The sequence below is a fragment of the Triturus cristatus genome, chromosome 6, assembly GCF_964204655.1.
Source record: "Triturus cristatus chromosome 6, aTriCri1.1, whole genome shotgun sequence".
Taxonomy (NCBI): Eukaryota; Metazoa; Chordata; class Amphibia; order Caudata; family Salamandridae; genus Triturus; species Triturus cristatus.
This window is the reverse complement of record NC_140589.1, coordinates 1,174,433,397-1,174,505,485: the sequence shown is the minus strand read 5'-3', so window position 1 is coordinate 1,174,505,485 and position 72,089 is coordinate 1,174,433,397.

Sequence of the window (72,089 nt, the reverse complement as noted above, 5' to 3'; positions counted from 1 at the left end):
CAGGATTCTCTGTGTATGTACTATATTTTCTTGTATGAATGTGCGTGAATGCTTGTACATTTAGTTGATTGTAAGACTCTTTAGACAAGTCCTAGAGGAAACAGTTAATGAATGCATGAAAGAAGGGCAGAGTAGAAGGATGTGCTACTGTGTCAACGGGATTCTTGTGAAATAGATTTTCTTTACTATTCTGTGGTTAGCGAAGCAGACAATGGAGATGTTTATATGTTGTAACTAATAGATTTTGTAGAAATTTGACACGAAGTCTACAGAAGAATTTTGTAAAGGAGGGGTAGACGAGTGACAGGAGACAGGAGACAGGCGACTGCAGCGACTGCTGACGTCAAACAGATCGCGCTCTGATTGGATATTGGATCAGAATAGTGTTCGCGCTGGGATTGGTGTGTTGGTGTGAGCCGCGCAAGGATTGGAAGAGCTATTCTAGTGACGTAGACGCTCCAGGATTGGTGCGTTAGTGTGAGTCGCGCTGTTATTGGTTGAAAAATCGTATTGTATATTTATAATACGGAAGGGATTAGAAAGTTTTGGTAAACGCTAAAATGTATTACCAAGAAGAGAAAAAGAAAAAAACATTCTTTGGAAAAATCAAAAGGTGGTTCGACAAGGATAAGGATGTTATGACGAGAGAGGGTGAATTGTTACCTCCAGCGAAAACACCTGCATCCTTCATGGCTGCGAGATATGGGTATCATACCTGTATATGGTTGGAGAATTGGGTTAGGTATACCAAAGAGGATGGTGTTCTAGCATTTCCAGAACATGGTTCATTTAATCTGGCCGTGTTGAGAAATTTACGGGAAAAGATGTTATGTCTTGACCCAAAACCAAGGCCGACACAGTTTGAGGCTTTAGTGGAATGGGAAGAGGAAGTACATGAGCGAGAAAAGCAGAGGTCTGGAGGACATTACAGGTACATGTTCGGGAGGAGACATGATCGTGAAACTCATCATGATCGAATGGCGAGATGCTAGCATGTCAGAGGGATTATATCCTATGGGAACAGTTGAAGAGGGAGCAGAAAGGGTTCCTGAGGCAGAAGTGAGAAGATATGGAGTTAATGAGTATGAGGATGAGGATGAGGTCTTGAATGACATGATTTACAAGAGACCACCTCCATATAGACCAGAACCAGACGAGAGTACACCAGTTGTTTCTCCGATAAGAGATACAGTGCGTATCATTGAGACAGAAAATGTGACACCTGAGTTAAGAAGTGGTAATCCTTTCAGGGAGAGAGAGAATCGAGGTGGTGACGAAAATACAAGAGAACTAGCCAGAACTACAACAGAGCTGACTGAAAAGATTAGGGAGTTAACAAAGAATCTGGAAGCTGTTACGGTGCCTGTAACCATAGGTCCGGTTATGCCTGTGTTTGACAAGCAGAGGACAGGTGAAAACGGTTTGGTGATTCCATATGTTGGGAATAAGTTAACAAGTTTAGCTGGTCCCTCAGGAGATTCAGGAAGAAGGACAGAAAGTGGTGATCTGAGACAATCCAGACATGACACATGTAGTGAAGGACTGGATGCTAGTGAAGCTAGTTGTTCAGGGATGCCGATTTTAGAACCGCAAAAGAAAGTGGTTCCAGTGAGAAAAACTACAGAAATAACAGCTGAAGATTTGAATGATTGGATGAAAGTTCTTCAGAAGAGGGATAAAGATTCACAAGCAATTGATGTGGCTAGGTTACGTGTAGAACTAGAAGAGCTTGTTGCAGGGACAGTTCCAACAGAAATTCTTAAAAACCATCATGACGGTGAGCTGTTGTTTATGTGTAAAAATATTACCTGGAGAGCGAGAAATACACATGACAGGTTAAGAGCAATAGCGAATGAACAGGGAGTTGACATTGATAAGGTGAAAGCTTTGCAAAAAACTTACAGGATGGATTTTACAGATAAAGATATTGAGAATTTGAATGGTACTGGTAGAACAGGACAGATTAAAGAAATGGTCGCATTATTGCGAAGATGGGGTGATGTAGAGAAGTGGAAGGATAGGTGGTACAAGAAAAGAGAAGAATCCGGAGATAGAACTTATTCAGCATTTCCTGTGAGAGAAAAGGAGAAACCAGTGGATAATTATCCTATGAGAGAAATACCTGGAGGAGGATATGTACATGTTCCATGGACCAGACAGGATATTTTATCATTTACAAATGATTTCCCTCGATTGAGAGAAAAGCCCGTCGAGTGGTATAGGCAGGTAGATAGGTTTGTGAAATTGTCAAAAGTGCTGTGGATTGACCTGAATAGTCTGTTTGATATAATTGTTCCAGCAGACTTGTGGACTGAGTGTAAAATAGTTGTGAGTTGGCCTACTGAGGAATATCCAAGAGATCAGAGAACAGGAGCACCAGATCCAGAGGTAATGAGAAAGTATGATCAGGTGATGGTATACCTGAAGAGTAAAGTACCTGCAAAAGAGACAGACTGGGTTAAAATAGATCGAACACAACAGGAAGCAAAAGAATCAGTTCATGCTTTTTACGAGAGGCTGATACTGGCATTTAAACAATTCAGTGGAGATGAACACCTGGGTGACAAAGATTTGAGTCATTTTGTATGCAGATTTGTATATGGCCTGAGACCTGAGATTAGTGAGAGAATTCGTGAGCACACAGTGGATTGGCAGAGTAAGAAAATTCTGAGACATGCAAAATACTTCAGTGATGAAATTGAAGCAAAACAGAGAAAGCTGAAAGAAAAAGCAATGTGGGCACAAGTGAAAGTTGCGGAAAGACAGGAAGCACAGTTAGTGGAGCAGGCGAATAATGCAGGAAATAATGCAGGGAATAGACCTAGATATGCAGGAAAAGGAAAGGGGAATCTTGAGGAAGCTAAAAAAAAGTTCCCATGTCACAACTGTGGCCAACTGGGACATTGGAGATCTGAGTGTACCAATCCACCATTAGTGAATAATGAGGGAAACCCCTTAAATCAACAGGTGCAGAACGAAGGAAATAATCAACAGCAGCAACAACAGAAAGTTGTGAGACAGCAGAGTCAAGAGCCAAAACCGCCCTTGCCGCAGAATAGAGGGTCACAAAAGTATAATCAGGATTCAGGATTCTACAATGATGAACAGGTAAACAAACCAAGGCGTTCTAACCAGGTACAACAGTACTTGTTAAAGAATGAAGGGAGTGAGTCTGAGGGTGATTATTGACGGTGCCGAAGAGAGGAGGAAGAGTGCATACTTGGTGCAACTCTAGAAATAGACCAGGCAGGACCATTTGTAGATGGGAAAATAAATGAAGAAAGTGTTACTTTTTTGGTAGACACAGGTGCGACAAGATCAACTGTCAGGTCAACAGATATTAGAAATCTTCCTCTCTCGGATGAAGCAATCCAAGTAGTTGGTGTAGCTAATACACAAATCAGGACACGTCTTACTGAACCAGTAAGAGTACAAATAGGGAAATTTTCAGACATGCACAGATTTATTGTCTGTGACACTAGTCCAGTGAACCTGTTAGGTAGGGATCTATTGTGCAAGATGAACTGCACAATTTTCTGTACACCGGATGGAATAGCTTTTGAGACACCAGATGAGGATGTTTTGTACCGAATAACTCTAGGAAATAGAGAGAGTGAAATGGTTGGTGCATTTGCTGTGTTCTAGAGCTGAGAGACACAGTGAAAAGGACAGTTTGGGATTTTACTGGAGAGGATGTGGGATTGATGAATAATGTAGATCCTGTGAAAATTTCAGTGAAAGAGGGAATTACGTATCCTAACATTCCTCAGTACAAAATGACACCAGAAATAATTGAAGGAATAACTCCTATAATTGAGAAAATGATTCAGCAGGGAGTTCTGAGAGAACTACTGAGTAGTCCGTGTAATTCACCGATAATGGGACTAAAAAAGCCAAATGGGAAATTCAGGATTGTACAAGATTTGAGAAAGGTTAACCAAATTGTGGTGGCATGTTGTCCTATTGTGCCAAATCCATCAGTGATTTTGTATCAGATTCCACATGATGCTGAGTGGTATACAGTGATTGATTTGTGTCATGCGTTCTTTTCAATTCCATTGCATCATGACAGCCAGCCGATTTTTGCATTTAGGTTTGGCCAGCGTATTTTAGCATGGTGTCGTATCCCACAGGGGTATACAGAGAGTCCTTCGATATTCAATCAGTTATTGAAAAAATCATTGGAGAGCTTGATCATGCCTGAAAACTCAGTACTAGTGCAGTATATTGATGACCTACCTGTGGCATCAAAGACACGTGAAGCTTGTGAAGTAGATACTATAGCTTTACTGAATCATCTGGCAAATGGAGGGTTAAAAGTATCTCCAGCCAAATTGCAATTCTGCAAGAAAGAGGTGCATTATCTTGGACACAATATTGAAAAAGGTCTGAGAAAGGTGACTGATGACAGGATCAAAATCATCAGGGGAATGAAAGCCCCAAAGACCCAGAGGGAAGTGAGAATGTTCCTGGGTATGGTGGGTTATTGTCGTCAGTGGATAATTAATTTTTCTCTGATAGAAAAGCCACTGATTAAATTGACAAAAAGTGAGATGACAGACCCATTGGAACTAGATGGAGAACAAATGGCAGCATTTGAAGAGCTGAAAAGTAGAATGTGTGAGGCCCCAGCTTTGGGTATGCCTGACTATGAAAAGGAGTTTGAGTTGTACTGCAGTGAGAGAAATGGATGTGCACTTTCAGTGTTAATTCAGAAACACGGACAGCTGAGGAGGCCTATTGCGTACTTCTCATCGACACTTGACCCTGTAGCTGTAGGTTTACCAGGTTGTTTGAAATCTGTGGCTGCAACATGCAGAAGCCTGGAACAGAGTGAGGGAATCATAATGGGATATCCTGTAAGGGTATTCGTACCTCATAATGTGGCAATTCTTTTGACAAGAAGCAGAACCCAGTACATGTCACATAGTCGGCTAACTAAATATGAGAAAGTGATTCTGGGAGCATCAAATGTGACTCTTGAGAGATGTGTGAATGTGAATCCAGCGACATTGTTGCCGGATATTGAAAATGTGGGTGTGAAAACAGAAGATGATCACAATTGTTTGGATGTGCTTGATTACTGTACAAAACCGAGACCAGACATAAGGGATCTTCCCTTGCATGAGAGTGATCATGTACTGTTTGTGGATGGATCATGTCTGAGGAATGATGAGGGTGTGCTATGTGCAGCATATGCAGTGTGCAAAGTTTCAGAGGTTATGGAAGCATCACCATTGAAAGGAGTGAAATCTGCGCAAGTTGCTGAATTAGTGGCATTGACAAAAGCTTGTGAAATTGGGAAAGATTTGAGAACGACTGTGATGACTGATAGTCAGTATGGATTTGGAGTTGTGCATGATTTTGGCCAGCTTTGTCTACAAAGAGGTTTCTTTACGTCGAGTGGGACTCCAATAAAGAATGCTGAAGTGATTGGGAAATTACTTGAAGCAATACAGTTGCCTAAAGAGTTAGCAGTTGTGAAGTGTGCTGCTCATGGACAAGGAGATGATTTTGTGACAGTTGGAAATCGATATGCTAATGACATTGCTCAATATTGCGCCAAAAACAATCAATCTATTAATCGGGAACGAGAAGGTGAAATGTCTTTTTGTTTTGTGATGTTTACTAATGTCTTGGAGACATGGGATGAAGTGAAACAGTTGCAGGATGAGGCAGGAAAGGAAGAGAAGAAAGACTGGATTAAGGCAGGTTGTGCCCCAAGAGAAACAGACCATGTTTGGGTCTATAGGGATGGCAGACCGGTAATGCCGAACTCCATGCTGTCGACAATGGCAAGAATGTATCATGGCCAGGGACATTTGGGAAGGGATGCGATGATCAGGTCGTTTAAGCAGACCTGGTACAATGCAAAGTTCAGGACAATTGCAGAAAGCATCTGTCAGAGATGTTTGATTTGCCAGCAATTTAACACTGGGAAAAAGACAGTGGTGAGTCTGGGAACAATAGGCAGAGAAGGAGGTCCTTTTACAAGAATGCAGATTGATTTCATTGAAATGCCCCAAGTGAACAGACTGAGGTATGTTCTAGTGGTAGTCTGTTTGTTTTCAAGATGGGTGGAGGCCTATCCGACTAGGAGAAATGATGGAATAACAGTGGCAAAGTTACTGTTAAGAGAGTTGATTCCTAGGTACGGGTTTCCAGTAACGATTGAGTCTGATAGAGGTGGACACTTCTATAATGAACTCATGAGTTTGATTTGTGAAGCATTAAGCATACAGCAGAAGCTACATTGTGCATACAGACCAGAGGCTTCTGGTGTGGTTGAGCAGATAAACGGCACAATCAAGAACAGGATTGGTAAGATGTGTTTAGCCACTGGCATGAAATGGCCAGATGTCTTGCCTCTAGTGCTAATGACTATTAGATCTACTCCAGATAGAACTACTGGTTTAAGTCCGCACGAAATCATAATGGGACGTGCAATGCGACATGCATATGTACCTGTCAATAAGTTGATGACAATAACTGATGACATGATTTTGGATTACTGTAAAGGCCTTTCTGACGCAGTTCATTCTGTGTTTCACCAGGTTGGAGAAGAAGCTACCACACTTGAGAAGAAGCAAGCTCCTGATCTGAGTCCAGGGGACTGGGTGAGGATTAAGGTGCACAGAAGAAGAAATTGCTTGGTTCCAAGGTGGGGAAGGCCGAGACAAGTCATTCTAACTACGACAACTGCAGTAAAGTGTGCTGGAGTGAAAAACTGGGTACATGCGAGTCATACTCTGAGAGTTCCAAACCCAAAGGATGGGACTGGTAAGGAGTATTTTGAAGAGTCAGATTCCAGTGATGATGAAGATACAGAACCAGTGAGAAAAGAAGCAGAAAAGGCTTCAAGAGAACCATTGAGAGTCTCAGAAAGGAGATCAGATTCTGTGAGAGAGCCTGAAGTTCCAAAAAGCAGTGAAGAAAAAAGAAAAGAAAAGAGCAATTCCACAGAGACTACTCCTGAATTAGAAGAGGAGGAGATTGAAGAACCACTTGAGATTGTACCTGAAGAAGTAGGGTTAGAAGAAGATAGAGAGGGACAGATTGCGAAAGACCCCCGAGGAGGTGTAGGGAACATTCTTGACAAGCTAGGTGAAGGGACAAGTAGACAGCAAGAAGATTGCGTGTCGGAGACCCGAGGAGGGACAGAAGTAGGGAGGTCTCAAACAGTGGTGAAAAAGACTGTGGAGCAAAAGAAAACTGCTGAAGAACCAGAGGCATTTGAAACAGAATCGGATGAAAGTGAAAATGAGAAATCAGAGGGTCGAGTTCTGAGAAAGAGAACTTGGATTGGAGAGAGAAATAATACAGAAACAAGACCGAAAAAGGTTATAAGAGGAGATCTTTGGCCTAACAACAGAATAAAGAGGCTGAGATACAGACTGATAAGAGTAAATAACTCGAAAGCTGAACAAGTGAATGAGGTGTCGAGTCAAAATCCAGCAAGAGGTGAAAAGAGAAAAGTGTCAAAAGAACCAGAAGAAATCAAGAGGATAAGAAAGCCTAACCAGAAGTATAGGTCGCCGGAATGGACGTACGTGGCACTGTCTGAAGGTGAAGAGGCAGAAAGTCAAGGAAATCCAGAGGAGACCGTACGAGAAGTGGTTGAGGAAGATACTGGTGAAATCCTGAAAGTAATCTTGACTGACATTGATGAAAAGTCGGATACTGAGGATATCGTTGGAGATCTAATACAATTTGATGTTGAAGAAAATGAAGTAAAGAGTGATGAATATCCAAATTGAGTGAACAGAAGAAATCACTTGGAGAAAAAAGAAGAAGAAAAACTGAAATTAATTGTTTGAAGTAATCCAGAATTTTAAAGTCTCAAGTAGTGGAGTAGTAGAGGCTAAGTCAAAAGACACGGTCAAAGTAGTAAAATGGCTAACATAGAGAATAACCAAAGTAGATGTGCCTTTTTAAGAAGATGGTGTAAAATGTGCTGCTGCTGTACTGGATTATTAATGCTACTATGGGGTGTTTTAGCTTTATTAGTTACTTTTAGAGTTACAATAGGTACATTTGAGATGCATACAGAGAATATGACAAATACAGAGAAGGGTTCACAAAAAGTAGTTCCAACTAGAATTAGTAATACTTACATACATAAAGATAGGTCAATTAATGATTTTTCTAGTAATGTTTTTTCAAAGCTATTGTATGAATATGTGAAAACAATGGAAGTTAGGGATTGCTACGTTTGTATGCAATTACCTGCATCCGTTTCAGAGGGTGTTACTTATCATCATTTACCAGCTACGTATGGAATTTCTTGTAGTGTATTAAGTAGTGTTTTTTATTTGTTAGGGAAAATAGATCATAAGATGTCTAACAAAGATAGTATTTTTGGACACTTGCCAATGAACAAAGAGCTGAATCCAGCTAAAGAAGCTAACATTTTTGGTGAGATTTTTATTGAAAAAGAAGAATTAACATTAGATTACATTTTTAAGAATAATTTAACTTGCAGTCTGAAAGAAGAGGAGAAAGCTTTCCTAAATATGGTGGAGGAAAGGAGATTGAGCATGCATGAGAAAGCAGGGAAATATAAAGTGAGTGAGACAATTTGGGACATTGAGATGGGAAAAGAATTGAGAAATGGGGCTAGTCCAACTTTAGCTCTAGATGCACCACAGAAGGGTAAGCTGTGCATTACAAGAAGGAAATCCCAATATGATACATACTTTGTTGGGACTAGTGAATGTCATGATACATACTTCATTGCAACAGGATGGGGTTTCAGAGGTGGAGAAGATACAATTTATTGATACTTAGATTGGTGTGTTTGTGTTGTAAAAACAGGGGAGGGAAAAAGAAATTAATTAAAAGAAATAATGAGAAGAGAAATAAAAGGTTGAAAAGAGAACCACAAGAAATTGAATTAGAAGAATTGAGGGAGAGTGTCTACTTAGAAACAAAGAGGGATGATGAAAGAGTGTTTGGTGTGTAGTGTTGTGTAAGGAGAAAAAGACATTTCCAATTTCTCCTAAAATGGGACTAAATTTTCACTAAATTTTTTTTTTAGGTTATTTGGTGATAAAATCACCAAAGGGGGGATTGCTAGAGCAGGATTTTCTGTTGAAAATCTATTGGCTTTTTAAGCTCTGGTTTGTCTATTTGTCATAATTAACATTAATAATCATTAATTATTAATTATTTGTTATGTGTAAGTGTTTTTTACTTATCAACATGTACGTATTAACAAGAGAGAACTACACGTGGGGACGCGTATGTGATGCCTATTAATAATAATGTGCACGTTTAAATGTTGCTGAGTGCTGTTTATTTTAAAGCACAAAACGCTTTTGAATTAATGCTTTTCTGTGTTGCAAAGGCTAGATAATGACATACACATAAGGGTATTAGTGGGGTTAACACTGTTTAATCACTATGCTGTGGTAACATTGTTTTTGTCTCTTTCAATTAAGATGGTCTATTGTGGCCTAACGGAAAATGGCTGCCGTTTGCAGCCTGGCCTCGAGTAAGTGATTTGTGATGAGAGGGCCTTGCTGAATATGGTCACGAGACATCTGACCACAGTCCTTGCCTGGTTAAAACTTTCCGTGAGGACAGCAGCAGTTCTGGGCGAGTTTCCAGATGTATCGGAACAGCCTTGGAGGACAAAGGAGCCATAAAGAACGAACTCTGAGCTCATTGTGTCATCGCCGAGGAAATGTGGATGTTAAAAGTTACTTTTTATTTTTGGTTCCTGTCCTGTCTTTTTATTTTTGTGATTTTCCTGAGCGGAGATTTTCCAAATGTAGCGATGCTACATCCTTTCCTTCTCGCTTTGCTCAGAGGTTCAGCGGACGCGATGAATACTTTTTGTTGCTTTCCTTTGTTTAAAATACTATAAAAATTGTTAGCCTAGAGAGGGTTTTTGCCACTTTGCCATTTTTCTTCCCAAACCTGCGTTGGTGAGAATCTACGCTGTGAGGACGGCGACTCGGGAGACTTCTACTGAGAGACCTGTCCTTACCCATTCTGACATTTAGCTAGAATAGGTAATTATGAGAAAAATGATTTATTCTGATTGATTTTCTTTGACTAATTTTAGATAAAGCATTATAATTTTGAATACGGTGTTGGTTATTATTTCTTGTCAATTATTGAGTACTCTATTTTGATTATTGTTGTATAGATTGTTTAGATCATGTTTCAGGACAGTTACAATAACCAGGTCTTATCGACCTCGATATAGATGCAGGGTGTTTAGGAGTTTTCTTTCCATAGGTTCAGTGTTGGTAGAGTATTTGAGTGTATGTTAGTGAAATGGGCCCTAGTGTATGATGAGTGTATGTGCGTGTAACTATGAAATTACTCTATCCGTGGAAGTAGGGATATTATATGCACCCTGATCTCTATCACTAATACCACATTTACTTTTTTGGGTATCGATATCGATACTATAGCCACTGAGGCACATTTGCAGGCCTCTAAGGTGTAAGAATTAGCTAAATTGCTTGAAGAAGCTATTTTAGTAAAGAGGATAGAATTGAGGCAGGTGAAGAAACTTCTCTGTCACTTTAAACTAACTTGCAGAGTACTGGAAGTGGGAAGGTCCTTTTGTAGAAGACTAGGTTCTTCTATGTCAGGGGCTAGTATTCCGCAGCACAGAGTGAGGATTTCAGCATCCATTAAAGGTGACTTGAAGTTTTACCAATTTTTTTAAGGATTTACAACGGGGTCACACTGTGGTCTTTGCATGAGTATTTTTTGTGTCCCATAAAGATATTTTCAAATGCATCAGTTGCACATGGCTTTGGCCTCTTTTAGGAGGGCAGATGGTGTTCAGAGAGATGGCCCGGAAAATGGAGAGAAAAAGGTTGAAGTATTGCCTTGTTGGAATGTTTCGCTTTACTAGTGGCTCTGTCACTATGGAGTGAAATGTTAGCAAGCAAGAATGTGGCCTTTAATGTGTATAATCAAACAGTGGTGTGCCTTGTAATTGGTCAGAAAGCAAAAGATGCTTGTTTGCTGCACCTATTGGAGGGATTTATGCTAGGCTGCTTAATGTTCAATATTGTGAAACACATGCCAGATGTGAACAGTAACATTGCTGATGCTTTGTCTAGTTCACAGTGGGTGAGATTTTGTTTGCTGGCATGAGGAACAGATGCATGGCAGATGGTGATCCTCTTAGAGGTCAGGGCTTTAAAAGACAGAGAATCATTGAGCTGGCTGAAAAAACGTTAGCCACCTCTACTAGAAGATCAACCAAACAGGCATGGAAGGAGTTCATTTATGGGGAAGCAAAAAAGAGAAGCTTTTCTGAGAAAGATTTGCATTACAGATAACAGCACATGCTGTAATTTGTTTTGCATTTGATTGATAATGGTTTATCCGAAGTGAATATCGCCAGTAAGTTAGCGAGTCTGGCATTTCATTGCAAACTGTTCTGGGGATATGAGCCTACTGTGGGGGCATTGGGCAAGAGAATTTTGCCAGGTTGGACAAGGGAACGAGGGAGAAGGCATATGGAGAGGTAGCCATTGTTGGCTGAGTTATTGATTTTGATTCGTCAGCATTGGGACAGTATCTGCTTTTCCAGATGAAAGTTTGCTATTTAAATATGTATCTTGTGGTTGTTTTTTGGGGTTTTCAGAGTTTCAAAATTGTTGGGTAACACCAGTTTCCTTGGTATTATGCATGAAGAAATGGAATGCAGAGGTCAATTCTTGTTTTCCTTCTTATACAGATCTAAGAGGAATCAGAAAGGTAAAGGTGAGTTAGTTTGGTTAAAAAGCAGTTCTGGATTGCTTTGTTCATTAGAACCATGATTTAAAGAGCAAGAAGAGTTCACTAATGGCACTCGCTCTTTTTGCATTGGAGCTGCCTCTGAAGTCCACAGATTCATTTTTGAGGTACAGGACATTATGTGTTTGGGGAGATTCAAATCAAATTGTTGTTGGTGGTATATCCACTATTTTGATGATACTGGAGCTCACTAAAAACATGAATGTCTTACTCTTGATTCCCCTCCATGTTAAATGTCCCCCTGTTGTATTGGCTAGTTATAACACACCTGGCACCCGACAGCGCTCTTTAAGTTCTCTCTTTCCCCAGTTAGCGCTCTTTTGTTTTACAACTGTACACTAATCTGTGTACACTGGGTACAGCTCACCCAGCCATCCCAATGCGCAGGCACCGACATTCGACACCGCACATGCTCACAGCAGAGCACACTACTCCCCCGCACATGGGCATGCTCGTAGCAGGATACTCTTCTGGACATGCTCACAACAGGATACACTGCTCTCCCGCCCATGTGCAGTACAGCCATGACTCAGCATGTCCTCGCACAGTCTGTCTTCTCTGTCCTTCCCCGCACAGGTGTTCAGAATGATGCAGCCTGCATTTAAAGACACTTCTGTCAAAGACAAATATCCCTTTGGGCACCTTTATTGAGGCATACACCTATTTTCAACCATTACACATACAACATCCACATCACCAGCAATAGGAACCAACAATAAGTGATATAAAAAGTTATTTATTAAAATTAATAAGTTCCTCACACTGCAATATTATTACCATCAAGTGTACATCATCAATATACTTTAAATGATCAAAACCAACAGAAACACATTTAAAAACCACAGTCAATAATTGGGGACATAAACAAAAATCTTGTCCAATGAGCACATCAAGTAAGGTATATAAAGACCAACACTTTTTCCTTTTTCTTTGTTGTTGTTAACCTTTAACAGGTATTCAAGTACTCGATGAACACAGGACAAGTTGAACAAGCCTGCATTTAACGCACAAACACGGCAGAGGACAGTCCAACGGAGATGGCAGAGATGACTGGAGGCTCTACGCAGACACTGACCGAATGTATCGTGAATAAACCAAGCGCTTCAGCTACAAGCCGGGTAAGCTCTTTTTCCACAGGTCCCTAACCCCCTAAGGACCCTTTATCTTCCTAGGGTCCATTTTTCTGCCAGACTACTCCATGGGGCATGTTTGGCAACAAGCCAACGTGAGGATGATCTTCCTTTCATGCACTTTCCACCGTTTTTTTGTGTGTTGATGCGCTTACGATTCTTAGCCCACCACAAAACTTCGTGTACATATGAGAACTCTCACCTTAGCCATACCACCAATATGGCTACACCATTTTCCGCTTATTTATCGTCTACACAGCACAATAGATATCGGCAATCAATCTGTCTTGTGAATATGTAACCATACTGAGACTCTCCCCTGAATGTGTGTCCTGTCATACTTGTTGTATGTCCAGTAATGTTCTAAGAGGGAATCCCCCTCTCACATGTAAAGCACCTTAGCGAGTGCTACACATTTCTCAAAATTACACAATCACTTAAATCTAAGTACTTTGCACATACACACTTTGGTCCTGAGGAAAGCCAGTTTTACAAAGATATCAGGGTGGGGGAATGGACCACTTGTCCTGTGTACCAGGGTCTTTTAATTTGCGTGGTTGGGCATCCTTAAAAAACCCTCATATACGTACACTGGCGTTGGGCGGTATATCTTGATTCTCCGCCGTAGTGTATCGTGATAGCATGATCATTGGGCTTTTTATTGTCCAAATGCTAACCTCCCCATGGAGGAAGACCAACTGGTTGTACAGTAGTGGTCAGAGATAATGGAACGAGGGCGTGCTCGTGCTCTGTGAACTGTGGTGTTAAAATTCCTAAAGTCAAGTCCCGTGTCCTTTATTCTTGGGGTTCTTGACAGAGGGAAATTAAAAATGGTGTTCGTGCATGTGAATAAACTTGATTATTAGTTTTATGCACTGGTATGAATCTGTTGTTATCTGGTCAACATGTTTCAGCCCCATGCAGGGTCTAGAGGCTTTCGTCAGGACCGGAAGGTGAAATGGAGGGCTTAATTGGGCTCTCCACTATTTTTCTGGAGGTGGAGAAAAGTACTCACCACCTTCGATTTAAGGAAGTCAGACCGGTTGTATCTGTTCCTGTAAAGACAATCAAGGATTAAATGACAGCCTAACGTGATACTATTCAATGCTAAAACGATATTCTCGTGCTTTATGCCCTGTTGACATCAATATCTTAAATCAATGGACTGCGTTGCTGTCGCGCCTTCTTTCATTACAGGGTGCATGCTTATTAAAAGGGGGGACTCACTACAAAAGGTTTTTGTGAACGCTATCTCGGTTCTCTTACTGGTGTGATTCTTCATTGTATTGAATAAGGTCGCTTAAGTGATGCGATTAGTCTATCGTTGTTATTCTCATAACTGCTCGTTTCCCTAAGGGAGAGCGAGCCGTCGTTGTTAGCTAATAGGTTTAGTATGTTGCGTCTCAAAATGAGATTGTAGGGTAATGGTAACAAACTGAAGGTTCGGTGCATTGTAAGCGTAAGGCTATGTGAACTGACGGCGTTGCCGTCTGCTGATTCAGCGTTACGAAGCCAAAAGCGGGAAGCATACTGTCTGGGTCAATTACCTTGTTTCGCAAGTTGGACATCTTCATTCAGGGTGTCAGTCAGTTAGTTGAGTGCCAATTGCTGCATGGAATGGGAAAATATTAGGTTACTTATCTTAAAGGTTACCGCGGTGTGGAGAGCTCGCCTCGCCGTCGCTTACCGGCTACTCTGGCAGAATAGCTTGTTCTGACTCTGACGTTCCCCTGGATTAACGTGCTCCCGGTTGGGCTCGTTTTTCATAGACCGGTTCTATGAAATTGAAGTAGGACTAGTCGGTCTTGGTTGGCCTCGGGAGAGCACTTATGGTTGGCATAATAGTCTTTGCCGTATAAGTGTAATATGATGTGCGAATGTGAAGAAGAGATTCTCTATCGTATTTTCGCATCTTGAGTTGCGCCAAATTAGAAAAGGATAATGGTGGCAGATGGTTTGGTTTGTTGAAGCTTCCCTTTCACGGGATGCATTGAGCGGTGTGCACAGTTAACATGATGAGCATCCTTAAGCATCTTGTATACCTTTGTTACTCAGGTTAGTGCCTCGGGGTTACCGAGAGACTTGTGTGTGTATAGATCACATCAGAGTGTACTTAATAGAATAGGCATTTCTGCAGTTAGATTATCATCCTTACTCTGAGTGAAGGTGATGTCTGTCATTCATAATGAGTCTATACATGGGGTCTTTTGTATAAGGGGATCACATTCGAGTATTTCACTTCTTTAGGGCGTGCCATGGTATGGTATCGTTCAGGCCCTCTTTATCTGTCTTAAGGCGGTGGACCCAGCGCTGTTCTTTTTCAAAGAGGGTGCGTTCCACATTATGGCCTTTGAACAGTTGGGTTTCCAAAACAACCCATTGCAGATCTTCTGCGGTATGTTTGGCTTCAATATAGTGTTTGCTCATTTGTGTTGTTGCTCTTTTACATGTGATGTTACTTCGATGTTCTATGATCCTTTGCTTGATTTTCCTGCACGTCATCCCTATGTATCTCAATCCACATGGGCAGACAATCATGTACACCACATGGGTGGTGTTGCAGTTTGTGTGGTGACGTAGTTCCCATTTTAGGTTTGGCAGTAGTTGTAGGGTCTTGGTCACTTTCGTGAGTTTGCAGACCGAGCAGTTTCCACAAGGGTAGTGTCCCACTATAGGATTCAGATTCCATACTGTAGTCAGGGTTTCTCTTGGGATAACATCTCTTGGTCTGGTGTGGACCAGAATGTCTTTGATGTTTTTGGTTCTCCTATGGGCAAATCTCGGTTTGGGCCATTTCAATGTGCTGGAGGTCAAGATTCCCCAGTTTTTATTGATAATTTTCTTCACTGCGTTCGATTCGGTGTTATAGGTTGTGACGCATGTGAGGAGATCTTTTGGTTCTTCTCTCTGCATCGTTGAAAGTAGGTTCTCTCTGGGCTGGTTACGAGCTCTCTTCTGGCATCTTTTTATGATCTTTGTAGGGTAGTCTCTCTTCTTGAGCTGATCCTCCAGACCTCTTGCTTGTTCTCTATAGTCATCTAGGTTACTACAGTTACGTTTTAAACGTAAGAATTGACTATAAGGTAGATTGTCTCGGAGGGGTCGGGGGTGGAAACTGTTATAGGAAAGAAAGCTGTTCCTTGCCGTGGGTTTGTAATAGGTTTTGGTGTGCAGTGTGCCGTTTTTGGAAAAGATGGTTACATCCAGGAAGTCCAGTTGTTTCTTGTCTGTTGTGGATGTGAACTTCAGACATTCGTCTCTGGTGTTTAACCATATCAGGAAATCATTGAGGGTTGATTGACTGTCTTCCCATATCATAAATACATCGTCTATGTAGCGGCGCCAGAACTTGATGCCCTGCTGGAATGGATTGATGGCGTTAAGTATGTGCTCTTGTTCAAAATTACTCACATACAACCCTGCTACACTTGGAGCAAATGTGCTGCCCATCGAAGTTCCGTGGCACTGTCCAAAGATGGTTCCTTCGAATTCAAAATAATTTTCTGTGAGTGCTAGTCTGCAGCATTCTAACACGAAATGTCTTGGTGTTTTGTAGGTCCAGTTGCCTGTGAAAAGAATTTCTTCAAGGGTATCTAGAGTCTTCTGTTGGGGTAGGCTAGTGTAGAGACTCTCTACATCTAGACCTACCAGAAGCATGGTATGTTCATTGTAGACCTGTCCCTCAAGTAGATTGAGGAGATCACGGGTATCTTTTAGATAAGTTGGTGTCTTTTGTACCAAAGGTTTTAGGAATTGATCCGCAAACTGAGAGAGTGGTTCTAACACTGAACCAATTCCGGACACTATTGGGCGTCCTGGTGGTGGAATCCTGTTCTTATGAATCTTTGGCAAAGAATAAAAATACGGGGTTCTTGGTGATTTGGTTTTTAAAAACGCAGCTTCTGGTTTGAGGGTTTTTTAAGGATGCCCAACCACGCAAATTAAAAGACCCTGGTACACAGGACAAGTGGTCCATTCCCCCACCCTGATATCTTTGTACTAACCCCTGGAAGCCGAATGGACCTCTGCTTCTTTTTCCCTCCCCCCATTGATATATTATAGTTATCAGCAGCGCACAGCTGTGGGATTTTCTTGCAAACCCTATTTCACACCAGAACTGGGACAAAAGGGTAGTAAAACAACAGCTTGAGAACATAAAGGTGATCATGGCTGAAATGCAAGGACTAAGCTACACAGAGGAAGAGGTGAACGCTATCCTTTCGGAATCTTCTCTGTTACAAGACAGAGACCTGGCACAAACACTAACACAAACCAATGAGTGGGATGAACTTACAGAAACCAAGAAAGAACTAGTGAGAACAGCCATCCATGGCATCATAATGAAGGAATACCTGCGCGCTAACTCAGCACCCAAAGGCCTTTGGGTACAGAACGCTCCTCGCATTTTTTTGAAGGATATACTCTTCCGTAAAGACTGGTCGTCCATTTCATGGAAGTGTACCAGAGACTATCTGGTCCTAATCATCAAAACAGCAACACGATTAGTAGAAGCTCTGACGATCAGCATACAAACCAGTGAAGCCAAACTCAAGACAACAGTGCATATATCAGTCTTCAAGAAAAAACTTGAGGAAATAAATAAGGAAATGAACGAAACAAAGGAATACATCACTCAAAATAAAATTCAAAAATTAAATAAAGATCTAAAAAAATTCTCAACAGAGAAGATGCACCCCTACTCAAGAGAGGACTACATTACCCCTGAAGACAGGGAAGACGATGACTCCTCAGTAGAGAGTTCTAACAACAACTCTGACTGGAGTAGCGATGAAGGAACTACCTCAAGGAGAGGAAGAGGCCAAAATAGGAGGAACCGCCGCCAGAGAGGCAACAATTGGCAAATGCCCAGGTACTATGAACATCCACCACCAATTTACCAACCCTACGTACCTAATTATCAAGGATGGATGAACCCCTATTTCCAAGGCCCACCACACATGGGCACGATGATGAATATGCAACCGCAGCCCTCCTCTTTTTTAGGGAGAGGCCCTGGACGCCAGAGAGGAAGAAGAAAAACAGTCACCTGGAACGAACCAGAAAGACAAATGCACACCCGGAGCATGAACAAGGACCAACCAGGAACCAGCACGACCAATCACTGGTAGTCAACCTTACTGAAATCACACTGACACCAGACCAAGAAAATGTTCTAAATAAAGGCCTGGGATTTGTTCCGACTCCGACACTCGACATCTTCAAATTGAAATGTGAGCTAGCAGAATTCTGCAGAAAAGTAAAACTCAAGGCTTTTTTCAAAGAAAAGGAAACACAACCTAAAGAAGGAGATACACACCTGAGACCAAAGTCTACCTTCAACCCTCCAATGCACCTAATCCCGGTGGAGATACAAGCTTTTGAACAAGCCATAATGCAGCAAGCAGACAACCTAGGTTCCGCGAACAGGAGACCCTACATTAATCTTCCCAAGAGGGAACAAAGAGCGATGGCCGATCTACGCAAAAACGACAACCTGATAATCAAACCAGCGGACAAAGGAGGAGCCATTGTTCTACTAACCAGACAAGGTTACCAACAACAATGTACTGATCTTCTCTCTAATGAAAGATTCTATGTTAAACTACCTGCTGATCCTACAAAAAGACTACAAAGAACCATTGAATTAATGGTGGATGAAGCAGAGATCAATCAATGGATCTCGAGCCAAGAAGCTGCGTTTTTAAAAACCAAATCACCAAGAACCCCGTATTTTTATTCTTTGCCAAAGATTCATAAGAACAGGATTCCACCACCAGGACGCCCAATAGTGTCCGGAATTGGTTCAGTGTTAGAACCACTCTCTCAGTTTGCGGATCAATTCCTAAAACCTTTGGTACAAAAGACACCAACTTATCTAAAAGATACCCGTGATCTCCTCAATCTACTTGAGGGACAGGTCTACAATGAACATACCATGCTTCTGGTAGGTCTAGATGTAGAGAGTCTCTACACTAGCCTACCCCAACAGAAGACTCTAGATACCCTTGAAGAAATTCTTTTCACAGGCAACTGGACCTACAAAACACCAAGACATTTCGTGTTAGAATGCTGCAGACTAGCACTCACAGAAAATTATTTTGAATTCGAAGGAACCATCTTTGGACAGTGCCACGGAACTTCGATGGGCAGCACATTTGCTCCAAGTGTAGCAGGGTTGTATGTGAGTAATTTTGAACAAGAGCACATACTTAACGCCATCAATCCATTCCAGCAGGGCATCAAGTTCTGGCGCCGCTACATAGACGATGTATTTATGATATGGGAAGACAGTCAATCAACCCTCAATGATTTCCTGATATGGTTAAACACCAGAGACGAATGTCTGAAGTTCACATCCACAACAGACAAGAAACAACTGGACTTCCTGGATGTAACCATCTTTTCCAAAAACGGCACACTGCACACCAAAACCTATTACAAACCCACGGCAAGGAACAGCTTTCTTTCCTATAACAGTTTCCACCCCCGACCCCTCCGAGACAATCTACCTTATAGTCAATTCTTACGTTTAAAACGTAACTGTAGTAACCTAGATGACTATAGAGAACAAGCAAGAGGTCTGGAGGATCAGCTCAAGAAGAGAGACTACCCTACAAAGATCATAAAAAGATGCCAGAAGAGAGCTCGTAACCAGCCCAGAGAGAACCTACTTTCAACGATGCAGAGAGAAGAACCAAAAGATCTCCTCACATGCGTCACAACCTATAAAACCGAATCGAACGCAGTGAAGAAAATTATCAATAAAAACTGGGGAATCTTGACCTCCAGCACATTGAAATGGCCCAAACCGAGATTTGCCCATAGGAGAACCAAAAACATCAAAGACATTCTGGTCCACACCAGACCAAGAGATGTTATCCCAAGAGAAACCCTGACTACAGTATGGAATCTGAATCCTATAGTGGGACACTACCCTTGTGGAAACTGCTCGGTCTGCAAACTCACGAAAGTGACCAAGACCCTACAACTACTGCCAAACCTAAAATGGGAACTACGTCACCACACAAACTGCAACACCACCCATGTGGTGTACATGATTGTCTGCCCATGTGGATTGAGATACATAGGGATGACGTGCAGGAAAATCAAGCAAAGGATCATAGAACATCGAAGTAACATCACATGTAAAAGAGCAACAACACAAATGAGCAAACACTATATTGAAGCCAAACATACCGCAGAAGATCTGCAATGGGTTGTTTTGGAAACCCAACTGTTCAAAGGCCATAATGTGGAACGCACCCTCTTTGAAAAAGAACAGCGCTGGGTCCACCGCCTTAAGACAGATAAAGAGGGCCTGAACGATACCATACCATGGCACGCCCTAAAGAAGTGAAATACTCGAATGTGATCCCCTTATACAAAAGACCCCATGTATAGACTCATTATGAATGACAGACATCACCTTCACTCAGAGTAAGGATGATAATCTAACTGCAGAAATGCCTATTCTATTAAGTACACTCTGATGTGATCTATACACACACAAGTCTCTCGGTAACCCCGAGGCACTAACCTGAGTAACAAAGGTATACAAGATGCTTAAGGATGCTCATCATGTTAACTGTGCACACCGCTCAATGCATCCCGTGAAAGGGAAGCTTCAACAAACCAAACCATCTGCCACCATTATCCTTTTCTAATTTGGCGCAACTCAAGATGCGAAAATACGATAGAGAATCTCTTCTTCACATTCGCACATCATATTACACTTATACGGCAAAGACTATTATGCCAACCATAAGTGCTCTCCCGAGGCCAACCAAGACCGACTAGTCCTACTTCAATTTCATAGAACCGGTCTATGAAAAACGAGCCCAACCGGGAGCACGTTAATCCAGGGGAACGTCAGAGTCAGAACAAGCTATTCTGCCAGAGTAGCCGGTAAGCGACGGCGAGGCGAGCTCTCCACACCGCGGTAACCTTTAAGATAAGTAACCTAATATTTTCCCATTCCATGCAGCAATTGGCACTCAACTAACTGACTGACACCCTGAATGAAGATGTCCAACTTGCGAAACAAGGTAATTGACCCAGACAGTATGCTTCCCGCTTTTGGCTTCGTAACGCTGAATCAGCAGACGGCAACGCCGTCAGTTCACATAGCCTTACGCTTACAATGCACCGAACCTTCAGTTTGTTACCATTACCCTACAATCTCATTTTGAGACGCAACATACTAAACCTATTAGCTAACAACGACGGCTCGCTCTCCCTTAGGGAAACGAGCAGTTATGAGAATAACAACGATAGACTAATCGCATCACTTAAGCGACCTTATTCAATACAATGAAGAATCACACCAGTAAGAGAACCGAGATAGCGTTCACAAAAACCTTTTGTAGTGAGTCCCCCCTTTTAATAAGCATGCACCCTGTAATGAAAGAAGGCGCGACAGCAACGCAGTCCATTGATTTAAGATATTGATGTCAACAGGGCATAAAGCACGAGAATATCGTTTTAGCATTGAATAGTATCACGTTAGGCTGTCATTTAATCCTTGATTGTCTTTACAGGAACAGATACAACCGGTCTGACTTCCTTAAATCGAAGGTGGTGAGTACTTTTCTCCACCTCCAGAAAAATAGTGGAGAGCCCAATTAAGCCCTCCATTTCACCTTCCGGTCCTGACGAAAGCCTCTAGACCCTGCATGGGGCTGAAACATGTTGACCAGATAACAACAGATTCATACCAGTGCATAAAACTAATAATCAAGTTTATTCACATGCACGAACACCATTTTTAATTTCCCTCTGTCAAGAACCCCAAGAATAAAGGACACGGGACTTGACTTTAGGAATTTTAACACCACAGTTCACAGAGCACGAGCACGCCCTCGTTCCATTATCTCTGACCACTACTGTACAACCAGTTGGTCTTCCTCCATGGGGAGGTTAGCATTTGGACAATAAAAAGCCCAATGATCATGCTATCACGATACACTACGGCGGAGAATCAAGATATACCGCCCAACGCCAGTGTACGTATATGAGGGTTTTTTAAGGATGCCCAACCACGCAAATTAAAAGACCCTGGTACACAGGACAAGTGGTCCATTCCCCCACCCTGATATCTTTGTACTAACCCCTGGAAGCCGAATGGACCTCTGCTTCTTTTTCCCTCCCCCCATTGATATATTATAGAAAGCCAGTTTTAATCATAATGGCCTGGCTGAAACATGTAGACCACACCTGGATGTAGGAAACCCTAATTAACATTCCTATAACATCCAACAGCCTTTTTTAATGCTAGCAGTGACCCAGTTATTAAAATATAATTTACCCTCGGGTACTGGGATCCCTGCATAGCTTTTAAATCATCACCTTCACGTCACTACACCGCACACTCAGATACATACCTGCTCCGCTGTATCCAGGCATCGAAGCACACCCGGGACACACTAGGTGTCACTGGGTGGGCCCGATGATGAAGCATGCCACCAACTAGGTTGGTGGGTGAGGGCTTCATGAACAAACAAAATGGTTTGTACCCTGCCTTACAGTCTTGAGTCCATGTAAATTCACAAATAGGCTAGTCCTTTTTGATCTCACACTGCTTAAAAGTTCACATTTTCTCTGTTGATTCCTTTCATTGCAGGTTGTGTTGCAGGGCCTTTGAATGCACTGTATTCAGTATGGATCATTGGACATTACTTTATTCTTTTGCCAGAGAAGCAAGCAAAACAAAATTGCATTTTGGACCTGGGTTAGGCTTACGGTCTGATTGTTTTGACGTAAAATGGATGAGCACTAGGGACATGAAGTGGAACCAATTATTGATATGGCTGTCGGAGTTGGTAGCTGTGTATGTGTTTGTGTGTGGGAGTTTGTGTGTCTGGACATATTGTTAATACATCTAGGGGGAAACAACCTAGTGCAGGTATCAGGAATGGATCTCTTAATATTTATGAAGACGGACTTAAAAACTATTAAGATGTTTTGGATGGGTAGTCATCTTATTTGGACTGAACTGGTCCTACTGACAAGGTTCTGGAGAGGTGCGAAAAAACATTCTACTGTAGAAAAAGTGAGGCGTAAGGTTAATAGGTACATGAAACATTTTTGTGAGAAGGAAGATTTGTCAGTTTTAATACACAAAAACATAATTGAGAAAGCTTTTCATGTGTACAGGCAAGATGGTGCCTACTTATCGTATTTAGGTAATGAATACTATTTAATGGATATTAATGAACTCTTGGCAAAGAAATAAGTGTTTGATGGTTATTTTAATGGCAATGTCACAGCTAGTGTTTTAAAGCTATGCTCTGTGGCTGTTTAGGCGACAGCCCAATGAACAATGTTGTTGGGGAGAAGCAAAAAAACCTTTGGACAGGGTTTTTGTGGGTGGCATGAGCACTGAGGGCTTGGAGGTCACCAGGAGGGGTTAGAGGATGATAAACATGAACGCAATGTTTGCGGTGGCTGGTTGAATGATACAGGCATGCATAGCTAAACCGTGCATGCCTCTACCTTGCAGCCTGAACCACAAAAGCATCTTAGCCATGCATTCCTTTACCATGCATACCTTCACCATGCAATATCGTGGTAAAAGCATGAATGGTAAAGGAATATGCGTGGCTAAGCTTGCCACTACTCTTACCCTACTCTCCACTCTAAGCTACAAACCCCCGAGCTGCCTGCCTGCCCTGAGGCTCAAACATTCCTACCTGACCCACTCCCACCCGCCAGGTTGTCCCTAAAACTTCCCCAACCCCTTCCACTGCCCTTAGGCCTAAAACCCTAATCACTAATTTAAAAAACTACTCAGCCCTCTCCAAAGCCCTAAAAACTACCCTGACTACCCATACCCCTACCCCTGCCCTCAGACCTAAAACGCTGCCCCTGTATATACACTACCCCCTCCACCTCACGCTGCCCCTAAAACTAACTCAACCCCTTCCACTGCCCTTAGGCCTAACACCCTTAAAAAGCATAATTAAAAAAACTAACCCAACCCCCCAGCCCTGAAAACTACCCCGACCCCCAAGCCCTGAAACCTACCCCAACACCACCCAAGCCCTGAAAACTACCCTGACCCCCTTACCCTGAAAACTACCCCCACCCATACAAAACCAGCCCCAGCCGCACTTACCTCATTGCATCCTCCAGCTCTCTTCCTATCATCTTCCTGCTTCTGCCGAGCAGCAGCCAGCAGCTAAACCTCACACTGCCTTAACCACACATATGTGTGGTTAAGGCAAGCATGGTAGTGATTGCAGAGCTAGAACACACATGGCTGAGGCTGCTGTGTTCCCACTGTTTCCCAGGTTGGCTGGTTGAATGGTGGTTGGAAGGTTGTTTGAAGGAAGTGTGTGTTGAAACTGGTTTAGCAGACAAGTTTGTCATGGTTGAGAGGAGGATTACAGGTTGGAAACGATAGGTTTTTACTTACATTAGTGAGGTTGAGATTGTTATTGTTTTATTGTTTTGAGACTAACTGCAGACCTGTTCCCAATAAATCAGCCTTTTATGCTCATTTTCTTGGTCTTCTTTGTGCACCATCTTGCCCGATGGTGCCAAGGGAGACAGAGGCTCATGAGCATCTCCTGGGGTCTTCAGGCAGGTGGTGTACTCCAGAGACCAAGTAGTCCCTGAGGTCCCTGAATTGGTCAATTTAGGTGTGGACTAGGTGTGGGTGATAATTGGAGACTGTGAGGTTACTTGTGACCTAAACTGCTGATGACTGTGGACCTGGTAGGGCACAGCAGGCATTTTCAGCCCATCCCGGCTCCTCTCTTTTGTTTGAGGAATTGTCTGGGTTTATCTCAGATTTTTTCTAGTTAAGGTTGGTTTATTGCCTTTTCTTCTTTTTATTTTACACAGGGAGGTTTTACTTTTCCCTTCTGTCCTCATGGACGGCAGTTATGCTGCACACTTAATACATTTAGGGCCTGAATATGATGTCAGTCGGTGTTGCCTCTGACCTACATCTCTGTGGTTTTGAAACTGACCGACCTCGGGTCGGCAGCCTGAAACCGCAATTACGATGCGACCAGACATGGTGCAGTCCCAAACTCCCATTTCCCTATGAGAGCTTGTGTAGCAGTCAGGAACCGGCTGCTGCACAAGCTCCCATAGAGAAATGGGAGTTACTGTAAATCCCTACACTGTGTGGCAGGCACCTCATGGTGCATGCCACAGGGTGCAGGGATTTACAGGGGGGCACCATTGGTTACCCCTGGCCCACAACCGGAGGCCAGGAAAGGGGGGCCCTGCTAGATACCCCTAAACTCACTTTCAACAGGCTTTCCATCTCAGCAAGCCCAACATGGAAAGCCTGTTGGAAACCGACATCATAATCCTGACGGCGGAAAGGGTTTATGTGGCGATTCTGACTGGCCGACAGGGTCCTTGAGCATGTTGCAAGCCAGTAGGATTGATCTCCCGGTTTGGACTCCAACCGCCATCATTGCAATACAGTGGTCAGACTTCAAACCAAGGATGTCGGTCGGTAAGCCTCCGACGAGCGGTCGAAGGCTTACCGACCGACATCGTAATCAGTCCCTTAGTACTCAACAGGCGTGTGGGTGGTTTCCTTTGTCACTGTTAGGGCAGGGTGCCTTTTTTTATGGAGGAAGGCACTAGAACTGAAGGTTTTGGGGTCACCGGGGCCCATTAGAGAATGGGACATGTGAACACAACGCTTGAGGTAGGTTGGCTCGATGATGGTTGGAAGAATGTTTGAGGGGAGTGGATGTCGAGGCTGGTTTAGCGGGGAAATTTGTCATGGTTAGTGGGAGGATTACTGATGGAAGTGAACAGGATTTTACTCGTATTAGTGAGGTGGGCTGTTGTTATTAATTGTATTAGTGAGGTGGGGCTTGGTATTATTGCAATGTTTGAGACTAACTGCACACCATTTCACAATAAAGGGGCATTTTGCTCTCATTTTCTTGGGCTTCTTTGCATGCCATCTCACCGGATTCATCATCCAGGAAACCTCAGAATTTTAGATTTTATCAACTGATCAAATTTGCAGGCCAGTGAAGGCTCAACAATTGTGCCAAGATTAATTGGAAATTCCAAAATAGGTTTTGTATTATATGTGTTTGTTGAATTTGTGCTTACAAGAGCTTGTTTGTACAATCTCATCCGCAGACAAGGCCACAGTTAGTCAGTCGCTCAAAACCGAATGAGAACAAATCAGGATAAGAATACAGAACAAATGTGCCGAGAATCTCTATAGCATAAATACCTTCTTCCTCCCAACTCAGTCCCTCAAGACAGCCATGCTTTCTACTCTCTTCTTGATGCTGAGGAAAATAAAATATCATGAGGCCTATGTGTCCCCGTGTGCACATACATGTCACCTACGTATTTCCCCTTCATGGCCTGTCTATCATGATGCTCATACTATAACGTGGCCTGCCATAATCCAGTCTCCCATGAGAGAAACGACAAATCTGCTCTGAGGCCTACACGTTTTGCATCATGTTTTCCTGCATTTCCATTATTGTGGCCCAGCCAGAGCCGAAAAGAGGCTTCAGGCCTCAGAACGCTCTGAAAGCTGTAGCTGCGTATCCTTGGCCTTGCACACTTGGGCCTCAGCCAAAGGGGCCCTGTCCGAGACAGTATATTATTACAAACATATATATACTGTACTCTGTGAATAAAGTTTGAGAATACCTTTTTGAGAACCCTGGTCCTGATCCCTTGTGGTGATGGAACTATTCTCCCTATAACTTGAGTTATTTGAATAAAGCCCTTTTGAACCTGATACCACGGACTCAGCCTTTTGCTTCATGTATAATTGTATTGATATCTAGAAATTCTGAAACTCGTAATAATTTATTTACGACAATGCCCTTTGTTACAAGGGGGCAAAGGGCAGTCCTTTTGGATCATCTGTTAATGCTTTGATTAAACTATCCTGAACATCCTCTAGTAATTTACATATGTGCTCTTCCTGGATTTGGTGGATAGATAAGACAGAAATAGAGCTCAGTCCACTTTAAAGGAATTAGATAAGCCAGTTATTACTAGTGCTATTTTGCCCGTGTTTAGTACATTGTGCAGGTGGTGTTGCCAGTCTCTGATCCCTAGTGTCCTGGCCTGTCCTGCCACTATCTGCCTAGCAGTGCAAAGGGCTGCAATTGTGCCTATGGAGAATTACTGGTGTAACGTACCAGTAAAGGGTCAGTTCACCACAACTTCCAAAGCAGTGGTGTTCTTAGAAGTAGTATGTGACCTCATAAATATCTCCTCCTATGTCTAGTGTGACAGAGATCTACCTAATTCCTATTCCATCACAGCAGCCTTTGGGATTTTGCCATCACAACTGGGTGGCCCAACATATTTCATATATCAGGGTTAGGTGTTTATCATTGTGTTTGGTGATTACCCATTTCTTATATTTATCAAGGTCAGTCTTCAGTTATCTCCAGCACTTCAGCAATAGCGGATCATTGAAAACTTTGCTGTCCTGAGTTAGGGGTGTATAAATTAGCTCACCTCTGACTAGAGTTTTACATACTAGAGAATACGTTGCTCACTCCCCAGTTTTGTGGGATTAGAAAAAATACTGTTTGGGAAACTGTTTGGATTTTGGCTGAAGCACTCCTGCTTCACCTAATGTGTTTCCTGGTTCAGCATGCATCACTCTTCTCTTCAAGCAGGAGATACAAGACTGCCCGGTATTTCAACAGGGTGTTCAGTCCCTTTGCGTTGAATCAAGTTCAGTGGGTTCATAGAGACATTGTAGTGATCCTAATAGGTGACCCTCTGTTAAATAGAAAGATGTCTTGTAGACAAGTCGTGTAGAAAACAAGTTATTGGTTTATTCATCAAGTTACTGGTTCAAATATAAGTTACACGATGATAGTAAGATCCATAATATGCCCCACCAGGAGCAGCCTCCTTGCTGCTCAGCTCATCCGCTCCAACTGATTTCTCCTCAAGCACAAACACTCCGAACATTCCAATGACATTACCATTGGCTGAGCAGCAAGGCAGAGAACAAGAATAGGGAGGATGCATTAACCAACAAGTAGATTATAACACATCTCCCTCCTTATAATGATTATAGAAAAATCAAATGTATGCGAGATAATAACACGCACATACCAAGGAAAGACAAAAACAAAAGTTCCATACTTAAAAACATTGGGTATATGACACCACTTCGCCAGGCACAACAACATGCAAACAGGGCATAGTGAGTATATAACACCACTTCGCCAGGCACAACAACATACAAACATGGCATATTCACAAACCCAAAACAGTATATAACATGTATTATACATAAGAAAAGATGGTATGTTATTATTATTATTATTATTATTATGTGTTCTTATATAGCGCTCAACTTACCCTTGGGCATCTGGCGCTTGCATTGGGAACCCGTCCTGGTTTTTCCCTGTGAGATAACCCATACTGGGCATCCCCAAGGTGAAAGCCAGGCATCCCGCCGCGGGGGGGCCGTTGTGGAGATTAAGCAAGCTTGTTGCCCAGAGCTGCATAGTGTGAACTCGTGCTTAGAGTGGGCACCGAAGCGAGAATTATCGAGACCGTAGACAATTGGGCTCCGGACCCTGCCGCGTCGGGAATTGAACCCTGGTCCCAGGTCTGACCTCTGCTTCAGGGTATGCCTCCTCTAACCAGTGAGCTACACTTCTCCATCTAAAAATATACATACATGAACACGGTCCTTATAGGGGAAAAATCCTCCCTATGAAACTGCACAACCGTAATAGGGGAACATATCTCTGGGGCACTAAGCTCCCACAACCACACACTGTAATAGAGGAACACACCTCCCTATAGGGGAAACACCTCCCTAAGAAACACCGTAATAGGAGAACGCACCTCCCCATAGGAAAACACACCTCCCTATGAAACAGAACAAGCACACCGTAATAGGGGCACACACCTCCCTAAGATCCAGAACTCAGGCACTCACCACCCCACAAACTGCACGTAATAGGGAAACAACAACTACCTAAAAACAAAACTTACCACCCTACAACCACCCTCACAAAACAGTATCACAGCAATGAAATGAACAAAAAGGTAGTCTCTTACTCCGGTGAGCAATCTCTCACCCGAGGTCCTCACCAAAAGCTCCATATAGCTGTTCACATCTGATGCGGTGTAGCGCGGTGACTTCATCCTGGTTAGCATCCCGCAAGGCCTGAGGAAAGTAATCCAAGATGTACTGTGTCCTTCCGAAAAACACTTCATCTGGTTGTCGTGGTTTCTTTAAAGAAGTCCCAACTGCGGCGTAAATATGCACTACAAAGTGAAATTCAGGATAAAATTACAATACGTAGTTCAAGTCCAGTGCAAGATCTGGTTGAACTTTATTAACAAAACAACGTGGTTGGCAAAGCAAGAAACGTACAGGCTGGAGTCTGCAGGAACCACGTGAGAAACTAGCAGTGCAGCTCCAACCACAAAATGGCGGCACGCAGAAGTGACGCTTCGCCGGAAGGCTCACGACACGTCAAGGCAGCAGAGTGTTCCTCGACAGCCAGGCAAAATGATATCGTCACAGAGGGTTCGTGAGCTATCCCATCCTCGTCGCCAGTGTTAAATAGAAAGATGTCTTGTAGACAAGTCATTTAGAAAACAAGTTATTGGTTTATTCATCAAGTTACAGGTTCAAATATAAGTTACAGGATGATATTGAGATCCATAATATGCCCCAGCAGGAGCAGCCTCCTTGCTGCTCAGCCGATTCGCTCCAACTGATTTCTCCTCAAGCACAAACACTCTGAACATTCCAATGACATCACCATTGGCTGAGCAGCAAGACAGAGAACAAGAATAGAGAGGATGCGTTAACCAACAAGTAGATTATAACACCCTCACTCTGGGTGGTCTCTTCATGGTTTTTACTCTCTAGATGTGGATGGTTTGATAGCTGAATGTGTCTGTGAACCTCCCCCCCGTCCCAACCCCAACTGGAAGATGATCAAAACAAACCCATCATATCTTAAAATAGCAAGGAACATTACACAATACAGAGACACTGAGACCTGCTTGAATAGAAAACATCCAGCCCCTTGTGAAGTTGTAAAACCCATCCCAAGAATCCACTCTCATCTCCTACTCTCCTCTCTTCCCAGCCTCAAACCTTGAGACAGGCATTACATGCCATGCAACTGCTACCACGTGATTCTGAGAGTGGATGAATAATCGTGCCTGTCCCTGCTGTTATCTCTGACATGGGTACAACTTTAGGCAATTATATTTCCTTTATTGAGTAGGAACTCACTTTACGCCAGACCAGACACTGTGGTCATGAACCCTCAACCGATGGCAGGCCTTGCTACTGAAGCATAAGATCCCTCCACGAGGCCCAGGATCAGATGGGCATGTAACAGAAACCTCTTCACCCTCCGCTTCTCCAGGATGCAAAGATGATGGAGGATGTGTGACCTAATTGTTATGATTTGTTCTGCACCAGTAACTATTCTGTTGCTGTTTGGAACTCTCTTTGTTACTTAATGATGGTGGAAGCCATGTCCTTAATGCTTGTACCTTGCGGTCCGGGACCATGAGGTCTCCCTTTTTCCTCACCTGATCAATCCTCTCCACTTCCTTCTCAAAGAAATGCACCCCAGTGAGGATGCCTGTCATTAGCAGGCATTCCAGGATGGGCCTATTGTAATATCTTCAAACACAGCTAGCAATTTGTAGGCCAGTCCCCAAATGCATGTAGAAGTACTTGGTCACACTCCTGGATGTAACCGAATTTAGTTTCTGCAGAAAACTTGAATTGGAGGTCAACATTCTGGTCCTGGAGTTCCTGAATGACTTTTCACATGTGTGTTGACCCTCAGAGCAGTTGACCATCGGCCTCTGGAAGTCACCAGGTCGCTTTTCAAGTTCTTGACGCATGATTGAAATGTTGCTTTAAGTGCCCAAAAGTCGGGTTTGGCATTGGATAAAAACTGCTGAATATAGTCCCTTTTAATATCAAATGTCTCCTGCTGAGCCAGTGATCCTTCTGGGTGATTATCAGGCAAACGCGAGGGTGGCAGAGGCTTATCTTTTTTGCCTGCTGTGCACAAGATTCTCCTTCATTGACTGCTCCTGTTTCACTCTGTTGCCTGCAATTTCTATAGAGGCACATTCATGGGCCCACACTGACCACCAAAAGAGTGAGACTTTTCTTGTTTGTTGTAACCATTTACAATTCACTATATCTATCTCTGCAGAGTCCACCCCTTGACCCATATCCTGCCGGCCACAAGACAGATCTATGACTGCTTTATTTGACAAACGCCTTTGGGGTAAAAAGAATAAAAAACAGTAGCTCACTGCAATAGTAGCCCTTAAACAAAGTTATGCAAGCAGAGCACCATTAAACTTAGCAGTTGTAGATCGTAAATTATATAGAATCCAGGATAAAGTTGTTAGCATATTAGTCTCTGACAATATACCAGAATCGGGGGGTATAGGAAGACAAGAACCCCACTTCACGAGCCACTTCCACCCCAACAAACTTCTGATCTCCCCTTTGTATCTAGGAAGGGAAATATAATAGAAAGGAGGAGAGATTAGTTGTGTACCAATATAAGTGCTCTTCTGTGCCACTCACTTTCATCCACAGATGAAGAGTAAAGACTTAGGAGGTTGGTGCTGGACTGAGGGTCACTGATAATAAGATAATTTGTGCCTTTTCCTAACCCCACAAACCAGTCTCCATCTTTCTGTCATGGAAGGGAGAATTGTGTATGGTGAACTGGAGAGAAGGCACCTTGGGGCATATCAGCAAGGCGATGCGATAAAATTATCGTCGGTTTAGCGTCCGTTTTCGAACGAAAAGCGGTGATAATTTTATCGCCCTATCAGCATGGACACGCTAATGCGTGAATCCATGCCTTAGCGCCTGTTTCCTGAACGTCCAGCTTTGCATCTCTAATGAGATGCAAAGTGGGCCTTCCTCCCCAAAATAACTGGAGAAATGTCGCTAGCCGACATTTCCCCAATTATCAAGGTGTACGCTAACATGCAGAGCGATATGAAAAGTAGCGCTAACCGCGGTTATCGCTACTTTCCTTACCCCTGCTTTTATTCTGACTTAGCCATGTAATCCAATGGGAGGTGGATTACATAGCTAAATCCACCCTGCCATATCAGCAAGGTATCGCCGGTCGCAGGGCGATTATCGCTGGATTTCCAGTGATAATCGCACTGTTTTGTGGCTAACGCATGGATTTCTATCGCTTGGGAGATAAGCGTGGATGATAGCATGCTATCTCCGTGATAGAATCCAGCGTTAGCCTGCGATAATTATCCTCGCGCTAAGTGCGCTGAGCGATAATTATCGCAGGCCCTTGCTGATATGCCCCCTTGATGTTTTCATTCTTCCTCCTAAATGTCTTTGCTCTCTGCAGCCACGGGAGCTTAGCACGCTGACATGGGTGACAGAATAGGAGGTGTATCCGTCCTCCCAGCCTTGCAACTCCCGCCCGTCACTCTTTAGCCTTTGGGTTGAGAAGCTAAGATTGGATGAACTTTACGAGCTTTTCATTCTGCCTCCTGCATACACAGGCATCCAAGAAAAACATTGCAACTGTGAACTGGATGTAGGCAGATTAAATACATGGATGCTATATGTTCATTCAACCCTCCTCTTTGACCCTATATAAACCTATCATAAGCATGTGTGTGTTAAGGCATGTGAGTGAGAAAGGATATGAAAATATCAGTGATTGACAGGAAGAGGAAGATTGACTGAGAGAGAGAGAGAACAGATAAATAATGGAAGAGAAAAAACAGAGAAAGAGAGAGAGAGGGAGAGAAGAGAGAGAGAAGAAACACAGGGATGGGGCAGAGAAAATGAAAGATAAACACATAAAATGGGGTAGAGCAAAGTGTGAAACACCGGGGCAGCAATGTGAGACAAGAAGAAGAGACTTTCCAGAGAAAGAGAAATACAAATGGCAAGCTAAAGGGTTCTCAGTGAGAAAGATACGCGTATGTGGGCTGAATCTTGGAGTAAGATACATCTAGGTGAATAATTGAAAAAGAGAATGAGAGAGATATTTGGAATAAAGATGTTAGTGAAAACATAGAGTTGGGAGACAAATAGAGGCACAGGGGAGTAGGAGATATGGATCAGAAAGAAACCTTAAGGTGCAGAATGTGGATTATAGGGCCCCAGAGGGAAGTAAAGAGAAAGCATACAAGACATGAGAAAGGAATAGAGATCAAACTAGGTGACGAAAATGCCAGTGAGGCCTCAATCATGCATACTGAACTGTGGAGTTGGCTTACAAGGTAACTTAGCAATAGCCACATATGTCTTTGGTATGAGACATCCGTGTCAGCAGTGTGCTATAAAGTGCGGTTTTGTTTTGTGCAGAGCTACGTCTGTTTACCATGCTGCCACTTTAGGGTTTGCGTCCCTGCCCATTGTCTTGAGCACCCGCCTTTTTTCTATCAATATCGCTATGCCCACAAACAGCCTACTGATTTTTGACACTATTTTCAAACACCTTAGGAGTGCCGTCAAGGCTTTTGGTTGCAATGTCAATGCCAATATTTAATTTAGTGTTTGAAGCAGTCTGGCCTACTAATTTGCAATCAGTGGGTATTCCCACTAAATATTTAATCATCTGCGCCTGCGCATCTCGCCCTGTCAGCATTTTCTCTCCTGCCATATTTGTTCATTTTAGCTGGTGTATAATAGAGCTGATATTGAAATCAGTAATGTGTTATTCTGTCTGCCATTCATTGACAACTCCTAAGTATGACGACAAAAGTATTCCCACTGCATATCTGACAACTGAGTTCCCAAATCACGGGACCTCATAATTATATTGTAGATCATGGCTATTATTTTATTAAAGATTGGACCAGAGGCAACCAGACTAGGCTACCTCTAGACTTTTGGATATTGTGGCCATGTGGGAAAAGACTCTTTGGAGATACAACAAAGCCAGGTCCAGGACTTCAAGGCCCACAAAGTCCAGCATTTAAGGAGGAGGAGGGGTCAGGACCAAATCACACTTCTCGGGCGCTTATAAAATCCCCTTTCTGCCTGCGGTGTGGGTCCTACAACAAAGCCAGGGTCAGGGCTTGAAGGCCCACAAAGCACAGCACTTAACGAGGAGGTGGAGGCAGAACCAAATTGTGCTGCCTGGACACATATAAACGCTACTTTCTGCCTGCAGTGTGGGTCATACAATAAAGCCAGGACTTCAAGCCCCACAAAGTTAAGCACTTAAGGCAGTGGCGGCTACACTGCTAAGGTGGAGGAGAATCGCCCCACTGAGCAGGCCACCAAGGAAAAAATAAAATGGTAAGAACTCATTGATATTATCAATGTATTTTCCGTCCTTGCTCAGCTAGTTAGGGGCAGGGTTCAGCTGCTCTGTCCGCGGGACCACTGCCTGCTCTTAAAAAACATTTTTGCTGCCAATCACAAAGGGGATGGTGTCACCTGGGGACCCCTTCTCATTTGTGACTGGCTTACCACTAATTTGAATCTGATTGTTTTGCAACTGCATTTGTGGTCTCAAAACAATGTTACATTCCACTGCGACACGCTATTATGAAAGGACTCCCTTAACATACCCCTTCCTAATAGCGAGTCACAAAACTATTTTGCGAGTTAGTAGCAGGTTACCGATTTGCAAAATAGGTTTGGTTCATGCTACAACCCTTTTCACCGGTCCCAAAAGGGGCGAATTCCCATTTGGGATGGCCAAAAGCGGTCAAACACCTGGCCCCTGGCTTCTTGATATTTCAGCACACAATAATTTAAAACCATCATCAGAGTAATAACAATTGAAGTAATGAGCCAAACATAAATGGGCCAGGTGGGCCAGCTGTGCCAAGACAAAGGGCGTTTATCAACTTAGGCCATTCAACCAGCTATAATACCTCATAGCTCTCCTTCATGTAAAGATATTTTACAGTTACCCCAGGATGTACTTGTTATGTAATTGTTTTAGAAAATTCCCCTTGTACATCAGTGGCTGAGGGGAGATGGTATGTCTCTAAAACACAAAATCACACACTGGCTGCAGAAATCTTCTAGGTGGTGGGGTGATTTGGCAAACAAAGTGCTTTCAGCTCACAGGTTGGGGTGGGTTTCACCACCCTACAAATACAAAGGGAAATTGCATTGTGATCAACCTGAACAATCCTTATTTTGTTGGCTATTTGCTAACTTCATTAAGCTACCTGGTAGATGATAAAAACGCCATCCATGCTCAACTTTGGGTATTTCTACAGGGATCGCTCGAGTCAAACAAATTACCTTCCAAATTGAAGCGCCAAAATAGACAGATAGTGGGACAGTAGGCTACACACAGTGACACCCTGAAATGAAATAGGCATTTTGAGGACCCATCTTACTTAAATCCTTTTATTTCTCTTCATACCTCTCCTCCCACCTGTCCTTAATATTAGGAGCCCTCTACTGGACCCTCATCCTCAGATAACAATCTATAGGGTTCACAAATAACCAGGACTGCTGAGGATTCTCTCATGGAACATTGCTGGTGCCCATTCAAAACTACCAAATACAGACTGTTTGCCATTTCATAAGCATTATGAAATTATTTTTCCACAAGAAACATAGATAACCTATATGTGGAAAGTTATCCCTTTTATTTAGCTGAAGATTCATTGTCAAGTAGTGTGAAGGGAGATTTGGCAACACTTATTTCAAATAAACTCCACTCTGCTCAAGCTAGTAAATCATGATCTTCTCCCCACTTCTTAGTGATTGGGCTTTCCTCTAATGGCGTAATTGGTACTTTATTTGTACATTTTTATTATATTATTTTTAACCCTAAACATTGTGATGTCATTGCTGATTGTGCTCACTTTTTAGAAACATTTTTTTGGCTTGTAAGCATAACATGTATGCTAAATTGCCATAGCAGTGTGGGTCATTCTATGTCACACTAGTGTGCTGTCTTGTTAATAAATGTTCTGCCTATGCGCAGCCTTTCGTGACTCCACTGCTTAGATGTCACAGATAAAACAATATCAAATCAAAATAATGAAAAGGAGCATACAGTGTATCATAGATATGGCTCAATGTAGAGCATTTAACCAGACATTACAAAAAGGTGCAATTTTTAAGTGTGTCCAACATCAGAATTCAATTGAATTCCTCTGGAGTCTTGTACGCATATTCTGATCCAATTGATTGAAGTATTAGGTTAAGCACAATTTCACGTCAGCCCAACCAACGCTTTTAATCCCTTAGGACTTCATCAGAGTTGAAAACATCAAACTTTCTTATCTCTCGTAGTGTACGAAGCCATCAAAGAAACCAACTCCAGATAGGTTCAAACATGGGTATTGGATGGTTAAGTACACCTTTATTATATCTCTTTCTTCTGTGTCAAGGTCCCAAATAATGGGCAATTGGCCTGTACCCGTAACATGTATTTTAATTGGGGTGTTGAGTTTCACATCCAAATCTGTGAGCTTTGTTATAAATCGATATGCATTTTTAAAGCCATAAATCTAGAGGATATGACCCACTTTCAGCACTCACCGTATGGTGAGGTATTAACCCCTTCTATGCTCATGACAAAATGGTTCCGCCATGAACATAAGTGCCAGTGTGCTCATGACTGAACCATTCCGTCATGCGCACACATAAAAAAACCTCTGCTGTAAACTGCAGAGGGATTCCCCATTTTTTTTGCTTTGGGAGGTGGGGAAGAGCTTCCCCAACCTCCCAAAGCATACTGGCTGTTTTCATTGTAATGACGAACGCGCGCATGTTTCAGTTTTACAGTTTTGGTGCCGCCGAGAAGGCCGGGGGCCAAAAACCCAGGTGACCCCCCTTGCAAAACCAGGTTGTTTTTTGATAGGTAATTTTGATATCTCCTCAATACTTTTTGGGCCCTTGTCTGTCCCAGGTACTTGAGCCACCCACGTGAGTCAGGTAGACCTGCGGAAATGCTGGGTGGTAGGAAATTTGTGAATCCACGTAGATTCCAGAACTTTTCTATGCAGAAATTTGAGAAAAAAGTGATTTTTTCATAAACATTTAAGGATTGCAGTGGGATTCTGGGTAGGAAAACATTAGGGGACCCGTGCAAGCCATACCTCGCTGAACTCCTCGGGGTGTCTAGTTTAAATGTGTGGGTTTGGTAGGTTTTTCCGAAGATGGCCTCCAAGCCCAGTGCCCAAAAACACAGGTGACTCCCCTTGGAAATCCAGGTTGTGTGTAATAGGACATTTTGATGTCTCCTCAATACGTTTTGGGCCCTTGCCTGTTGCAGGTACTTGACCCAACCACGCGAGTGAGGTACCATTTTTATTGGGAGTCCTAAGGGAATGCTGGGTGGTAGGAAATGTGTGTCAGCCCAGTGATCCTACAACTATCCCACACAGAAATCTGAGAAAATTTGAGGTTTGCAGGGGATTCTAGGTAGAGAAACGTTGGGGTATCCACGCAAGCCATACCTTCATGGACTCCCCTGGGTCTCTAGTTTTCAGAAATGTGTGGGTTTGGTAGGTTTCCCTAGATGGCCGCCAAGCCCGGGACCAAAAACTCATGTGACCCCCCTTCCAAACCAGGTCATTTTCGGATACATAGGGGGCATCTGAGTTTTTGGTTCCCGGGGTCGGCAGCCATCTGGGGAAACCAGCCAATCCCACACATTTATGGAAACTATAGACCAAGGGGAGTCCAGGGAGGTATAGCTTGCTTGGATCCCTCAATGTTTCCCTACACAGAATCCCCAGCTAACCTCATATTTTGATGAAAAAATCCAATTTTTTTCCAAATTTCTGTGTGGGAAAGTTCTGGAATCTACATGAATCCACAAATTTCCTATCACTCAGCATTCCCCCAGGTCTCCCAATAAAAATGGTACCTCATTCACGTGGGTGGGTGACCCCCATTGCAAAACCAGGTTGTTTTGTGATAGGTAATTTTGATGTCTCCTCAATATGTTTTGGGCCCTTGCCTGTTGCGGGTCCTTGACCCACCCATGCGAGTGAGGTGTAATTTTTATCGGAAGACCTGGGGGACCTCTGGGAGGTAGGAAATTTGTGGATCCACGTAGATTCCAGAACTTTCCCACACAGAAATGTGAGAAAAAAGTGATTTTTTTCAGCTAAATTTGAGGTTTGCAGGGCATTCTCGGTAGGAAAACGTTGGGGGATCCACGGAAGCCATACCTCGCTGGACTTCGGTGCATGTCTAGTTTTCACAAATGTGTGGGTTTAGTAGGCTTCCCAAGATGGCTGCCGAGCCCGGGGTAGAAAACCCAGGTGACTCCCCTTGCAAAACCAGGTCACTTTGATGTCTCCTCAATACGTTTTGGGCCCTTGCCTGTCGCGGGTACTTGACCCACCCACACGAGTGAGGCACCATTTTTCTCAGAAGACTTTGGGGAATGTGGGGTGGGTGGAATTTTGTGGATCCACACAGATTCCTGAACTTTCCACACAGAAATGTGAGGAAATTGTGTGTTTTTTTTTAATACAAATTATGAGGTTTGCAAGGGATTCTGGGTAACAGAACCTGGTGAGAGCCAGACAAGTCACCCCATCCTGGATTCCCCTGGGTGTTTAGTTTTCAAAAATGTGTATAGGTTTGCTAGATTTCCCTAGGTGCCGGACGAGCTACGGTACAAAATCTGCAGCTAATCACTTTGCAAAAAAAGGGTCCATTTTCACTGTGAAAATGTGGTGTGTCCACATTGCGTTTTGGCCCGTTTCCTGTCACGGGCACTAGGCCCACCCACACAAGTGAGGTACCATTTTTCTCGGAAGACTTTGGAGAATGTGGAGTAGGTAGATTTTTGCGGATCCACACAGATTCTAGAACTTTCCACCACAGAAATGTGAGGAAAATTTGTTTTATTTTTACAAATGTTGATGTTTGCAAGGGATTCTGGGTAACAGAACCTGATGAGAGCCAGACAAGTCACCCCATCCTGGATTCCCCATGGTGTCTAGTTTAAAAGAATGTATAGGCTTGCTAGGTTTCCCTGGGTGCCGGCAGAGTTAGGGTTCAAAATCTAGAGCTAGTCACTTTGCAAAAAAAGGGTCCATTTTCACTGTGAAATTGTGGTGTGTCCACGTTGTGTTGTGGGCCGTTTCTTGTTGCGGGCACTAGGCCTACCCACATAAGTGAGGTACCATTTTTCTTGGAAGACTTTGGGGAATGTGGGGTGCGTAGAATTTTGAGGATCCATGCAGATTCCAGAACATTCCACCACAGAAATGTGAGGAAAATGTATTTGTTTTGACAAATTTTGAGGTTTGCAAGGGATTCTGGGTAACTGAACCTGGTGAGAGCCAAACAAGTCCACCCATCCTGGATTCCCATGGGTGTCTAGTTTTCAAAAATATAAAGGTTTGCTAGGTTTCCCTAGGTGCCGGCAGAGCTTTGGTTCAAAATCTACTGCTAGGTACTTTACAAAAAAAGGGTCAGTTTTTGCTGTGAAAATGTGGTGTGTCCATGTTGCGTTGTGTGCTCGTTCCTCTCGTGGCCACTAGGCCTACCCACACAAGTGAGGTACCATTTTTCTCAGAAGACTTTGGGGAATGCCGGGTGCATGGAGTGTGTGGATCTACAGAGATTCCAGAACTTTCCACCACAGAAATGTGAGTAAAATGTGATTTTGTTGACAAATGTTGAGGTTTGTAAGGGATTCTAGGTATTAAAACCTGATGAGAGCCAGACAAGTCACCCCATCCTGGATTCTCCTGGGTGTCTAGTTTTCACAAATGTATAGGTTTGCTAGGTTTCCCTAGGTGCCAGCAGAGCTAGGGTTCAAAATCTAGAGCTTGGCACTTTGCAAAAAAATGGTCAGTTTTCACTGTGAAAATGTGGTGTGTACACGTTGCAGTTTGGACCGTTTCCTGTCGCGGGCACTACATCTACCCACACAAGTGAGGTACCATTTTTATTGGGAGACTTAGGGGAACACAAAATTGTAGAGCAACTGTTATTACCTAATGACTTTCAATGCATTTCTGCCTTCCAAAAGTAAGACAATGTGTGAAAAAGAAGTCACTATAATTCACGTTATGGTATGGGTACCCACAAATTCGGAGATGTGCAAATAGCCGTGGTTCATAAGCTCTACATTTTGTTCCCATTTCAGAAATACGTAGGTGACTTTCATACCGATTTTTCCCTGTTTATATTTTCCCAAATGAATAGCTATATATACCCGGTACACAATAAAATACCTTTGCAAGACGCTGCTCAGTTATTGGCTCTGGGTTCCTCGGTTCTTGGTGAACCTACAAGTCCTATATATCCCCAAAACCAGAAGGGTGCATTAAATGTAAAGGTATATTGCTTTCAAACATCTGTCATACTTAGTAGAAGTTACAGGTGAAAACGTTGGCACAAATGGCTGTTTTTTTAAACTCATTTCCATTTTTTCTTATTTTCAACTGTTAGTTTCTATACAAAAACCCTGGAGAATCTATACAAATGACCCTTTGCTGAATTCAAAACGTTCTCAGAAATAGATAGCTTTCCAGGACCCATAATTTCTTTCATACCCATTTTTACTATTAACTGGAAGGAGGTTGAAAGAACAAAAAAAATTAAAAATAGGCTATGTCACAGAAAAATGCAAAAACAGTGTAAAAATGTTTGGTTTTCTGACAAAAATGTGCTTGTTCCTGAAAGCTAGGAAGATGGTGCTTTCAACACCATGACCCCTTTGTTGATACCATTTGCAGGGATAAAACCAGATGCTTTCATCTGTAGCCCTTTTTCCAATTTTTCCCCAAAACACCAACATTTAGCTTTATTTTGGCAAATTTCTGGGTCCCCTCCAGGGGAATCAACAAACCTTGGGTTCCTTTAAAATCCCCATGATGTTGGAAGATAAGGACGCAAACTTGGCGTGGATACCTTATGTGGACACAAAGTTACAGGGGCCTAAGCGCAAACTACTCCAAACAGCCCAAAAAAGGCTTAGCACAGGAGGGGTGGGGAAGGCCTAGCAACGAATGGGTTAAATGATTTACTTTTAAAATATAACCTATTATTTCTTAGCGGCTATGGGCCCCAGGTGACCCAACCTGTTCCAACTTATATTGGCAGCAGGAAGGGCAGGAAAATGTATCATGCCTTAGTTTCTGCAAGCTACTTTACTGAGCTTAAAGATTTTTCAAGTATCAGCAACTGCATTTGTGACCATAACCCTATTGGTATCACTTTGAATATTTTTACACAGGTTTCTCGCAATATAAAAAAGTCTGGAGCAATTAGATTCTCCTCTAATAAGGGAGAATGGATAAGGCGGGGAAAAGTTAACCCTGAATTTTTTTTTATATGATTCAGTCACAAAAATACTCTCAACTTTACAGGGTTTTCTAGATTCTGATGCTAATACATTTGTGATTATGGACAGCTTCACTTCCATTTGTCACTTCATGTCCACTAAATTATCTGCTAAACCATCAGGTACCTCCACTCCCCTACAAAGATGATTCAATTCAGCCTGCTTTGCACCTCACAGAAATTTGAAAAAAGCTTTACATTCCAACACTCGCAAAAGGAATCCAAAAAAATCATCCCAGAGCTAAAAGCAGAAATAAGGGCCCTAGCCATAAATTACCTCTTTGAGGCAGCAAATTTATAGGATAGCTAAAAGTTCTGGAAAATTATTAACTGTCCCCTTTTTAGAGATTCATCCACATTGAACCTTGAGGCCTTAATTCCTATGGAAGATTGGGTAAAGCACTTTTCAGAGAACTCCTCCCCTGACCAGTGTGAATGAATCCAACCCACCAAGATGAAGGTCTTGAAATATATATGAATCAACATGGGAGCTATACATTTCAATCTATGTTACTGAGGTTACGAATGTGATAAAACAGAGCACCTCAGGTAAGGCCCCGGGACCAGATGAGGAACTGTAGATATTTTAAGATATAAAATTAAAATTTTGGGCCACCTTGATTACTAATATATTGAGAACAGCTGTTGTGGGTCCTTAAACCAATTTCATGGAAAGAAGCAACAAAAGTCCCTATTTGAAAAAAAGGGAATAGGTGCCAACCCTCCTGTTATAACCCCATTTCTTTTTTAGATTCGATCACTAAGATCCTTGGACATGTGTTATTATTCTGCCTTGAAATGTGGGTGGAAGACCACAACATCATACCAGAAGAGACTTTCCAGAGAAAGAGAAATACAAATGGCAAGCTAAAGGGTTCTCAGTGAGAAAGATACGCATATGTGGGATGAATCTTGGAGTAAGATACATCTAGGTGAATAATTGAAAAAGAGAATGACAGAGATATTTGGAATAAAGATGTTAGTGAAAACATAGAGTTGGGAGACAAATAGAGGCACAGGGGAGTAGGAGGTATGGATCAGAAAGAAACCTTAAGGTGCAGAATGTAGATTCTAGGGCCCCAGAGGGAAGTAAAGAGAAAGCATACAAGACATGAGAAAGGAATAGAGATCAAACTAGGTGACGAAAATGCCAGTGAGGCCTCAATCATGCATACTGAACTGTGGAGTTGGCTTACAAGGTAACTTAGCAATAGCCGCATATATCTTTGGTATGAGACATCCGTGTCAGCAGTGTGCTATAAAGTGCGATTTTGTTTTGTACAGAGCTACGTCTGTTTACCATGCTGCCACTTTAGGGTTTGCGTCCCTGCCCATTGCCTTGAGCACCCGCCTTTTTCCTATCAATATCGCTATACCCACAAACTGCCTACTGATTTTTGGCACTATTTTCAAACACCTTAGGAGTGCCGTCAAGGCTTTTGGTTGCAATGTCAATGCCAATATTTAATTTAGTGTTTGAATCAGTCTGGCCTACTAATTTGCAATCAGTGCCTATTCCCACTAAATATTTAATCATCTGCGCCTGCGCATTTCGCCCTGTCAGCATTTTCTCTCCTGCCATATTTGTTCATTTTAGCTGGTGTATAATAGAGCTGATATTGAAATCAGTAATGTGTTATTCTGTCTGCCATTCATTGACAACTCCTAAGTATGACGACAAAAGTATTCCCACTGCATATCTGACAACTGAGTTCCCAAATCACGGGACCTCATAATTATATTGTAGATCATGGCTATTATTTTATTAAAGATTGGACCAGAGGCAACCAGACTAGGCTACCTCTAGACTTTTGGATATTGTGGCCATGTGGGAAAAGACTCTTTGGAGATACAACAAAGCCAGGTCCAGGACTTCAAGGCCCACAAAGTCCAGCATTTAAGGAGGAGGAGGGGTCAGGACCAAATCACACTTCTCGGGCGCTTATAAAATCCCCTTTCTGCCTGCGGTGTGGGTCCTACAACAAAGCCAGGGTCAGGGCTTGAAGGCCCACAAAGCACAGCACTTAACGAGGAGGTGGAGGCAGAACCAAATTGTGCTGCCTGGACACATATAAACGCTACTTTCTGCCTGCAGTGTGGGTCATACAATAAAGCCAGGACTTCAAGCCCCACAAAGTTAAGCACTTAAGGCAGTGGCGGCTACACTGCTAAGGTGGAGGAGAATCGCCCCACTGAGCAGGCCACCAAGGAAAAAATAAAATGGTAAGAACTCATTGATATTATCAATGTATTTTCCGTCCTTGCTCAGCTAGTTAGGGGCAGGGTTCAGCTGCTCTGTCCGCGGGACCACTGCCTGCTCTTAAAAAACATTTTTGCTGCCAATCACAAAGGGGATGGTGTCACCTGGGGACCCCTTCTCATTTGTGACTGGCTTACCACTAATTTGAATCTGATTGTTTTGCAACTGCATTTGTGGTCTCAAAACAATGTTACATTCCACTGCGACACGCTATTATGAAAGGACTCCCTTAACATACCCCTTCCTAATAGCGAGTCACAAAACTATTTTGCGAGTTAGTAGCAGGTTACCGATTTGCAAAATAGGTTTGGTTCATGCTACAACCCTTTTCACCGGTCCCAAAAGGGGCGAATTCCCATTTGGGATGGCCAAAAGCGGTCAAACACCTGGCCCCTGGCTTCTTGATATTTCAGCACACAATAATTTAAAACCATCATCAGAGTAATAACAATTGAAGTAATGAGCCAAACATCTATGGGCCAGGTGGGCCAGCTGTGCCAAGACAAAGGGCGTTTATCAACTTAGGCCATTCAACCAGCTATAATACCTCATAGCTCTCCTTCATGTAAAGATATTTTACAGTTACCCCAGGATGTACTTGTTATGTAATTGTTTTAGAAAATTCCCCTTGTACATCAGTGGCTGAGGGGAGATGGTATGTCTCTAAAACACAAAATCACACACTGGCTGCAGAAATCTTCTAGGTGGTGGGGTGATTTGGCAAACAAAGTGCTTTCAGCTCACAGGTTGGGGTGGGTTTCACCACCCTACAAATACAAAGGGAAATTGCATTGTGATCAACCTGAACAATCCTTATTTTGTTGGCTATTTGCTAACTTCATTAAGCTACCTGGTAGATGATAAAAACGCCATCCATGCTCAACTTTGGGTATTTCTACAGGGATCGCTCGAGTCAAACAAATTACCTTCCAAATTGAAGCGCCAAAATAGACAGATAGTGGGACAGTAGGCTACACACAGTGACACCCTGAAATGAAATAGGCATTTTGAGGACCCATCTTACTTAAATCCTTTTATTTCTCTTCATACCTCTCCTCCCACCTGTCCTTAATATTAGGAGCCCTCTACTGGACCCTCATCCTCAGATAACAATCTATAGGGTTCACAAATAACCAGGACTGCTGAGGATTCTCTCATGGAACATTGCTGGTGCCCATTCAAAACTACCAAATACAGACTGTTTGCCATTTCATAAGCATTATGAAATTATTTTTCCACAAGAAACATAGATAACCTATATGTGGAAAGTTATCCCTTTTATTTAGCTGAAGATTCATTGTCAAGTAGTGTGAAGGGAGATTTGGCAACACTTATTTCAAATAAACTCCACTCTGCTCAAGCTAGTAAATCATGATCTTCTCCCCACTTCTTAGTGATTGGGCTTTCCTCTAATGGCGTAATTGGTACTTTATTTGTACATTTTTATTATATTATTTTTAACCCTAAACATTGTGATTTCATTGCTGATTGTGCTCACTTTTTAGAAACATTTTTTTGGCTTGTAAGCATAACATGTATGCTAAATTGCCATAGCAGTGTGGGTCATTCTATGTCACACTAGTGTGCTGTCTTGTTAATAAATGTTCTGCCTATGCGCAGCCTTTCGTGACTCCACTGCTTAGATGTCACAGATAAAACAATATCAAATCAAAATAATGAAAAGGAGCATACAGTGTATCATAGATATGGCTCAATGTAGAGCATTTAACCAGACATTACAAAAAGGTGCAATTTTTAAGTGTGTCCAACATCAGAATTCAATTGAATTCCTCTGGAGTCTTGTACGCATATTCTGATCCAATTGATTGAAGTATTAGGTTAAGCACAATTTCACGTCAGCCCAACCAACGCTTTTAATCCCTTAGGACTTCATCAGAGTTGAAAACATCAAACTTTCTTATCTCTCGTAGTGTACGAAGCCATCAAAGAAACCAACTCCAGATAGGTTCAAACATGGGTATTGGATGGTTAAGTACACCTTTATTATATCTCTTTCTTCTGTGTCAAGGTCCCAAATAATGGGCAATTGGCCTGTACCCGTAACATGTATTTTAATTGGGGTGTTGAGTTTCACATCCAAATCTGTGAGCTTTGTTATAAATCGATATGCATTTTTAAAGCCATAAATCTAGAGGATATGACCCACTTTCAGCACTCACCGTATGGTGAGGTATTAACCCCTTCTATGCTCATGACAAAATGGTTCCGCCATGAACATAAGTGCCAGTGTGCTCATGACTGAACCATTCCGTCATGCGCACACATAAAAAAACCTCTGCTGTAAACTGCAGAGGGATTCCCCATTTTTTTTGCTTTGGGAGGTGGGGAAGAGCTTCCCCAACCTCCCAAAGCATACTGGCTGTTTTCATTGTAATGACGAACGCGCGCATGTTTCAGTTTTACAGTTTTGGTGCCGCCGAGAAGGCCGGGGGCCAAAAACCCAGGTGACCCCCCTTGCAAAACCAGGTTGTTTTTTGATAGGTAATTTTGATATCTCCTCAATACTTTTTGGGCCCTTGTCTGTCCCAGGTACTTGAGCCACCCACGTGAGTCAGGTAGACCTGCGGAAATGCTGGGTGGTAGGAAATTTGTGAATCCACGTAGATTCCAGAACTTTTCTATGCAGAAATTTGAGAAAAAAGTGATTTTTTCATAAACATTTAAGGATTGCAGTGGGATTCTGGGTAGGAAAACATTAGGGGACCCGTGCAAGCCATACCTCGCTGAACTCCTCGGGGTGTCTAGTTTAAATGTGTGGGTTTGGTAGGTTTTTCCGAAGATGGCCTCCAAGCCCAGTGCCCAAAAACACAGGTGACTCCCCTTGCAAATCCAGGTTGTGTGTAATAGGACATTTTGATGTCTCCTCAATACGTTTTGGGCCCTTGCCTGTTGCAGGTACTTGACCCAACCACGCGAGTGAGGTACCATTTTTATTGGGAGTCCTAAGGGAATGCTGGGTGGTAGGAAATGTGTGTCAGCCCAGTGATCCTACAACTATCCCACACAGAAATCTGAGAAAATTTGAGGTTTGCAGGGGATTCTAGGTAGAGAAACGTTGGGGTATCCACGCAAGCCATACCTTCATGGACTCCCCTGGGTCTCTAGTTTTCAGAAATGTGTGGGTTTGGTAGGTTTCCCTAGATGGCCGCCAAGCCCGGGACCAAAAACTCATGTGACCCCCCTTCCAAACCAGGTCATTTTCGGATACATAGGGGGCATCTGAGTTTTTGGTTCCCGGGGTCGGCAGCCATCTGGGGAAACCAGCCAATCCCACACATTTATGGAAACTATAGACCAAGGGGAGTCCAGGGAGGTATAGCTTGCTTGGATCCCTCAATGTTTCCCTACACAGAATCCCCAGCTAACCTCATATTTTGATGAAAAAATCCAATTTTTTTCCAAATTTCTGTGTGGGAAAGTTCTGGAATCTACATGAATCCACAAATTTCCTATCACTCAGCATTCCCCCAGGTCTCCCAATAAAAATGGTACCTCATTCACGTGGGTGGGTGACCCCCATTGCAAAACCAGGTTGTTTTGTGATAGGTAATTTTGATGTCTCCTCAATATGTTTTGGGCCCTTGCCTGTTGCGGGTCCTTGACCCACCCATGCGAGTGAGGTGTAATTTTTATCGGAAGACCTGGGGGACCTCTGGGAGGTAGGAAATTTGTGGATCCACGTAGATTCCAGAACTTTCCCACACAGAAATGTGAGAAAAAAGTGATTTTTTTCAGCTAAATTTGAGGTTTGCAGGGCATTCTCGGTAGGAAAACGTTGGGGGATCCACGGAAGCCATACCTCGCTGGACTTCGGTGCATGTCTAGTTTTCACAAATGTGTGGGTTTAGTAGGCTTCCCAAGATGGCTGCCGAGCCCGGGGTAGAAAACCCAGGTGACTCCCCTTGCAAAACCAGGTCACTTTGATGTCTCCTCAATACGTTTTGGGCCCTTGCCTGTCGCGGGTACTTGACCCACCCACACGAGTGAGGCACCATTTTTCTCAGAAGACTTTGGGGAATGTGGGGTGGGTGGAATTTTGTGGATCCACACAGATTCCTGAACTTTCCACACAGAAATGTGAGGAAATTGTGTGTTTTTTTTTAATACAAATTATGAGGTTTGCAAGGGATTCTGGGTAACAGAACCTGGTGAGAGCCAGACAAGTCACCCCATCCTGGATTCCCCTGGGTGTTTAGTTTTCAAAAATGTGTATAGGTTTGCTAGATTTCCCTAGGTGCCGGACGAGCTACGGTTCAAAATCTGCAGCTAGGCACTTTGCAAAAAAAGGGTCCATTTTCACTGTGAAAATGTGGTGTGTCCACATTGCGTTTTGGCCCGTTTCCTGTCACGGGCACTAGGCCCACCCACACAAGTGAGGTACCATTTTTCTCGGAAGACTTTGGAGAATGTGGAGTAGGTAGATTTTTGCGGATCCACACAGATTCTAGAACTTTCCACCACAGAAATGTGAGGAAAATTTGTTTTATTTTTACAAATGTTGATGTTTGCAAGGGATTCTGGGTAACAGAACCTGATGAGAGCCAGACAAGTCACCCCATCCTGGATTCCCCATGGTGTCTAGTTTAAAAGAATGTATAGGCTTGCTAGGTTTCCCTGGGTGCCGGCAGAGTTAGGGTTCAAAATCTAGAGCTAGTCACTTTGCAAAAAAAGGGTCCATTTTCACTGTGAAATTGTGGTGTGTCCACGTTGTGTTGTGGGCCGTTTCTTGTTGCGGGCACTAGGCCTACCCACATAAGTGAGGTACCATTTTTCTTGGAAGACTTTGGGGAATGTGGGGTGCGTAGAATTTTGAGGATCCATGCAGATTCCAGAACATTCCACCACAGAAATGTGAGGAAAATGTATTTGTTTTGACAAATTTTGAGGTTTGCAAGGGATTCTGGGTAACTGAACCTGGTGAGAGCCAAACAAGTCCACCCATCCTGGATTTCCATGGGTGTCTAGTTTTCAAAAATATAAAGGTTTGCTAGGTTTCCCTAGGTGCCGGCAGAGCTTTGGTTCAAAATCTACTGCTAGGTACTTTACAAAAAAAGGGTCAGTTTTTGCTGTGAAAATGTGGTGTGTCCATGTTGCGTTGTGTGCTCGTTCCTCTCGTGGCCACTAGGCCTACCCACACAAGTGAGGTACCATTTTTCTCAGAAGACTTTGGGGAATGCCGGGTGCATGGAGTGTGTGGATCTACAGAGATTCCAGAACTTTCCACCACAGAAATGTGAGTAAAATGTGATTTTGTTGACAAATGTTGAGGTTTGTAAGGGATTCTAGGTATTAGAACCTGATGAGAGCCAGACAAGTCACCCCATCCTGGATTCTCCTGGGTGTCTAGTTTTCACAAATGTATAGGTTTGCTAGGTTTCCCTAGGTGCCAGCAGAGCTAGGGTTCAAAATCTAGAGCTTGGCACTTTGCAAAAAAATGGTCAGTTTTCACTGTGAAAATGTGGTGTGTACACGTTGCAGTTTGGACCGTTTCCTGTCGCGGGCACTACATCTACCCACACAAGTGAGGTACCATTTTTATTGGGAGACTTAGGGGAACACAAAATTGTAGAGCAACTGTTATTACCTAATGACTTTCAATGCATTTCTGCCTTCCAAAAGTAAGACAATGTGTGAAAAAGAAGTCACTATAATTCACGTTATGGTATGGGTACCCACAAATTCGGAGATGTGCAAATAGCCGTGGTTCATAAGCTCTACATTTTGTTCCCATTTCAGAAATACGTAGGTGACTTTCATACCGATTTTTCCCTGTTTATATTTTCCCAAATGAATAGCTATATATACCCGGTACACAATAAAATACCTTTGCAAGACGCTGCTCAGTTATTGGCTCTGGGTTCCTCGGTTCTTGGTGAACCTACAAGTCCTATATATCCCCAAAACCAGAAGGGTGCATTAAATGTAAAGGTATATTGCTTTCAAACATCTGTCATACTTAGTAGAAGTTACAGGTGAAAACGTTGGCACAAATGGCTGTTTTTTTAAACTCATTTCCATTTTTTCTTATTTTCAACTGTTAGTTTCTATACAAAAACCCTGGAGAATCTATACAAATGACCCTTTGCTGAATTCAAAACGTTCTCAGAAATAGATAGCTTTCCAGGACCCATAATTTCTTTCATACCCATTTTTACTATTAACTGGAAGGAGGTTGAAAGAACAAAAAAAATTAAAAATAGGCTATGTCACAGAAAAATGCAAAAACAGTGTAAAAATGTTTGGTTTTCTGACAAAAATGTGCTTGTTCCTGAAAGCTAGGAAGATGGTGCTTTCAACACCATGACCCCTTTGTTGATACCATTTGCAGGGATAAAACCAGATGCTTTCATCTGTAGCCCTTTTTCCAATTTTTCCCCAAAACACCAACATTTAGCTTTATTTTGGCAAATTTCTGGGTCCCCTCCAGGGGAATCAACAAACCTTGGGTTCCTTTAAAATCCCCATGATGTTGGAAGATAAGGACGCAAACTTGGCGTGGATACCTTATGTGGACACAAAGTTACAGGGGCCTAAGCGCAAACTACTCCAAACAGCCCAAAAAAGGATTAGCACAGGAGGGGTGGGGAAGGCCTAGCAACGAATGGGTTAAATGATTTACTTTTAAAATATAACCTATTATTTCTTAGCGGCTATGGGCCCCAGGTGACCCAACCTGTTCCAACTTATATTGGCAGCAGGAAGGGCAGGAAAATGTATCATGCCTTAGTTTCTGCAAGCTACTTTACTGAGCTTAAAGATTTTTCAAGTATCAGCAACTGCATTTGTGACCATAACCCTATTGGTATCACTTTGAATATTTTTACACAGGTTTCTCGCAATATAAAAAAGTCTGGAGCAATTAGATTCTCCTCTAATAAGGGAGAATGGATAAGGCGGGGAAAAGTTAACCCTGAATTTTTTTTTATATGATTCAGTCACAAAAATACTCTCAACTTTACAGGGTTTTCTAGATTCTGATGCTAATACATTTGTGATTATGGACAGCTTCACTTCCATTTGTCACTTCATGTCCACTAAATTATCTGCTAAACCATCAGGTACCTCCACTCCCCTACAAAGATGATTCAATTCAGCCTGCTTTGCACCTCACAGAAATTTGAAAAAAGCTTTACATTCCAACACTCGCAAAAGGAATCCAAAAAAATCATCCCAGAGCTAAAAGCAGAAATAAGGGCCCTAGCCATAAATTACCTCTTTGAGGCAGCAAATTTATAGGATAGCTAAAAGTTCTGGAAAATTATTAACTGTCCCCTTTTTAGAGATTCATCCACATTGAACCTTGAGGCCTTAATTCCTATGGAAGATTGGGTAAAGCACTTTTCAGAGAACTCCTCCCCTGACCAGTGTGAATGAATCCAACCCACCAAGATGAAGGTCTTGAAATATATATGAATCAACATGGGAGCTATACATTTCAATCTATGTTACTGAGGTTACGAATGTGATAAAACAGAGCACCTCAGGTAAGGCCCCGGGACCAGATGAGGAACTGTAGATATTTTAAGATATAAAATTAAAATTTTGGGCCACCTTGATTACTAATATATTGAGAACAGCTGTTGTGGGTCCTTAAACCAATTTCATGGAAAGAAGCAACAAAAGTCCCTATTTGAAAAAAAGGGAATAGGTGCCAACCCTCCTGTTATAACCCCATTTCTTTTTTAGATTCGATCACTAAGATCCTTGGACATGTGTTATTATTCTGCCTTGAAATGTGGGTGGAAGACCACAACATCATACCAGAAGAGACTTTCCAGAGAAAGAGAAATACAAATGGCAAGCTAAAGGGTTCTCAGTGAGAAAGATACGCATATGTGGGATGAATCTTGGAGTAAGATACATCTAGGTGAATAATTGAAAAAGAGAATGACAGAGATATTTGGAATAAAGATGTTAGTGAAAACATAGAGTTGGGAGACAAATAGAGGCACAGGGGAGTAGGAGGTATGGATCAGAAAGAAACCTTAAGGTGCAGAATGTAGATTCTAGGGCCCCAGAGGGAAGTAAAGAGAAAGCATACAAGACATGAGAAAGGAATAGAGATCAAACTAGGTGACGAAAATGCCAGTGAGGCCTCAATCATGCATACTGAACTGTGGAGTTGGCTTACAAGGTAACTTAGCAATAGCCGCATATATCTTTGGTATGAGACATCCGTGTCAGCAGTGTGCTATAAAGTGCGATTTTGTTTTGTACAGAGCTACGTCTGTTTACCATGCTGCCACTTTAGGGTTTGCGTCCCTGCCCATTGCCTTGAGCACCCGCCTTTTTCCTATCAATATCGCTATACCCACAAACTGCCTACTGATTTTTGGCACTATTTTCAAACACCTTAGGAGTGCCGTCAAGGCTTTTGGTTGCAATGTCAATGCCAATATTTAATTTAGTGTTTGAATCAGTCTGGCCTACTAATTTGCAATCAGTGCCTATTCCCACTAAATATTTAATCATCTGCGCCTGCGCATTTCGCCCTGTCAGCATTTTCTCTCCTGCCATATTTGTTCATTTTAGCTGGTGTATAATAGAGCTGATATTGAAATCAGTAATGTGTTATTCTGTCTGCCATTCATTGACACCTCCTAAGTATGACGACAAAAGTATTCCCACTGCATATCTGACAACTGAGTTCCCAAATCACGGGACCTCATAATTATATTGTAGATCATGGCTATTATTTTATTAAAGATTGGACCAGAGGCAACCAGACTAAGCTACCTCTAGTCTTTTGAATATTGTGGCCATGTGGGAAAAGACTCATTGGAGATACAACAAAGCCAGGTCCAGGACTTCAAGGCCCACAAAGTCCAGCATTTAAGGATTAAGGAGGAAGGGTCAGGACCAAAATACACTTCTTGGGCGCTTATAAAATCCCCTTTCTGCCTGCGGTGTGGGTCATACAACAAAGCCAGGGTCAGGGCTTGAAGGCCCACAAAGCCCAGCACTTAACGAGGAGGTGGAGGCAGAACCAAATTGCGATGCCGGGACACTTATAAACGCTACTTTCTGCCTGCAGTGTGGGTCATACAATAAAGCCAGGACTTCAAGCCCCACAAAGTCAAGCACTTAAGGAAGTGGCGGCTACACCGCTAAAGTGGAGGAGCATCGCCCCGCTGAGCAGGCCACCAAGAAAAAAATAAAATGGTAAGAACTCATTGATATTATCAATGTATTTTCTGTCCTTGCTCAGCTAGTTAGGGGCAGGGTTCAGCTGCTCTGTCCGCGGGACCACTGCCTGCTCTTAAAAAACATTTTCGCTGCCAATCACAAAGGGGATGGTGTCACCTGGGGACCCCTTCTCATTTGTGACTGGCTTACCACTAATTTGAATCTGATTGTTTTGCAACTGCATTTGTGGTCTCAAAACAATGTTACATTCCACTGCGACACGCTATTATGAAAGGACTCCCTTAACATACCCCTTCCTAATAGCGAGTCACAAAACTATTTTGCGAGTTTGTAGCAGGTTACCGATTTGCAAAATAGGTTTGGTACATGCTACAACCCTTTTCACCGGTCCCAAAAGGGCCGAATTCCCATTTGGGATGGCCAAAAGCGGTCAAACATCTGGCCCCTGGCTTCTTGATATTTCAGCACACAATAATTTAAAACCATCATCAGAGTAATAACAATTGAAGTAATGAGCCAAACATAAATGGGCCAGGTGGGCCAGCTGTGCCAAGACAAAGGGCCTTTATCAACTTAGGCCATTCAACCAGCTATAATACCTCATAGCTCTCCTTCATGTAAAGATATTTTACAGTTACCCCAGGATGTACTTGTTATGTAATTGTTTTAGAAAATTCCCCTTGTACATCAGTGGCTGAGGGGAGATGGTATGTCTCTAAAACACAAAATCACACACTGGCTGCAGAGATCTTCTAGGTGGTGGGGTGATTTGGCAAACAAAGTGTTTTCAGCTCACAGGTTGGGGTGGGTTTCACCACCCTACAAATACAAAGGGAAATTGCATTGTGATCAACCTGAACAATCCTTATATTGTTGGCTATTTGCTAACTTCATTAAGCTACCTGGTAGATGATAAAAACGCCATCCATGCTCAACTTTGGGTATTTCTACAGGGATCGCTCGAGTCAAACAAATTACCTTCCAAATAGAAGCGCCGAAATAGACAGATAGTGGGACAGTAGGCTACACACAGTGACACCCTGAAATGAAATAGGCATTTTGAGGACCCATCTTACTTAAATCCTTTTATTTCTCTTCATACCTCTCCTCCCACCGGTCCTTAATATTAGGAGCCCTCTACTGGACCCTCATCCTCAGATAACAATCTATAGGGTTCACAAATAACCAGGACTGCTGAGGATTCTCCCATGGAACATTGCTGGTGCCCATTCAAAACTACCAAATACAGACTGTTTGCCATTTCATAAGCATTATGAAATTATTTTTCCACAAGAAACATAGATAACCTATATGTGGAAAGTTATCCCTTTTATTCAGCTAAAGATTCATTGTCAGGTAGTGTGAAGGGAGATTTGGCAACATTTATTTCAAATAAACTCCACTCTGCTCAAGCTAGTAAATCATGATCTTCTCCCCACTTCTTAGTGATTGGGCTTTCCTCTAATGGCGTAATTGGTACTTTATTTGTACATTTTTATTATATTATTTTTAACCCTAAACATTGTGATGTCATTGCTGATTGTGCTCACTTTTTAGAAACATTTTTTTGGCTTGTAAGCATAACATGTATGCTAAATTACCATAGTAGTGTGGTCATTCTATGTCACACTAGTGTGCTGTCTTATTAATAAATGTTCTGCCTATGCGCAGCCTTTCGTGACTCCACTGCTTAGATGTCACAGATAAAACAATATCAAATCAAAATAATGAAAAGGAGCATACAGTGTATCATAGATATTGCTCAATGTAGAGCATTTAACCAGACATTACAAAAAGGTGCAATTTTTAAGTGTGTCCAACATCAGAATTCAATTGAATTCCTCTGGAGTCTTGTACGCATATTCTGATCCAATTTATTGACGTATTAGGTTAAGCACAATTTCACATCAGCCCCGCCAACGCTTTTTATCCCTTATGACTTCATCAGAGTTGTAAACATCAAACTTTCCTATCTCTCGTAGTGTACGAAGCCATCAAATAAACCAACTCCAGATAGGTTCAAACATGGGTATTGGATGGTTAAGTACACCTTTATTATATCTCTTTCTTCTGTGTCAAGGTCCCAAATAATGGGCAATTGGCCTGTACCCATAACATGTATTTTAATTGGGGTGTTGAATTTCACATCCAAATCTGTGAGCTTTGTTATAAATCGATATGCATTTTTAAAGCCATAAATCTAGAGGATATGACCCACTTTCAGCACTCACCGTATGATGAGGTATTAACCCCTTCTATGCTCATGGCAAAATTGTTCCGCCATGAGCATAAGTGCCAGTGTGCTCATGACTGAACCATTCTGTCATGTGCACACATAAAAAAAACCTCTGCTGTAAACAGCAGAGGGATTCCCCATTTGTTTTTGCTTTGGGAGGTGGGGAATAGCTTCCCCAACCTCCCAAAGCATACTGGCTGTTTTCATTGTAATGACGATCGCGCGCATGTTTCAGTTTTACTGTTTTGGTGCCGCCGAGATGGCCGGGGCCAAAAACCCAGGTGATCCCCCTTGCAAAACCAGGTTGTTTTTTGATAGGTAATTTTGATATCTCCTCAATACGTTTTGGGCCCTTGCCTGTCCCAGGTACTTGAACCACCCACATGAGTCAGGTAGACCTGGGGAGATGCTGGGTGGTAGGAAATTTGTGAATCCACGTAGATTCCAGAACTTTCTACGCAGAAATTTGAGAAAAAAGTGATTTTTTCATAAAAATGTAAGGATTGCAGGGGGATTCTGAGTAGGAAAACATTAGGGCACCCACGCAAGCCACACCTCGCTGGACTCCTCGGGGTGTCTAGTTTTCATAAATGTGTGGGTTTGGTAGGTTTCCGAAGATGGCCGCCAAGCCTGGGGCCAAAAACACAGGTGACTCGCCTTGCAAATCCAGGTTGTGTGTGATAGGACATTTTGATGTCTCCTCAGTACGTTTTGGGCCCTTGCCTGTCGCAGGTACTTGACCAAACCACACGAGTGAGGTACCATTTTAATTGGGAGACCTAGGAGAATGCTGGGTGGTAGGAAATGTGTGTCAGCCCAGTGATCCTACAACTATCCCACACAGAAATCTGAGAAAAAAGTGATTTTTTCATCAAAATTTTAGGTTTGCAGGGGATTCTAGGTAGAGAAACGTTGGGGGATCCAAGCAAGCCATACCTTCATGGACTCCCCTGGGTCTCTAGTTTTCAGAAATGTGTGGGTTTGGTAGGTTTCCCTAGATGGCCGCCAAGTCCGGGACCAAAAACACATGTGACTCCCCTTCCAAACCAGGTCATTTTTGGATACATAGGGGGCATCTGCGTTTTTGGTTCCCGGGGTCGGTAGGTAGATTTTTGCGGATCCACACAGATTCTAGAACTTTCCACCACAGAAATGTGAGTAAAATGTGTTTTATTTTTACAAATGTTGAGGTTTGCAAGGGATTCTGGGTAACAGAACGTGGTGAGAGCCAGACAAGTCACCCCATCCTGGATTACCCATGGTGTCTAGTTTTAAAAAATGTATAGGCTTGCTAGGTTTCCGGGGGTGCCGGCAGAGCTAGGGTTCAAAATCTAGAGCTAGTTACCTTACAAAAAAAGGGGTCCATTTTCACTGTGAAATTGTGGTGTGTTCATGTTGTGTTGTGGGCCGTTTCCTGTTGCGGGCACTAGGCCTACCCACATAAGTGAGGTACCATTTTTCTTGGAAGACTTCGGGGAATGTGGGGTGGGTAGAATTTTGAGGATCCACGCAGATTCCAGAACTTTCCACCACAGAAATATGAGGAAAATGTGTTTGTTTTGACAAATTTGGAGGTTTGCAAGGGAGTCTGGGTAACTGAACCTGGTGAGAGCCAGACAAGTCCACCCATCCTGGATTCCCATGGGTGTCTAGTTTTCAAAAATATAAAGGTTTGCTAGGTTTCCCTAGGTGCCGGCAGAGCTATGGTTCAAAATCTACAGCTAGGTACTTTACAAAAAAAGGGTCCGTTTTTGCTGTGAAAATGTGGTGCGTTTTGTGCTTGTTCCTCTTGTGGCCACTAGGCCTACCCACACAAGTGAGGTACCATTTTTCTCAGAAGACTTTGGGGAATGCCGGGTGTATGGAATTGTGTGGATCCACAGAGATTCCAGAACTTTCCACCACAGAAATATGAGTAAAATGTGATTTTGTTGACAAATGTTGAGGTTTGCAAGTGATTCTGGGTATTAGAACCTGATGAAAGCTAGACAAGTCACCCATCCTGGGTTCTCTTGGGTGTCTAGTTTTCACAAATGTATAGGTTTGCTAGGTTTCCCTAGGTGCCGGCAGAGCTAGGGTTCAAAATCTACAGCTTGGCACTTTGCAAAAAAATGGTCAGTTTTCACTGTGAAAATGTGGTGTGTACACGTTGCAGTTTGGACCGTTTCCTGTCGTAGACACTACATCTACCCACACAAGTGAGGTACCATTTTTATTGGGAGACTTAGGGGAACACAAAATTATAGAGCAACTGTTATTACCTAGTGACTTTCAATGCATTTCTGCCTTCCAAAGGTAAGACAATGTGTGAAAAAGAAGTCACTATAATTCACGTGCTGGTATGGGTACCCACAAATTCGGCGATGTGCAAATAGCTGCGGTTCATAAACTCTATATTTTGTTCCCATTTCAGAAATACATAGGTGACTTTCATACCGATTGTTCCCTGTTTATATTTTCCCAAATGAATTGCTATATACCCGGTACACAATAAAATACCTTTGCAAGACGCTGCTCAGTTATTGGCTCTGGGTTCCTCGGTTATTGCTGAACCTACAAGTCCTATATATCCCCAAAACCAGAAGGGTGCATTAAATGTAACGGAATTGCTTTCAAACATCTGTCATACTTAGTAGAAGTTACAGGTGAAAACGTTGGCACAAATGGCTGTTTTTTTAAACTCCTTTTCATTTTTTCTTATTTTCAACTGTTAGTTTCTATACAAAAACCCTGGAGAATCTACACAAATGACCCTTTGCTGAATTCAAAACGTTCTCTTATTTTCAGAAATAGATAGCTCTCCAGGACCCATAATTTCTTTCATACCCATTTCTACCATTAACTGGAAGGAGGTTGAAAGAACAAACAAAATACAAACTACTCCAAACAGCCCAAAAAAGGCTTAGCACAGGAGGGGTGGGGTAGGCCTAGCAGCTATTGGGTAAAATGATTTACTTTTAAAATATAACCTATTATTTGTTAGCGGCTATGGGCCCCAGGCGACCCAACCTGTTCCAACTTATATTGGCAGCAGGAAGGGCAGGAAAATGTATCATGCCTTAGTTTCTGCAAGCTACTTTGATGAGCTTAAAGATTTTTCAAGTATCAGCAACTGCATTTGTGACCATAACCCTATTGGTATCACTTTGAATATTTCTACACAGGTTCTTCACAATATAAAAAAGTCTGGAGCAATTAGATTCTCCTCTAATAAGGGAGAATGGATAAGGCGGGGAAAAGTTAACCCTGATTTTTCTTTTAATGATTCAGTCACAAAAATACTCTCAACATTACAGGGTTTTCCAGATTCTGATGCTAATACATTTGTCATTATGGACAGCTTCACTTCCATTTGTCACTTCATGTCCACTAAATTATCTGCTAAACCATCAGGTACCTCCACTCCCCTACAAAGATGATTCAAGTCAGCCTTCTTGGCAGCTCACAGAAATTTGAAAAAAGCTTTACATTCCAAACACTCAATCAATTTCAGAGGTAAAAAACGTGCAAAGGGAATCCAAAAAAATCATCACAGAGCTAAAAGCAGAAATAAGGGCCCTAGCCATAAATGACCTCTTTGAGGCAGCAAATTTATAGGATAGCTCAAAGTTCTGGAAAAGTATTAACTGTCCCCTTTTTAGAGATTCATCCACATCGAACCTTGAGGCCTTAATTCCTATGGAAGATTGGGTAAAGCACTTTTCAGAAAACTCCTCCCCTGACCAGTGTGAATGAATCCAACCCACCAAGATGAAGGTCTTGAAATATATATGAACCAACATGGGAGCTATACATTTCAATCTATGTTACTGAGGTTACGAATGTGATAAAACAGAGCACCTCAGGTAAGGCCCCGGGACCAGATGAGGTACTGTAGATATTTTTAGATATAAAATAAAAATTTTGGGCCACCTTGATTACTAATATATTGAGAACAGCTGTTGTGGGTCCTTAAACCAATTTCATGGAAAGAAGCAACAAAAGTCCCTATTTGAAAAAAAGGGAATAGGTGCCAACCCTCCTGTTATAACCCCATTTCTTTTTTAGATTTGATCACTAAGATCCTTGGCCATGTGTTATTATTCTGCCTTGAAATGTGGGTGGAAGACCACAACATCATACCAGAAGCCCTGTTCGACTGTCGCTCATGAATAGCCACAGTGGAACAATGTTTTAATCAATATTTATCAACTGGAAAATATGTTAAGTCCAGGAGAGGGGCATTACATTTAGCCTTGATGGACCTCTCCTGTCCCTTTGACCTTGTGAACCAATCCAGACTATGGAATTTACCTGGGAACATGGGTGGAGGGATGGAACTCCAAATTTTGATTAGGTGATTACACCAGGATACATCAGTAAGGGTGCGTTTTGGCCCGGTGGGGAGTGCATCCCACATATCCCTTTACAACGGGGTCTGAGACAGGGATGAATATTGGCCCCCTTTTAATTGTACATTAATAAGGTGGAGAGTTTTTTTATCATCTAAAGGTAAGGATTTTTCAAAGATGGGGAATCGCCATATACCGATCCTGTTATATGTTGATGCTGCTGTCATCGTAAGAACAGCCAATGGGCTCCAATTGCTATTAGATTTATTCTTAACATTTATGGGAGACTTGTATTTTAAGGTTAACTTTGCAAAATCTTTTATCATGACCTATGGCACTTGTAAATTTAAAATCCAAAACGTATACCATAGGGTAACCTCGATGCGTAAAATAAAATCTTTTAAACCTGAGGTTTTTTTTAAAATTCAGAGCTAAGTTGGGAATACTCTTAAAGTTAAAATCTAAACAATTTGAAAGAGACACTGAGGCATACTTTGGTTTTCCTCTAGGTTGGGGGCAAAATTAGTGTGTGAGCTGTTATAGGATTATACAAGTAAATGAGTATCAATGGGGCTCTATGGTGCAGGCATTTGGGGATATAGCAACCCAGAGATGCTGCAAAGGACCGAGAACAGTTTATTTTGCAGACTCATCTCAGTCCCTCACAGTCCGGCTGCCATTATTGGCCAAACAGAGTTAGGCCCAACATTTATCCCTGATATGGTGGCCTTAGCCTCCTTGTTACTATGGATCAAGGCAAGGCAAAGGCTATATTGTTTTTTGACTGAATGTTTGAGCCTAGATAACAGGGAGTGCATTCCTTGGATAGCATATGTAAGACAACATTTTTTCTTAATTGGGCATACCTGGGTTTTTCCATTACCCCGCTAGTATGGATGCTAACTCAAAGGAACTTATTAAAACACTTTACCACCAGTGGTCTTATGATGGGCATTTCAGGAAGGCACAAACTATGAAATCTGTCTCCAGTTATTTACCTCTTTCCTCAGATCTTGGGTTTGAACCTCACTTGACTTTCATATCAAACCTCAACTACAGATATTATCTTACTTGACTATGGGCATCTTACATTATGATGTAGAATTCCTGTTCAGTTATCATGGTCAAATGTACTCCCAATATTCCCTTGTGATGCGATGTCTGATCAAATCACTGTTCACTTTATACGGAACTGCTCATTATATGCTGCCGCACCGTTTTTTTCTCCATATTATGTACTTTAAATTTTAAGCAGCATCAGCTGGCAATGACTTATCTACAGCTTTTACATTTCCCACATACCTGCCACGCTATGATTAACTATTAGAGTGGCTCTTAGTATTAGGAAGCTTTGTGAAGATTCTTAACCTACTTGACATAGGAACATGGTTAACCAATGTATTTAAAGAATTGTGATTGTGATATTAATAAGAACTTGCTGTCCATATAATATGATGTTCTATGATGGATATTATGAATTGTTGTTTTATGGATGTATTTACTGATTTTCTTCCATGGCATATTTGCTGAATAAAGATCAATTGACAGACTGTCTCCTTGAGTGTTTCCTTTAGCATATGGTATAAAAACATATCGAAGAGTGTTGACTGCCCCTTTTGCAAATAGTCAGCTAGTTAAAGGAAAAGGAATCCTTCTTCAGTGTAAAAGTCTCCCAATGTGGTAATTTTCTCTCTTATATGCTTTATATGTGGTGAATATATCGTATAAACCTCACTCAACTAGGCTAGTTGTGCCCATGCCCATACCTTGCAGTTCACAACATGAATTTAAGAGACATATTTATCAGTACTGACGCAACGCTGCATTGCACAGCATTGCATCAGAAGTGTATACACTGTAGTGCGGCATTTCCCAGGACCCCTGCCCTCCGCACATTTTCCATAGAGCCGCCTCTGCCATTGCGCCCCAGCTACAAAGCACATCAACGCCACCTTCGAATCTGGCACCTTCCCAGATGACTGGAAATGTGCAGAAGTCAAGCCCTTCCTCAAGAAACCCTCAGCAGACCCAACAAACCTAAAGAACTACTGACCCATTTCTCTCCTTCCCTTCACAGCCAAAGTCACAGAGAAGATTATCAACTACCAGTTGGCAAACTTCATGGAAGAGAACTCCATCCTCAAACCCTCTCAATCTGGATTCCGCCACAACCACAGCACCGAGAACGCCCTCCTTGCCACCACAGATGACATCCGCATGCTCCTCGACCAGGCCTCAACCACAGCCCTCATCCTAATCAACGGCTCTGCAGCTTTCGACATCGTCTCCACTGCACCCTTGCAGCCAGACTCCACGACGCCGGGATACAGGGAACCCGACTGGCTCCGCTCCTTCCTCGCTGGCAGAACCCAAAGGATCAGACTCCTGCCTTTCCTCTCCAAACCCACAGAGACCAACTGCGGAGTACCACAAGGCTCATCGCTCAGTCCCACGCTCTTCAACATCTACATGGCCCCCCTCGCCGCCATCACCAGACAGCACGGACTCAGCTTGTATCCTCCGCCGACGACACCCAGCTCATAATCTCCCTCACAAAGGACCACGAAACCACCAGACTCAGCTTCCAACGAGGAATGAAAGAAGTTGCAGTTTGGATGAGCAGCAGCTGTCTGAAACTCAACTCTGAGAAAACAGAAGTCATAGTCCTTGAACCCTCCCCCTCCACGTGGGACAACTCCTGGTGGCCCTCTGCACACCCCTACCACAACAGACCGCACCCAAAACCTCGTAATCATACTCAACTCCTCCCGTCAGATGAACGCTTTCATCTCCACCTGCTTCAACATCCTCTGCAAGACCTTCAAGTGGATCCCCCAGAAGCCAGAAAGACCGTCACCCACACACTCATAACAAGCAGACTTGACTACAGAAATGCCCTCTATGCTAGAATCAACAAATCCCTGATACGCAAACTTCAGAACACCCAGAACACCGCGGCCAGACTTGTCCTTGGCATCCCATGGCATGATTATATCACCCACCACCTGCGAGTCCTCCACTGGCTCCCCATCAGGAAGAAAGTAACCTTAAAGCTACTCATCCACACCTATAAATACCCCCACAACAGCGGGCCCAAATACCTCAACAAAAGAGTCTCCTTCCACGCACCCAAAAGGAACCTCTGTTCCGCCGACTTCCCCCTGGCAGAAACCCAGCGCATCCACAGAATCAGACCAGGTGGAAGAGCCTTCTCCTTCATCGCACACCTTCAAAAAGAGCCTCAGAACCTGGCTCTTTAGCTGATCCGGAGCTGCCCCCCTGCACCTTGAGACCCTCACGGGTGAGTTGCACACTTTAATCCCCCTGAATGATTGATTGATTGAGCTCCATGGATGAAACTTCTTTATGGGAAGGTGCACCATGGCACAAGGACCAAAGATGCTTCAAGAATTCCAATGCAACCGTTTCAAAAAGGCAAGTACTACCTATGTGACGCAAAGATGATTTGTGAGTCATAAAGCAACCATACGTGCTGCAAATCAGCATGGCATCACTCAAGAGTGCTTTGCGTCATGGGAGCAGTTGAAAAAGTGACACAATCTATACAGCAATATAGAGAAACATGGAAGGAGCCTCAGGGAACCAGGGGGGGTAACAATCCCAACCCAGAAGACTTGCCATCAACCCTGGGCAAAAATAAGAGGAAATCCAACTTTAATGAGGAGGAAAACCAGATATTAATAAGTGAGGTGCCAAAAAATGCACATCTCCTATTTGTCACCTCGAAATTGGAATTAGCGAGGAAATATTCAATTTGGCAATCCATAGTGCAGAATATAAGCCGCATTGCACAAACAAAAAGGACCATCCCAGAGTGCAAGTAGAGTTGGCATGACTACAAATGCAGGACCAAAGAAAAACTCACCAGAAACCTAAGGTAGCCATGAAGACTGGTGTCTATGAGGAATTGGATCAATTGGAGAAGCAGGTGGGATTCCTTATTCCAACAGAGTTGGTAGCTGGAGTGGAAGATCAAGACAGTTTTAAAGTAGAGGACCAGCAAGAACTACAGGGTGATTGTAAACAAGGGACCATATATATTAGGAAACTGACACGCAGGGCAACGCAACAACTTACTTAGCTGCTATGTGCTGCGCTGCAGTGTGTGAAAGGGAAATATCAGGAATGCCCCACATGTTAACTCATTCTTCACATAACTGTCCTTTCATGGATAGTACCAATTTTTCCAGCCAAGTCCAGCCCTGCCAAGTTTTTCAGGTCCATGCGTGATGTGCTGCCCCAGTCCAGGTATTTGAGTCCTGAGAATTGTAGTGTCATTTATTCCATCATAAAACAGGACTACAAGTCCCAGAATAAGTTGAAAACTTGGACTGGAACAGCACTTTATTCATGGACCTTGGAAACTTGGCAGATATGCCAGTGCCAATGCAGGCCCCCTCGCACCATGACACAATTGTGCTTGTGTTGGGGCTATGCAGCCAAAAGTGAACTGTAATGTACATTCTGTTAATGTGGCTTTGTCGAGGGTTTATGTGTCACCAGAGTGGGTCTCCAGGTGCTGAATAGCTGCATGTACTGCAAGCAGTATAACTTGAAGAGCTAGGTGTACAGTTCCTCTTACAAATTGATATTTGATGCAGCTGACCTGATGTGCTGGGGTAGTTAGTTCAGGGTGTAGCCTGCCATGTATGAGAACACCCTACCTTCTGTCTTGCTCATATGGATATAGGGGGTGTGGGTGAGTGCAAGTGATGCAGAGCGGAGGTTCATAATTGGCTGGTGGAAGCGTAGATGGTGTGTGAGCTAGGTGAGACCTTGGTAGTGTAGTGCTTTGTAGGTGAGAGGGAGTGTCTGAATGGGGAGGTATTGTATTTTTGAGAGGTGAGGTGTGATTTGCATGCCGCAAGGTAGGTTGAGTAATAGTCTGAGAGTGGTGTGTTGGATAGTTTGCCTCTTGTGTAGCAGGCATGCAGAGATGCTTCAATAGTGGGGAATTGATGGTCTACATTCTACATGTGATGAGGGCCTGGGTAATGGTATTACGGGTGTCAGGAGGGAGCCACATGAAGCAATGTCTGGCCACACACATTATGTGAAAGCGGGTGGAGCTGATAGTGGCAATTTGTAGTCTCATAGTGAGTAAGTATCCAGGATGATGGACTGGTTCTAGGGTGGTTGTAAGGTGAGGGGTTTGGGCATAGTAATGTGGGCAACCAGGGTGAGTTCATGTTGAGGAATATCATCACTTTTATCTTGTCAGGTTGAATATGAGCAATTAATCTCACATAGAGTCAGCCATGTTGGTCAATGACATAATGTAATAACTGAAGGTGTTGTGGGGTTTCCTGAGAGTTATTGTATGATGTGGGTGTCATCAGTGTAATATAGTATGTAGAGTCCCTGGGTCTGAATGATGATTGCCAGAGGAGCCATGTACAAGTTTATGAGAGTGGGGCTGAGTGAAGAGATTTGTGGGACTCTGCAGATGAGCTCCTTGATCTCTGAGGGAATGGACTGAGTGTGAGCTGTTGCATACTTCGAATTATGAAGGAGGCTATCCACTTCAGAGATGCTCCTTAGTTTCTAGTGTTGTGGAGTCTGGAGAGGATTGTGTTTGTGCTAGGAAACTACAGACGTCCCCTGAAATATTGTAATTATGGCATATACGTGCCTTTCCCCTTCCATGTAGTGCAGCAAGGTGGCTTGTTGTATAGTGTTGTGTGGATGTTTGTGAAACATGACCCCTAGGGTGCAATAATGCACAAATTGCATGCAAGACAGTACAACAAGGCAGCTTGGTGTGTTGTGCTCTGTGAAAGGTAGAGTGCAGGAATATGTGAGGTACAGCAATATATGACATCTCTTGGCTAGTGTTGGGGTGCAACTGATTGCCAGAGTAGTTACAGACACCCTTACTACATGGTAGAATAGCCTCCGCAGTGGTGCTAAGAAGCACATTTTGCATCAGTGCAGGCAAACAGCAGAAATGCAGCATAACATGTTAAATGTGGTCCATTCCTGCACTCACTCTTTTAGGCAGGGTAGGGCAGCAAGCTGACTAGCTGTGTTGCATTGTGTGAAATATACATAAATAGGCTTTTTAGTGAATACTGCGTTTGTGTACAATTTACATGTATTGCCTTTTGAAGAACAAAAATAGTACAACATGGTTATATTTACTTGTAGAAACATGTATTCCACATATCTCTATGTACTTGAAAGTGAAGAAAAATACTGTCCGAATGTCACAAAATTCACCTATGTTATATTTAATCATGGAATATTCATATCATATTTCTATTTCTTTCCAGAGGGACAAATAACACCTCTTGGAGATTTGCCTATCTGTGATGCCCAACCTGTTGAAGAAACCATCCTTCCCCCCATGGATGAAGACACCTTCCAACAGCTCCTGGGCACTTTTGAAACTTCTCTTTGGATACTGGCATGGGGAAGATTACATTTTTGGGTCCCCAGATTAACCAACACAGACTTGACATGGACCACCAACCTTTGACATCACAGCTGAGGACCCCCAAGTTACTTTCTAACAGCGAGTGGTAGGAGTCCAGCAGTGCACAGGGGATGAGGTCCAATTGGAGATGGAGGTCGTAGCGGCACTCTTGAATGAGTCTGCAAGTGTCTTAGCTCTAATAAGGAGTTGACAAACGCTATCACAGACACCTACTCTTGGTTCCATGAGATTGCTGAGTCCCTAGCTGACATCGTTGGTGTCATGATGCAGAAGGAAAAACAAAACCAACCTTCTACATCTGACATCAGTGAAGGTGACGGTCAGCTGGGAGCCAATAATACACCCATCCAGTCCCTGTAGACTAAGCTTGACTCCTCAATGGCATTAACAAGTGCTCTCAATAGCAACGTCTTTGCTTTGTTGGCTAACCAGCAAACCATTGCCAGGTACTACCATGCTGCCTTACTGGCACACACAAATGTTGGGAACATGGTAGTTACATCTTCTGCCTCTGATGTGTGTATGCCTGAGGCAAGTAACATTACTCAGCTTCCTCCTATTCCAACACCACAACTTTCAGGAGAGGCAGACCACTCAGAAGAAGAGAAAGATGTTGAGTTCCCCAGTTTCTGAAGAAGAACTTCCCGATAAACATTAGTGAGTGCCCCCTGGTCAGTTTTTTTAACTGTCCTTTTTAGGACATCATGCCACCTTCTTTGGAACCCAGTACTGTACTTTTTGTTAGTGCACTAGTTTATTTTGTCTACTTGTGCTCCAAACTAAAATGCTACACTTGCTAATGGCAATTTGTTCCTCCTCACTTATCTGAATAAAACATCTAAATGTGAATTGACATGTAACCAAATGAATTTCTCATGCATAATACATCATCATTTTGGATATGTGTTGATTGAGTTAAATGGACTCCTCACGTGTTGAAATGTGAGGTTCTGAAAGTCTGGAATAATAAATATATTTCGAAAACCATTATGAGTTTTGTATGGTTGTTTCTGAACAGTCTGCATACATAAGGTAACTCAAAAACCCGTAGCTACTTTTTTGAAGCTGAAGAAGAGTGAGCTAAAGCCAATTACACATGCTATCTTTGTATGTGCACCTACACCAATTACATCCATTGGATGGTATGATGTGGAGTGTTCAGTTTCCCAATGCAAAATCTGAGAGTTTCAATAAGCTGCATTTTCTTGATGGACACACAGTGAGATTTTTGCAAAGTACACAAATACCTACCACCTATAAATGGGATGTGTGAGGCATGTGAGGCCAAAACACTGTTCCATTCATCCACAGAGATACTGCAAAGTAAAAATGACAACATTCTTACCTCACTGCTCACACAAACAATAACCAACAAGATATAACTCTGGATGGTTGTACCTGTCTAGTCAGATACTCATGCCCATTTGTCTCATGGATTTGCATTGTACTTGTGCAATGATGCACAAGGCCATCCGAATACATTCAATGACAGTAAGCAAGACATGCAAAGGCACCTTGCCTGTCCCTGTGTATACTGATAAATGTTTAAGTAATGCAACACCTGCCAAAACAGCAAACTCATGTTACTCTTCCCCAGAGAGGCCTTACATTTGTTGAGTGTGAGTGCACCCACACATTACATCATTTCCTCATACAATTTTGCCTACATGGCAGACCAGGGAACCTGTAAAAATGCTACATCTCCCCAGGGGAGGGTAAAATAGGAGCCATATGGCCAAAGATTAATGATGTTAGCTTTTTCTAATGACGATGGATGTTGTCCAGGCAGATGTGACCTCCTGCACGATTATAAACCAACCAACAACGCAGACTCCCTTATACAATGGTGCAAGGGTGTCTGCATTAGTGCTAGGCAGCAGTTTGAGTCCCATCACAGCCAGGGAGCAGCAATCTGTTTAAAAAAATCAAATCCAAATCTTAACTAACCTCCCCCTTTCACACAGGGTGCTACAATAAAAAAATCTACTTGTGTTGTGTTGTAAAATCAAATACTGCTCCCCACTTACAGGGTCTAAAGTATGGAAATGGTTACATACATAACTCTAATGTGAAGAAGATCTACATTAGTCTAGAGAACTCGGAAAATGCAACATATTGCTATAATGTACTCATGACAAGTTGAACATCATTTACTCATCTAACAAAATAGTACAAACTCATGACAAATAAATATCCAACTAGAGAACAATGATTAATTTATTTAAATGCTTAACCCAACATCTAAAAACACTAACTAGTCCTAACTAACCTAAAATAACTATCATTAACACTAGCATATACTACCTAATCTAAAAATTAGCCTATGTTAACCTCTATTCACACATACAAGTTCAACATTAACCTCCCACGCCCCTTAAGACACATAGCTCAGTACAATATAACACTCAACTGCATCCTAAACATATGCTAACTATACATAGAAACCTAAAGAAATATATAGCTTTTTATTGTTTTAAAAAACATGATTGGTATTTCCTATTTATTTAACACAAAACATTACCCAGTTAAAAAATCTACCATAATATAAACTTACTAAAACCTACTACATAACCACTTTTTACTTATCTAAAACTAACCTAAACTATTCCTAGACCTTCACTAAATGCTATAAGTATAACTATGACAGCTGTAAATATCTATATAAAATGTTTTAAAAACATGGAAGGGGATGTGCAAGGAAGAGTTTAAATCTGTGTGGCAATCCGCTCCAGTGCCTCTTGGCACTTCTGCAAAATGTCACCCAGCCGCTTTGGCTCCTTTTCTAAGTTGGCAATCCTTCAGTCCATTCTGCTCATCCTCCTGATTAGCAACAATGAAAATTGTCCTGAGCAGAACCTTCAACTTTGGGTTGCCCAGTGATTTGCAGCTGGTGTGCTGCTGATGGTCCAGGGGTGGAGTGCGATATGCTTGCATCCTGAGTGGGACGTCGAGAAGTTGTAAGGATGGGGTGTTCGTATCTTGTGGCAAATAGTCCTCCCCAAAGGCCAGCGGACTTGGCCCTATTATCAGTGCGGACCATTACCCAAAAGGAATAAAAAATATTCTGAATGCGGCCATACCGTGCCTGTCTCAAAGCAAATGTCTTTGCCTACCTTGATGTCATGTGAGCTAGGGAGAAAATTGAACCTCATATTAGGGCAAGTATAATATGTACATCACATATCACAACTTATAACTGACATTGTTATGCAAACACAAGTGCTTGTCCATACCTACACCTACTCTTGGTGTAGAGGAATGTACAATATACCTTCATTACAAAGACTTCTCCAATCACAATATGTCAAACTAACCAAAGTAAGGTCAGTGTAGGTGTTTATAACATCTATTTAGGCACAATATTGAAGCATGTATTTCACTCATATCAGTGATCCCCACTCATGCTGAGGTGTCAATGGTAAATAATATCCATGGATAGGATACGTACACTTTTGCCGTTTATTTATTTATTTATTTATTTATTTATTTATTTTGCGTGTTTATACCGCGCTGGAATCGACTCCCAAAGGAGTATCTCCGCGCCCTTTAGCACCATCAATAAACAAACAAATACTAGCCGTGTACATTTATAACATTAGGAAGGTATCTTAATCTTGAAAAAGAAAGGTTTTTAATTGTTTCCTAAAAGGAATATGTTCCCTATACAATCTGATAGCTATGGGGAGGCTGTTCCACAACATGGGACCTGCCACAGATAAAGCTCTGGACCCCTGTCTTGCTTTCCTAGCTCTGGGGACACATAGCAAGGCCCGATCACCAGATCTAAGGGAGCGTGTGGGAACATATGGAATGAACTTGTTGGTCAGGTAGGCCGGGCCTCTCCCAGTCAGGCATTTGTGTATGATACAACATATTTTAAACTTTACCCTCTGTTTCACTGGTAACCAGTGCAGTTTAACCAGCAGAGGTTTGGAGGGTGTTCGAGGGGGTGCATTTAATACAAGGCGGGCAGCAGTGTTCTGTACCACTTGCAGTCTTGAAATGACTCCTTCGTTTGCTGATAGTAACAGGCCGTTACAATAATCTAGTCTGCTCAACACTAACGCTTGCACCAAGGTCTTTCTTGTGGTGTCTGGAAGTAAAGGAAACACTTTACGAAGCAGCCCAATGATGTGAAAGCATGAGCCCACCACTTGATTACCATGTTGTTTTAAGGAAAGCTCCTGGTCCAGCCTAACACCCAAGTCCTTCACTACCAGTTTAGGCTCAGGGACTGGCCCAAGATCTTGGGGCCACCAGTCCGGGGTCCACAGGAGTTTAGCCTCGCCAAATAGCATCACCTCCGTTTTAGCAACATTACATTGCAAGTAGTTGGACGCCATCCAATGTGCCACTGCTTTCATTCCCTGGGCAAAAGAGTTCCTAATCTCTGTAGTGAGTGTTTTAAATGGAAAGAGGAGTTGGGTATCATCCGCGTAAGACACCGGGATGAACCCATGGGATCTCATGATGTTAGCCAAGGGGGCCACATAGATGTTAAAAAGCGTAGGGCTCAAACAAGAGCCCTGTGGCACCCCTTTATAGATCCTCAGCTCCTCTGACCGAAATGTACCCAAGATGACACGTTGGGTACGATCTGTTAGGAAACTCCTCAGCCAGGCCAGCGCCTTGTCTCCCAGGCCAATGTTGACTAGCCTGGAGATCAGGATGTTATGCGACACGGTGTCAAACGCCGCAGACAGATCCAACAGCACCAGTATAACGGAATAACCCCTATCCTGGAGCATATGTAGATCGTCTGCGACGGACAGCAAGGTGGTCTCAGTGCTGTGTCTAGGCCTAAACCCTGACTGGGAAGAGTCCAGCCCCCCTGCTTTTTCGATGTAAGTCGACAGGTGGCGGTTTACAAACTTCTCAATTAATTTGCCCAAAAAGGGAAGGAGAGAGATAGGTCTCAAATTAGACAGTTCTGTCCAAGGGATGGCATTGTTTTTCCTCAGAGGTCTTACCAACGCCCGTTTCCAGTCTAGGGGAACCTCCCCTGTACTCAGGGACAGATTAACTAATTGCAGAATTCTCGGGCCTAGATCGTTAGCCAATATAGGCATAATACGTGCAGGGATGGTATCTAAGGGACAACCACTCTTTATTTGCCTAATTAATGAAATTACCTCCTCTATACATATGGGAGGGAATTCAGTGAGGCACAGGGTGGAGTGGGAATGGGCTCCAGCAGTCAGAGGAGGGATGTTCTCTATTAAGGCAGTTCTGTTGGAATGCATTATTTTGTCATAGATCCCATCTATCTTCCTTGTAAAGAATAGTGAGATCTCGTCGCAAAGTTCTTGGGATGCTATTTCTGTCGTTTCACAGGCTGCTGGCTTAGTGAAAGTTAGTAAAATTTGGTATAACATTTTGGAGTTGTTACCAGCTGCAGATAATTGTGTTGCAATATGGTTTTTCCGTGCAGCACGTATGGCCTTGTGGTATGTCTTAAGTGCGATCCTATGATGTTCCTTATCTTCAGTCCTCCGCGATGATCTCCATATCTTTTCTAGTTTCCTAGTATTTAACTTAAGGGATCTCAGTTCATCAGAAAGCCAGACCTCTTGCTTATGTGCTGCACGAGTTTTAAACACTCTTGAAGGAATGGTAGCGTTTATAGCCTTGGTGACCGCTTCCTCAAACATATTTAATTCGATTGTGATATCCGTAGGGCTATTAGTTATGGATTCCTTATATTTTTCCCTAAAACTCTCTGAAGTGAGTTTATGCCAGGGTCTCCTTGTGCTGGCTAGCGCAATCTGTCCAGCCCGAGGCTTATAATTAGCTTTGATGTAAAATTTAAGAATGAAGTGGTCCGTCCAGTCCACTTTGGTAGGAGGCATACATTTAATCAAGGGCGAATTGGACATGACTAAATCCAGTGTATGGCCAGCTTGATGAGTGGGGCCATGATTGTACTTTTTTAGTCCCAGTAAGTCTAAGTCCGCAAGTAAAGTACTTGCCTCCGGAAAGTTACCCAGCTCACTGTGGACATTAAAGTCCCCTACAAGAAGAAAATCAGATTTCTCTTGTACATGAGGGGCTAAAGCCTCAATAAGAAGAACAGAAGAGTTCTCACATGGGCCAGGGGGGCGGTACACCACAGCTCCCTTCCTGTGTTCCTTAGATGCTAAATTGATTTTAAAAATCATTAATTCTATCTGAGGTGTACAAAGTTCCTCGATGATAGTGACGTTCATTTCTTGTTTATATACAATAGCTACCCCCCCCCCCTCTTTTATTTGGGCGATCCAACCTGGTTATTTTGTATCCTATCGGTATCCCCAGGGTTATGGCCGGGATTGAGTGAGGTTTGAGCCATGTCTCAGTTAGGAAGCATAAATCTGGTTCTTCAGATGATATGAGGTCCCATACCTCAGTGGCGTGTTTGGCTAATGAACGAATGTTACACAGCAGGTTCTTACTCCCCAATGGTAAATTGCCCATAGGATTATTTGTCAA